At 46.5% G+C, this 60,948-nt stretch overlaps 1 protein-coding gene across 4 annotated transcripts; it reads right to left on the bottom strand.

Moving 5' to 3' along the window:
• Nucleotides 1-7,148: 7,148 nt before the first annotated feature.
• LOC101409069 (liver carboxylesterase-like) lies at nt 7,149-37,579 on the bottom strand. 4 transcript variants are annotated; one of them, XM_014788403.2, is made up of 14 exons: nt 37,490-37,579; nt 34,395-34,602; nt 31,457-31,601; nt 28,349-28,482; nt 25,433-25,586; nt 23,535-23,639; nt 21,559-21,663; nt 19,166-19,204; nt 14,926-15,066; nt 13,188-13,268; nt 12,786-12,933; nt 8,848-8,979; nt 7,786-7,858; nt 7,149-7,504 (listed from the first exon to the last, which is right to left on the bottom strand). In XM_014788403.2, exons 1-14 carry the CDS (start codon nt 37,539-37,541, stop codon nt 7,321-7,323), a joined length of 1,701 nt encoding a protein of 566 aa, XP_014643889.1. In that variant the 5' UTR covers nt 37,542-37,579; the 3' UTR covers nt 7,149-7,320. The 4 variants fall into 4 exon arrangements, with proteins under 4 accessions (XP_014643889.1, XP_087276368.1, XP_087276369.1 ...); XM_087420242.1 differs by having other exon boundaries at nt 34,395-34,599; XM_087420243.1 differs by lacking the exon at nt 19,166-19,204.
• Nucleotides 37,580-60,948: the final 23,369 nt, after the last annotated feature.

The following is a 60,948-nucleotide window of genomic DNA, read 5'->3' as shown; positions in this document are numbered from 1 at the left end:
ACTATGGCCACCAGGTGGCACAAACACAGGCTCCTGCTGACAAGCAGAGGCTGAGGGAAGATAGAAGGACTAAGGGTTTTTGTCTCTTGACCAGTCTCAGAGCCTATTTGAACCCTCAACAATTTCCTGAACCAGGGGTGAAAAGTGGTTCTTGTCTGCATAAAGGATCTGTTTGGTTTTTTACTGCTGTATCTTTGGTGGATTCACTCATTCATTCATTTTTTCATTCATTGTTCAGAGTCATAACTAGTCCTACTATGTACCAGGAAGGAACTAGAGAATACGAATATCAAATAACCGTGACCTCAAAGAACTAGCAGTCTGATGGAGGATACAGCTGGTATGCTGATCAACAAACATATATTGAGCTCCTACTGTATGCTTATTTGAAGCCCTCCAGTGGCTCCTCTCTGCTGTCAATGTAAATCCAAGCTCCTCAGCCTCCCCATCCTCATCTCACCCCACTTCTCTGTTTTATTCACCGTAGACTAGCTGCACGTGTGTCCCCAAGCACACCCTGTCCCCCTGGACCTCATCCCTGGGCCTTTCCCTGTCTCTCTGACACTGGAAACATCCTATCTGTTCCTCGAGATGTCACCCCTAAAAAAAGCCTTTATTAATCTTCCCCTGTTACCACACTTACCAGAGTTTATTGTCATGATCTTTCGTGGGGCCAGCAACTTGGGAAAGGAGGCACAACCACTTACTTCTCTTTATGTCTCAGGTGTCTAGACAAGTATTTGGCACATCATCAGCCCTCAGTGGATGGTTGGGATACAGAGATGAATGTGACGAGGCCATCTCACAGCCTGGCAGAGAAATCATGCACAGAACCCATCTAGGGACATCAGAGTGGGTTCCCATAACAGGTGGCCCTTGAGCTGAATCATGAGGGAAATTCCAGGTCATGAGATACCAAAAGTGCCAGCACAGAGGCTTGAAGTAGTACAAGCATTACAAGGATCTGCAGAAATTTGCAGGGTTCGAGTGGACAGGTTGTAGAGGAAAGTAAACCAGAAGATGAGGGACTTTGTATGCTGGGATAAGGATATAGGAATTTTTCCAGGGGCCCTGGGGAGTCGGTTGTAAGTGTTCAATTGGTACAGTGGTGTGATCATACTTGGGTGTTATATAGTGTATCAGCGAGTGATTGCTGGGTAACAAACAACCCCAGGTCTTAAACAATAACCATATGTGCAGCTCATGACTCTTTGAACCACATGCCTCCCACCATTCTGCTCATCTGGACCAGGCTCAGCTGATGTTAATCAGGCTCACCCATGTGTCTGCATCTGTAGGGCAGCTAGAGGCTGGCTGGTCTTAGATAGCCTGTCCTCGGATGGCTCCCCTCCACATGATGTCTCATTCTCCAGCAGGCTAGCAGGGGCTTGTTCACATGGCAGCCGCGTGGACTCAAGAGAATGAATGGACACGTGCATGTCCTCTTGAGTCCTGAGCTGAGAACTGGCAGACCATTACTTCTGCCATATTTTACTGTCAAAGCAAGCCAAAAGGCCAGCCTGGACTCTGAATGAGTGGACCTGCGAATCACTTGGCAAAGAGTACATATATAGAGAGTTGAAAACAGTTGTGGCCATTCAGATGCATCACTGTGGCTCTGTAAGGTGGAGAATAGCAGCAGGGAGACTAGTTAGGAGTCTTAGACCAGCCCTGGTGAGAGGCAAGGGATAGATCCTTTGCAGAGAAATTCTATGTGTGTGGAGCTTCCTGAGCACTTCCAAGGTGCCAGGAACTGGATTAGTTCTGTCTTTATAGGCTGGGGAGACCAACTGGGCCAGAAGTGTTTTAATGTCACTTTGAAGCAGGAATAAGATTCTGGAACCTCCCACCAAGCACCCCCTGGGTAGATAGGATCTAGAGGCTGCAAGAGCCAAGGGACCAGTCTGAATGCTGTTCCTGGATGTGTCAGCTCAGACATTGTCACCACTGTTTGGGAACATTGTGGGGAGTCTTGTCCTGGGATTGAAGTCCTGGCTCAATCCCTGAAGCAGGTGTGGCTACATGGACACTGCCCACAAGAGGGCAGCAGATAATTCTCAGCCAGATATGTTCCTTTGGCCAAAGTCAAGAGATGAAGTTGGAGATGAGGACAAGCCCAGATAAGGATGTTAAACAACGTCTTGTGTAGGAATGAAGGGTTGCTTTGCACTTAAGGACTCAGACTCTGCAACCAGACTGCTGAGTTTCATATCTAGCTCTGTCACCAGGGCCTGCTTCATGGGCGTGAGACCCGTGCAGTCACACAGAGCCCAGCTCTGAGAAGGCCTCCAGGCTCCACAATGGCTTTAATGCTCTGCTGCCACCATCTTGATAACATTAATAATTTTTGAAATGAGGAGTTATTTTATTCTGCACAACAAAATAATGCAAATTACACATTTCTATTTTGCACAGTCAAGTCTGTAGCTAGTCTTCTCTGTCACTTGCTAGTTGAGTTTCCTTGGGCCTTGTCTCGGTCTCATAAAGTTTCTGTGAAGATCATTTGAATTATTACAAAAAGTACACTATTATGAAAGCACATAAATATTCGATAAGTTTTAGTTACTATGATTACTGTAGAGTTCAAGCATATAGTCAACAGGTCACCGAAGGCTGATGTCCACTTCAACCTTGCAAAGATCCATCTGTCTGGCCATCTGTCAGTCCGTCCATCTAGTGCCTTTACCAAGCACTTGCTAGGGGACCATAAAATGAATCTGACCTGGGTTCTCACCCCTACGAGCCCACAGTCTAATAGAAAAACGTCTGGTCACTAGCTGTCTTGCCTTCATATTTATTCTTGGTGCCCGTGTACCAATGAACACAAATGAGCTGACGGCCACAAGGACTGAATGAACAGGACCACGTTTGCTGATCCTGGGCTAACCGTCTACTCCCTCATTCAGTCTCTCACCTCCTAAACTGACCAGGTGAAGCTCTGGGCAGGGCCTGCAGTTACGAGGACCTACTTCAGAAGACTGCCCTTCCAACAGTGCCCTTCTGAATGGCGAGATGTGGGTTGATCTGCTGTACCCCGTGGGTGTGGGCACAGCTGAGCAGTCCAGGGCCGGCCCCAGCCCAAGAAGCACTAGTGGGTGCAGATCCACACCCTGGTCAGGGAGGATCTCTACTGGAGGGTGACTGAGACAACCAATCAGACCTTCTCTCTCAGGAAGTTTGACCTGAAACTGTGCAGAGAAAGCCCGAGGTCAGGAGAGGGGGCAGAGTGTAATGCGAGGTAACAGTGAGCAGAAGCCCTGAGCAAACAGACCCAGGGGACATTGGCAGGAGCTGTAGAAGCAGAGGATCCGCGGGCCTGAGTGGACGTGAAGGGGGATGTCCAGGTCAGGGGTGGTGGGGGCCACTGCAGGGGAATTGACATAATGACCTTGTTGTCATAGCTTCCTCAGGTTCATCTCCAAGACAACATCCCTGTCCCCACAAGGCCTGGTAATGAACTGCTTTCCTTTTTGCTTCCTGCATTCTTACCACAAGGCCCCATCACTGATGAAATCCTGAGTGGGCCTACATTTTTTGAAATCTCCAGTAACATGGCCAACAGCTCCTTTGCTCAACTGCTCATGCATTCAGCCGTGCAGGCATCCATGCATTCAACACAGTCTGTGCAGGGCCCTGGAGATGCAGAGACCTACAGAAAGTGTCCACGCCCTTAGGAGCAAACTGATCATATCCGTGGATCTCAACCCTGGTTGCCCACCTTCTTCACATAAGGAGCTTTTAAAAATCCTGATGCCCAGGCGTCTCCCCAGGTAAAGGGAATCAGAATCAGGAGGGGGCCTGGGAAATGGCTTTTTTTATTTTTTTGTGAGGAAGATCAGCCCTGAGCTAACATCCATGCTAATCCTCCTCTTTTTGCTGAGGAAGACCGGCTCTGAGCTAACATCTATTGCCAATCCTCCTCCTTTTTTTCCCCCAAAGCCCCAGTAGATAGTTGTATGTCATAGTTGCACATTCTTCTAGTTGCTGTATGTGGGATGCGGCCTCAGCATGGCCGGAGAAGTGGTGTGTCGGTGCGTGCCCGGGATCCGAACCCAGGCCGCCAGTAGCGGAGTGCGCACACTTAACCACTAAGCCACGGGGCCGGCACAAAGGCATTTTTTAAAGTTTGCTCAGGTGATTCTAATGGGCAGCCAGGATGGAAAATCTCTCATCTAATGGATTTCTTTCAACCTCTGCAGGTTTTTGCTTCTTTAAGCCTTCCTCCATTTTTTTTCATCTCCAGTCTTTCTTTTTCAAGGTTTTTTTCTCCTTTCTTTTTCTGCTTGTCCTGTCTCTGTTTTAGGTCATGACTTAGTCTGGATAAGGCACCAGTTCCTGCCACCGCTTCCCCCAAAAGTTAGTTAGTCATAGTCATTTTTCAAGGAAAATGTCCATGATGGACCTTACAAAGCCCCAGGCCTCTCACAGCTGCCCAGATGGGGAGAAAAGTGTGTTTGACAGAGTCAGTTTAATACCCTGGAGCTGGACGAGGAGGGGGAGCAGCTGTAGACAGATGCAGAGGGACAAGGAGTGGAGAGTGTGGTCAAGAGGGAAAGGCCATGCCTGTGTGGAGGGCGTCAGTCTGGGGGTGGCCAGGCAGTGCAGCTGAAAGACCCCTGCTTTGGGGCAAGGAGGCCTCAGTTTGCCTCCAGTAGTTTGTCAACATCTTCTGGGTGACTTTGAGGCTATTCCTTCTCCTCTCTGGGCCTCCCTTTGTCCACAGGTAGGGGTGGTCAAGTGTCCTCCCTGGTCCCCTTCTATGTCATGTCATGTCGTGTATTTTTCCTCTGGTTGCCTTCAATATTTTCTCATTGTGTGTCTAAACGTGTATGCTCTTGTTTAATCCTGCTTGGAGTTTACTGATCTTCTTGGATCTGTTTTTTGATGACTTTTATTACTTTTGGAAAATTCTCAGCCATTATCCTTATAAATATTTTTTCTGCCTGTTCTTTCTCTCTTCTCCTTCTGGGACTCCAGTTACATGTATGTTGGAGCATGACACATTGGCCCACATCTCTTCGATCCCCTGTACTGTGTTTTTTCCCCCACATCTTTTTCTCCTTTTATTTAAGTTGGGTAATTTACATTGACATCTCTTCAAGTTCACTCATTCTTTCCTCAGCCATGTCAAGTGTACTGATAAACCCATCGAAGGTATTCTTCATCTCTGTTACAATTTTTTAAAAACTTTCTAACGTTTCCATTTTCTTCTTTCTGCTGAAGTTATCCATCTGTTGATAGACCTTTTCTGTATAGTTTTTTAGATTTCTAGTTCGTTATTTATAACAACTTGGCTATCTCTGACTCTGGTACTATTGATTGTTTTGTGTTCTGTTAGTGGGCATTTTTTTCCTCTTGTTTGTTTGTAATTTGGGATGAGGGATCCAGAGTCACCCTCGGTAGTGTATGTAAGAGAGCAGAAAATGAATTAAACAGTATTTATGACTGGAAATGGGTGTGCCTCTTTTGGTAAACTGATAATTTGTGTTTGTGTATACATGTGGGTCCGTGTGTGTGTGTGTGTGTGTGTGTGTGTGTGTGTGTGTATTGGGAGAATTGAGTTAATTCATCAGGAGTGGAGCAGGGCTTGGGGTTCATTGTTCCTATGGTCATGTTCAGTGCACCACCTGATTCAGATTCCTCTAGTGTTACCTTCAGCTTAGGGTGAGAGCTGCTGAAAGGTTTCCCTCAATGTTCCTGTTCCACCCTCAGCTTTAGCCCTGCCCTATGCACCTGCCCCTCAGTGAGAGTCTCTCTCTACACTTTCCCCTCCCCCAGTGGTACATTTCTGCTGCTCAGTACTTGGTGTGTGCTAACTTGAGGTGGCATCCAGGAGTGGTTTCTCTTGTCCTGGTCCAGTGTCAGCCTTAGGAAGACCCTATGTCCCTTGGTCCTGGAAAGGGGGCTTTCTCAGTGATTCTGCCCCTGCCCAGCAGTAAAAGACCTCTAAGGACCAGGACCCAGGATGGTCTCCTGTCCCTCTCCCAGGGGCAGAGGGTTTCTAAATTTTCCTTTTCCTCAGCCTCAATAAGTCTTCCCCAGGGCCCTGAGGGATGTAGGTTTGCTGCCCTTTACCCAATGGTTCAAGGATTTTGTTCCTTAATGGAGAAGTGTCTGAGCAGGGCTTCATGCCTGCACCCCTGAGGCAGGCTTTCTCTGGTCTTATTACCTGCTGCCAATCTTTCTTGTAAGACCCTGATGGAGGTCCATGGAGAGGAGTCTGTGTAAACTCTCCCACAGGTCCGTGGCTCCCAAGGATTTTATACCCTCCTACTAGCCCACACTTGGCTTTTCGCACTTGATTAGAAATTTTAGAGTAATTGTGCTCACATCTGTTGTGTCCTCATTGTCCACATGTAGCAGATGGTAAGTCAGCATCCACATCCCATCTCTCATCAAGAGTGCCTGTGTTCCTGAGACTTCAGGGTAGTTGTTCACTGCAACCTCAGTTCCTTGAATGGTACAAGAAAAGTCATGATTTTGAGGATGATCCAGCTTGTTCCTGCTGTTAGCTTGGGAGTGACACCCCCTAGAGCTTTCTCCATCCCTGCCGAAGCCGGAAGTCACCCCAGGGATTCTGCAAGAGGCAGTTGTAGAGTGACAGATTATGGACTCACTCTAAGGTGGTCACATCTTGGACTGACATGGTCCAGGCTACAGAAGGGGCTCAGACAAGGTATTGGAAGAGATGACCTCAGGGAGGGGCCTGAGAGGATACTGTGCATGTTGAGGAAAGAATAGTAGACCTGTGGAAGTGTCAGTAAGGGCCACACAACAGTGCCACAGGGTCACCTTGGCAGTTCCCCTTCCGCCACACCCCGCCACTCCAGGTACATCCTCAGTCTGAGCCTCCTCCATCTCTACAGGTCATTTAATAGGAAGGACAGGGACACTGCCTTCTGGCCACCCCACATCCTGTTGTTGGAAGTTGTGGAGGGCCCAGAAACATGGAGCAGATGCAGAGTGTCCCAGGGTGCAGCCTGCTGGACTTTACTTGTCCAGAGACCAAGCCAGACCTGCCAGAGGCTGCTTCCTGCTGATGGTGCCCTCTCTCTTCATCCTTCTCTCTCTAAGGTTGATAGATGGCTAAATCTCCAATTCAAGACACAGACACAGACTTGATCTCCAAAAGAACATTTATTCCCCAAACTGAGACCACAGATACAAATATTCCCCCTCCCTGGCCTCTGCCCACTCCCACCAGACAATTCTCCAACCTCCATAATCAGATGCCTCATTGACCCAGAAACACCTTCTGTAGAATACTCCATCTGGCCTTCTGGGTTCCACTAGGCCTTCGAGGCTGGCTAGGCTGCCCACTCAAAGCTCAACATGTTCTGTCTGTTGTCGCTTCTCTGCTGCCTCCTTGGCCAGGAACTCGGTCCAGAAAACCACTTCCTTGTCTTTCAGCTTCTGGGCTGCCTGAGTGGTGACACCAATCTGCAGGTACCCTTCCTTCTGGTCATACATCGGCCAATGGGGCAGCCCCTCCTCATTGGGGTTCCTGGGAACAGAATCAAACAGATATTCCCCAAAGCTACTGTGTGGTGCCAACAATCTTCTGAGATTTTCGGGGACCTCTGGCTTCATATCTGCCAAGAGGCTCGTATGCCTCCAGAGATGGGGAGATCACCATCTCCTGGGAAACCTGTCCATTTTTAGAGAGCTCGCATGTCAGAGGACACAGGACCAGGAATTTGACCATCAAACATCAGAAGATACTTCTTCTCAATAGATATACTCTACTCCTTCCCATCCCTGCTCCATCTTTGCCATGAGGCTCACCCATTGCGAGCAAAGTTGGCCCAGAATTTCATCACCATCTTGCTGAGTTTGATCTCCTCTTCTGAGGCACCCTCTGTAGGGAAGAAGACAAAAAGCTTTTACTACTCAAAGTGAGGTTTCTGGGCCCACAGCAGGACCATCTCTGAGAGATTATTACAAATTCAGAATCCAAGCCCTTACTCCATAACTACTGAGTCAAAAGCTGCATTTTAAGAAAATCCTGGGTAATGTATGAGCACTTGAGGCTTGAGAGTTACTGATGTAGGACACAGTCAATCCATGAGTGGGCGGCCTTTGTCTTCTGTGCCCACCCTCCCCATCCTCACTGTTCAGAATCACAGTGCTGTACCCCAGTTTTCCACCATAGCAACACCGCCTCCCAAGATTGCTCTCATTTGGGTCTTTTCTCAGTCTCTTTAACCCACCCACATATACATAGAATATGAAAAATAACAGAGCTGCAATGGTCCTAAAGAGTCACCCAACCGGGGAATGCCCAGAGGCACTGGAGTGTCACAAACAGCCCTGAGGTGGGTCACATGCAAGTCATCCCTACGTGTTGATAGTTAAGGGATTGAAGACATTTGTGAAAGGTTTTCTTTAAAATATCATATTATTAAATATATTAGGTTTAAAAAGATACAAGTTTTAGAAAGATAGATGGGTGGTTAAATAGATAAATAGACACACACACAGGCCCTGATTCAAGGTCAACACCCACTCTAACCTTACTCTCACTCAATCTGACATGCTCTTGTGAGTGGAAGTGGGTGGTGGCATCCTAGCCCTTGAGTAGGGCCTGACAGGTCACCCCCCACTGGTTACATTGATGCCCAGGTCCGGATTCTTGTAGTGACCATGAATGAGGGCACGTGGATACACAATCCCTATCATGCATGTTAAAGCAAGAGAAAGGTTGGGAACCTTTGCAGTTCAACCCTGTTATGGAGAAATCAGGAAACTAAGACCTGGAGAGAAGGAGTAAGTTGCCCAAGGCCACCAAACTGAGACTTGAACCCAGTTCTCCTAATCCCACATTTGTAGCCACTGAAGGGCCATCACCTTTTAGAAACGGGGCCCCGAAGACTGAGAAGAGCTCATCCCCGTGGTCCCCAATCACTGTCTCGGGTTTCATGTCTGATGAGAAGCTTGGGCGATACTGAAACTCATACACGTAGGTTGGGGCTCCGGCATCTGAGAAGACATGGATTCAAGCACAGTTCATGCACACCTGGATGGTATCAAGGTCTCAAGCGGCCCTGAGCACCCAGGGAATTGGCGGCACACCTGGATCCTGGGGACACAACAACAACAATATTAATAACAACTGCCATTGTGAGTGTCAACTGTGTGTTGGACACTGTGTGGCCCTGCAGGAAACCCCTAGTTATCAGCATAACAGAGAAATTGTGTTTCAGAAAAGTTCCATGATGTGCTTAAGGGCACATAGCTGGTGGAGGTGGAATGGGATTTGAGCCAGGTGTTTGTTGAATGAATGAATGAAGATTAAATGAAGAACTGAATGATCGTTGAGACCCTGGAGAGATCCAGTCAAAATAACTATCATTATAGGTGCACTGGGTCAATTCACATAAATCCCTTTGAGTATGGATGCATTCACACTCAACAACATCTACATTCATACAGTTTACACTACTGTATTCCATTGATAACAGGCCAGTTTTCATTCCTTTGGAGAATATCTGCATCCCAATTGTTGTCTTCTATTCTGCCCAAATTTGAGTGTTCCCAGTGTTTTTCTCACCTTTTCTGAGAAGAGTGAAGCAAATCCACATTGCTGGTCTGAAAGCGTGAATATTTAAATACAAACATATGCAGAAAGGGGCCAATCTGTCTCTTGTGTCTCACGAAACCACAAACTCAGCATTTCCTATATCTCTCTTACGTCACATGTCTTGCCTCCTGCTTGGCCTGGGCAGTGTTGAGGTGGTGAAGAGAGAAGAGGGGCTGGGGAAGGAGAAAGTTGCCTCTCTCCTGCCTCTCTCCTCCTCACCTGCCTCCTCTCTCACCTCCCGCCATCCAAGCCCCAGAGATGTCAGCTTTCCTGCTGATGCTTCCCCAGAGCTGCCATCCCTGCTCCTTCAGGGCTAACTCATGGGCCACCCGGCCATGGAGATCAGCACTTTGTGTGGATCATGAGGCCCACAGTGAGTGACTCCAATGGGGGAAGGGTCACGCCCCAAGTCAGTTAGTGGAGAAACTTTACAACTTTTTATTCCCTTGGATCTAGTAAAAAATTTGGCAAATGCAGAAAACAGGAAAATGAACAAGAAGATCACTTATAATCTCACCACTCAGAGAAACCTGTTACTATTTTAGCACATATCACTTTAATGTATATAAAATTGGGACAACATTGTATATATTATTATGTAAATATTACAATGATTTCTTCATATCATTACATATTCATCCACAAAATGATTTAACAATATATTACACCCTGACATAAAGAAGTAGAATATTTTATTTAATTGCCTCCTTCACTCCCATCATTGCACCCTTGGCTTAGCAAGAGGATTTGTTTGGAAGAAGCAGTCCTCTGTGGTTCCATAATGCACATGTTAAACAGCTGCTTCAAGGTAAAGCAGAACTCACTACAAGTGGGGTGTTTCATCTTGTCTCTGCCACTCAAAGGTCTTAGAAAGGAGTTCACAACACAGCCATAGAGGAAAGAACTTTTGTGAGTGAGATAACTTATTTTTGGCCCAATGCTGTCCAAAAGTTATTCTTCTTTTTTTCTTCTTTTTAACATTCTGCCTTAAACCACCGCAACTCATAAAATTTTGCAATCGCAACACAAGTCTTCAAAGTTAAGTAGGGAAGAGATTTGGATAATAACAATGAGGAACAGCAAGAGAAGCAGAAGGAAAGAGACAGCTAGTAATCAAAAATATGAAAATTAAAACAGTGTGATGCTCTTTTTTTTTTTTTTGTGAGGAAGGGCTTAGGAAATTAACAGTGTTATTTTTATTTTTTAGTCTGAGTGTCCCAGGTGAGAGAATTAAGAAATCCACACTCTTCTAAACTGGAAACCAATTTCACAATCTGTATGAAGAACTTTAAAATGCTCCTACACCCCAGCCTAGTAATTTCACTTCTAAAAACAAATCCTAAGAAAATTATTAGAGGCTAGATTAAAGATTTATGCAAATAAGGCTGGGCAGAATGTTTTTGTGGCATCCAAATATGAGCAGTCAGCCTAAATATTCAACAGTACAGGAACACTAAAATAAATTTTAATCCATGAAATGATGGATATTTTTGATGAGTTTTTACTGACATTAAGGAGACGTCAGCAATATAGTGTTTCATGACCCAAAATATAATATAAATTAATTTTTAAATTGTATGTAAGACATGGAAAGATTATTAGAGGAAAATATAAACATAATTTATAGCAGACACTTCTAGGTGGAGGAGTTATGAGTGATATCTAGTTTCTTCTCTATATGTTCTGATATTTTCAAAACTTTCTACAACTGTAAGATATTAGATATTATTATATATTAATTTTATATTCAGAAAAGTTCTTTTTTATCAAAAAGACAGTGACACAAATACAAAAATGAAAGAATAACATTGGCAAAATCTGTGTACCCCTGTCAAAAGACCTTGAACACAAAGTCATGAAATATCAGATGAAAACACAAGTCCGCATGGCTGGACCAGGAGATGAGGCAGACAGGGATACCACAAATCAGACACGTAGTAAGAGACAAGACCAAGTTTATAAAAGAACAGATTTGATCCCAGGGGGCCCCTGGCTGAAGAGTTTCATCAGGACCCTCGGGAGGAGGAAGCAGTAACCAGCACCTGTACGTTACTGTCCTGAGTGCTTGGGGACACAGTAGGTCAGCTGTGGATACCTTTTATCATGCTTATAACACCCCAAATTTATAATCCTTCCAATGTGGTTAGAGAAAGTGATCTAAACCAGAGAACCGTTTCCTGGCTTACAGACTAGGTGTAGGAAGTCTCCCAGAAAAGGATGGGTCCTATGAGGATCTCAGAAAGGCATCCAGAAGGGACACTTACTCTCTAGGTGAGCTCACCCACGCTGACTTTACATCCCACCCACACATCCTTGGGTCAACGTGGAAGGTTGCATGGTAGACAGCACACACCGGGTTGGACAGAAGCTAGCCACAGACATGGACGTTCTCCAGACCATCTGCCCCATACCTCTCATTACCGATTTCTCTCAGCTTACTTGGTCCCAGACAGCCCTCCTGATCTTCTGTTTGGCTTCACTCTACCCTCAGCTACACTAGTTAACAAATTAGTTTGAAGCTCTGGACCTTAGAAACCTTTCAAGATACAGCTTCTGAGATTTGATCTTTAGCCCCATGGAACACAAAAACATCAGGTGAGGAGTCCTGTAGCAGATGTTGTCAATGCTTCACCATATCTCTGACTTCAGGGCATGCCAGCCTGATTTCCTCCTCTGGCATGTTTGCCTGAGGTCTTTGGCCATGAGAGAAGAGTCTGTCCATGTGTGCAGCATCTCTAAGCACCAGGGAATCAACAAACCCTTGAGAACAGCCTTCAACCAATGACATGTGGGGGTGGGAAGATAAAAACCCCAGTTCCCATACCGCTCACCCAGGATAACCCTGAGACTGTCTTTTGCAGCTTTCCCAAATCTCCCCATCTCCAGTGTCCACAGTGGATACTAAGTTGGCAGGGCAGCATGGATTGGCTTCCTTCTCCTTCCCATGTCACTTCTTCACTCCTCTACCGGTATTTTCTGGGATCACCTCCCCAATAAACCTCTTGCATTTGGTTCCTTTTCCCAGAATCAGCTACCAGCACAAACCAAAATAAGACAGTGCCCCACCCCAGGGCCCTAAGGAATCAGCCTGGGAGGACTGACTCTCTGCTGTTTCCACATATCTGTCTATGCCGAGAGGAGGGCAGGACAGACAGCATAGCCAGTGGGGTTGGTGTCCCTTTCTTCTTTAACCTCTGGTACTCACCTCTATGGAGACGGGCCAAAGTCACAGATGGGACTCCTACCATCACATCTCCCATCAAATCCAAGAACAGGTCTTTCTTTTTGACAGGGTCGTCTGTCCCTCCTAAATACTTCTCAATGGCCACTGGAGTCAGTTCCTCAGAGATGTTCTGAAATAGATCAAGAGTGAAAGTACCACCACTCCCTGGTGAGTGACACTGCTTCTCTTCTTGTGTTAGTGGTGAATCTTTTGATTCCTGTGCAACCACCCCCAACTTGGGTGGTGGGTGAGAAAGACAGAAAAATGGGGGTAGAACCCTCCAGCCCCAGTCTTCCTTCTGCCATTTAATTGATTTGTTATTTGGTGCAACCTCCTCCCTCCTTTGTCTCTCAGCCAATTCCTGTGATTCCCTAGACTTCTTACCAGGATGTGGCAGAACTTCTGCAAGAGTGACATGGCCGTCTTCTGGTCCAGCTTGCCTTCAGAGTGTGGGAGGCCCGTCATCTGTTAAAACAATTGTTAAGCAATTGGCAATCATTGGGAATTAGCAGGAAGAACCAAATTGACCAACCGACCAAATCAATGCAGGCTGAAGGTCACCTTGTCAAGTCTTCACAGTCAGGGTATTTGAAGAGTTGGGCTAAATTAATTAATCAAATAGACTATTATATCCAGAAACTCAAGGAGTGCGAAGAGGGTAAAGTAAATGTTTACTTTAAAGTAAACCTGTGAAAGAGCAGCTGTCCCAGTCCTTTGCAGGATATATGTGTATATATATCTGTGTCAGGCTAGAGTCCCCACAATGGTCATCGAGACGGAGAAGGTTGGTTTAAGCCAGGCTAGTGTTGAAGTGGAGGGCTCTGGACAGAGGACACAGACCTCACAAATGCCCTTCCTGTCTCAGGTGACTGAGGAAGCCCCAAATCCTGCCATGATGGCTTTGGTCCTTCAGTTTAACCTCTTAAATTGTTCCGAACTGAGAACCTCAGAACTCTGCATGTAACAGCTCCATCCAAACCTCTGCACGAAGGGACTCGACCAAACTCTAACAAGGCTTCTAGCAGAATAAGGCCCTGTCTTTAAGATGATCCTAGCTTCCCTTAAATTGCCTGCCTGAGAAGCTCCTTGCTTCCAGGAGAATTTACTGTTTGTTTTAGCCAAAATCTGGTGATAGGTTGATGGATCACTAAACCTGAAGTTAGAGCAGTTCCTTTAGAAATCTTGTGATTACAAATCCTTTCTCTGCCCTTTGAGAATTAAATCAACCACCCAAACTATTTCCTCAAGGACCTGAGAGCCATGTCTTTGAAATGCAAACCTTCAGGGGATGACTCTTGCTTGCTCAGTCCCTGTGGGAGGATAAAGGCCTAACTTGCAGTGAACATCTTGCTTCAATTTATATCACTGCCTCCTGTCATAAAGACAGGGGAGTCTGTTTCTCCTCTGAATAGGTGCCAATTAAGTAACCCAGGTGGAACAGTCACATGGACAAACCCCCCTCCCACCCCGCAGCCTTACCTTGAGCGCACCCAGCCTTTAAATAGGCTCCAGACTTCTGTTTCAGGGACTGGAGCTCAGTTCACATTGGACTCTTTTCCCTACTGCAGTGGTTAACTGAATAAAACCTGTCCTCACACTTCAACTCATGTCGGCTTTGTGTCTCTTTGTCAGAAGGATAAACCCTTCCTAACTTTTAGCAATTTTCACTCAAGAGGAAGCAAGCTCCTCTAAATCTTTCCACTTAGATGACTAGGAGCATGTGTGGGATTTATGGAGAAACCATGAGAGCACCAGCCCAAGAGGAAAGGCTGCAGGGCCCAGGCCTCACACACCTTAACTCCCCCAGCTCCTTCCCCTTTCCAGGCCCCGGTTTTCTCATCTGCCCACGGATTATCTCTACAGGCCCCACTATCGACATTTCAAGATTGTTGGATTGGAAGACAATCAGAGAGTGTTTGGGGAGATGGGTCCCCAGGGTCCCACACCCAGGTGACAGTTGGGCCATCCCAGAGAGGGTTTCCATGGAATTGTCAACTTGTGTTGAGGGGACAGTGGCCCTGGACCCCGAGGGGTCTGGAGAAGGAGGAGTTCCTGTGACCAGAGATGGGGGGGTGATGTGATGGGTAGGGGAGATGAGTCTATGATTCCAGCACATTCTTACCTTTGGAATTATCCAGCCAAACTCTTGCTTGTTGATTCCGACGATGTAGGGAACAGTGTTGAATGTCTTTTCAGTCAGAATCTCTTCAGGCATCTTTGGCAGCAGCACTCCATCAACCACAGTGGGCAGGTAAGGATGGTTCTGTGAAAGAGGGAGCATAGTGTCTGTGCTTCCCCTCTCGAGAAAATATCCACCTCTCCTTACCGCCTGATGAGCTCAAGTCTGGCACCACAGACCTGTGTACCCAGGGTGGTGGCCACAGAACTCAGGATCCCAACAAAGGAGGCTAAGTCTGTGTGATCCCAGAGGGCAGAACTTTCACAAGGGGCTAGCAGTGGTAAGGTGATGGTGCAAGACTCCCTCAAATTGGAATATATATATGTACATAAATATATACAAATATATTTATATATATTCAAATAAATATAAATATATAAATATATGTATACTTTAAGAATTGAAATATATACAAATATTTACATATATTTCAAATTGAAGTGTATTTATATCTAAATGTATCTCTCTATCTATAGTCAGTTCTCATTACTCGTGGTGGTTTAGTTCTACAAAGTCACTGTGACTCTGAATTAGTGACACTGAGCCACTGTCCCCAGGGGAAATACAGGGTTATGTTCTGGGGTCCTCTGGTCACATTCTCAACAACCCTGTTTTATGTGTGTTTAAAGAAACCTAATGTAATAAACATTTTTTACAAATAATTAGTTAGCTGTAATTCTTCTTTATAATAAAGTACCAGCTGAGAAGGGCTCTAAGGTTTCCGGACCATGGGAAACGTGACTGTGAATACGTGTCCTTCAGCCTCATGACAGTGCCGTCCACTGTGATTTTTATCATCATCTCATAAACCACAAGTGTAGCTGCTTTTCCAGAGCCTCATCACAGCTACAGATGTCACTTCAGCATTTCCAGAGGGGCCTCAGGGCAAATTTCCTGCTCCTTTTCTGTATATGCTGCACGGTTGATGCATTAGCACTGAACTCACAGCCAACAGCGCTGAAACCCACGCCTGGACGAAGTTCATCTAACACACGTATTTCTCCCATGTTGGGCACATCACAGCATTATAATGCTGAGGAACACTAGAGAGCACTTCAGAGCTGTGCTGGGGGCCATTTCAAACAGAGAAACCTCCAACAGAAAGCATAAAAATGTGAAAAATGTGGCACTAAATAGATCATGAAGAGGACACTTGTTAATAGTCTGAGAGATGAAAAAGAAGACAGAGCGCTGTCATGTTTGATCTCAGATGGGAACGTATGTGTCATCATGTGACTCAAACTTTCTGCCCCTCTGTGCACATCCCCTAATGACCACAAAAATGCCCCGAGTATTGATTTTGGGTAACAAATAAATTTCAGTAAGAAGGTGAATTCACAAATACAGAATAATGACAACTGACTGTATCTGTATATCTACATGTAAACATGAGCTATTCTGGATGAGTGGTTTGCTTCCAGGAGGTAGTGAGCTCCTCATCACTCAAGGAGCTTAAACCGAGACCTGACTCCCTATCAGAGAGGAAGAGCAGGAGAAAAAGAATCACGGGTGGGCTCACGTCCTGGGATAAATGTCTTAGTTTTAGGTTTTACCTTTGATGAAGAATGTTTACATGTCACAGATTCTGCAGGGCCTGACCCGTGTGTCACTATCTGGGAAGCTGGTTCTGGGTAGTTATGTTTCATATTTGGTCACAGAAGCTGTTAGCAGCATGGGTTTTGGAGCCAGACTATCTGGACTTGAGACCTGGCTCTGCCACTTACTAGCTGGTAACCTGGGAAAGTAATTTCACCTGTTTGTGCCTCAGTTTCCTCATCTATAAGATGGGTTGTTGTGAGGATTAAATGACTGAGCACACGCTAAATGCTCAGCACAGAACCTGGTATGTCAAAAGGGCTGGATAAACACTAGATGTTATTCATTAGCAGTGCTGTTACAGCTCCTTGTGCCATATTCTCTACCTGGACGGCATGTGAAACTGGACAACCCACAGGCTTTGAGACCCTGTGAACCCCAGGACCTGCGCCTTCTCTCCAAGGGCCAATGAATGACAGGCCCATTCTGGCTGCGCAGGAGAAGTTTTCTCAAATGATCTGACTCAGCAGGACGAGGGCCCAAATCCTAATGCAATATCGTTGCACCACTACTCTCTTCAAAAGGCTCCACAGTTCAGAAAGTGGGGCTCCAGGAATCAAGCAAGGGGAGCAAATCCTTCTGGAAGGAGGACACAGCGCAGGCCACCTGCAGTGGGACTTGGAGAATGAACAGTGTTTCAAACAGTGGGAACAGCATGAACAGAGTGACAGAAGTGTCACTGTGCAGGACTAATCCCAGAAACCTCAGACCCCGAGAGTCCTGGGCTTGGAGGATGCTGTGGGGCGTGGACTAGAGAGAGCAGATGGTGCATCGTGTTTTCTGCACAATGTCTGCACAGAGCAGGGACTCAGATGTGTTTTGAAGGATAACTCCATGGAGGTGAGGGTGTCTGTCTTGTCAGGAAGGTCAGCCTTTGAAGAAGGGAGGACGTGCCCTGACCTGGGTCTACAAGGGTGAGTCTGGCAGCACCTTGGGTCACGGGAGTGAGAGGGACAGTAGAGGTGGAAGATGGTGAAAGTCCAGGAGAGACAACGAGGGCCCGATCAGGGCTGCGTCCAGTGGGGGCTGAGTGACACCAGCAGCAGTGAGAATAGCAGGAGTCGCCGCTGTCCAGAGTGGGTGCCAGTGGCTGCCCCGGGTGGGCCTCGTGTATCACCTGGCTCAGGACAAAAAGCCCAGGGGCCTGCCTTACCCCTTCTCTTTTCCTTACACCCCACATCCTATCCGTTAGTAAATTCTCTCAAATGTCACTTCAAAAATATTCAGGCACCAACCCCTTCTCTCCACCCCCTCTACTGTGGGCTAGTCCAAGCCGCCATGGTCGCTTGCCTGGATGATTGCAGTGCAGTGGACTCCCAGCTGGTGTCCCTGCATCTGCTCTGCCCTTTTGCTATCTTCAATTTCACCACAGCAGTCAAAGAGCCCCTTTGTAAAATCCAAGGTCTCTCACTCCTCTCTTCAGAACCCTCCCAAGATTTCCTGTTACATTTGGAATAAAAACCAAATTCTTTAAGGACCATGCCCCCACCTCCATTCCCTTTTCAGCCCTAGGCCTGTTCCTCACTCCCTGCACTCCAGCCACACTGGCCTCCTGCCTCAGGACCTTTGCAGTTGCTCTTCCCTCTGCCTGGAACACTCTTCCTGCAGTGTTCCTGACAGCTGGCTTCCTCTCCTCCTCCAGAGCTCGTCTCAAATGTCACCTTCTCATGGACCGTTCCCGACCCTGCCATGTAAATTCAAACCACCGGCAAACTCTAGCCCCATTTCCCAATTACTTTTCTCCTTAACGCTGACCTTCATCACACACACTACGTATTTTACTTGTCTGTTTATTGACTCTTCCCTCACTCCAGGAGGCAGGGATGGCCTCTGTTTAGCCTGTTTCACTGCTATATCCCCAGCTCCTGAATCAGGTCCTGGCACATAGCAAGTGCTAATTAAATCTTTGCTGAATGACTGAATGAATCTCATTTAATCCGCACAACACCTTTCAAGATAAGTGCTACCATCCCCAGGGACAGAGCAGGGAGGACAGGAGTGTAAGATGGTAATGCCACTGGAAGCTGGCACAGTGTTGGAAGGTAGGAGGGGAGGGTGAAGGAGATGGGAGGATGCCGCTGGAGTTTCCTGCGTGGCTGGGAGTTTGGTGGTGTCCTCAGGACTGAGATTCTGGGCTCCTTTCCTGATGGCCCTGCCGACAGTGCAACTAGTTCAGCCAATCAACTCTGTAGCCTCAGGGGGAAGATCTGGGCTCCTCAATGAAGGCTCCTGAAGAAACCCCTTATCCAGTTATCTCCACCTCTCAGTAGTAGAAGTTTCTAGTCCAGCCTTATCTGGAGGCATTTTGGGAGCAAGTAATGTTAAAAGGACGAGGGGTCAGCTTGGCTGAGGGGACACAGTGTTGATGACTGGGAGCACTGGACTGGGAGTCAGAGAAAAGGTTTGCAGTCCTACATGTGGTCCTCCCGGCTGTGTTATCCAGACATGTCACTGCCCCTCTCTGGGCCTCAGCAATATGAACACAAGGAGTTACTATGGACCAGAGAGAATTCTTTCACTCACATTTAACTGGAGCTTAAAGGTATCAAGACTTAAAACCTGTACTCAGGAAGCCAAAGGTCTTTACCTCTCTGGCGTCTCCAAGTAAATCTCGAGTGAGAAAATTCTGTGAAGACAAATGCAGAGGATGTGGGTGAGAAGCTTCCTGTGAGAAAAGCTGGGCACTGGCTCCCCTGGGCCTGAGCACAGGATGTGGGTGTAGGACGGGAAGGGAGCTCTGAAGAGGATGTCTGTGGTTGTGCCTGCCCCACCCTCCATCCACTTCCCCTTCTTGTTCCCCCAAGAAACAACACTCTTATTTTCCTTTTGGGGACCTCCCTCTTCCCCACTCTTACCCCGTGAATCCAGGCATCTGTATGTGACCAGTTTTCCTGACCATGGAGATTAGTTCAGGGATGAACATATGCCCATGTCAGTCCAATGGAGTTTACCCCAAAACTATTCCTGGAATTATTTGGAACAATGGTTTCTAAACAGATAGGATGTAAGTCTAGAGTGCTGTTGTCTTTAACCACCTGAGGAGACTAATCGGCCTGAGAGTGAAGCCAACACTGAGAGGTAAAAAGCTGAGGGATAGAGACAGATTCTAATAACATCATATGTGCATCTGGATTCAGCCGTGCCTGAAGCCATCTGCTCCTGAACTGTAGTTTAGTTTTCAGTTAGTTGCCTGACGAGTCTGTTACAGCACATTCCTTTTTCTGCTCAAGGCCTTTCGAGATGAATTTTCTCATCTTGCATTAGAAAGTCCTGACTCACTCAAGCTCATAGAAAACGACCCCAGCTTACACTTCTCTATGTTGTGTGTTCAACAAGATTGCACTGATTGTACACTGTTGCTAACAGGTCTGAACAGTATGCAGGAAGTGACTGATAAGGGTCCCTCTATTATGGGTTGTAGCCCTACTATCCAGAGGTGTGTGTGTGTGTATGTGTGTGTACATGTGTGTGTATGTGTGCTGAGGAGAACAGATAATCATGGAAACACTTCCACATAATCAGAAAATCTAAGAAGGATAACATGTGCTTTCAGGTTCTCTGGGTTTTCCCAGTGTCACCAGCTTTCCCCTTAAATGCTAGGTCCTATTGTGCCACATGAAGAATTGCTGAAATAAATTTGCCTCTTTCCAGGCATGAGAAAAAAGTTCTGTTTTAATTTTTTGAATGCTTTGGTCACCTTATTTGAGCCTGAAAACCAAGAATCCAATTTTAGGGTCACACTGGACTCAACCCATGGAAAGAGCAGAGTCCAGTGCTAGAGGCCTGTCCCTGAGGGTCCAGGGGTATCCTCAGGAGCCCACGGTCCAGACAGAGTGTCAAGGGTCTCAGGCTAATCCCGGCCTCACATGCACACCCTTTTCCCACAAAGGGAATAGTACCTGTTGTCCCTAGATGCTGTATTCTCTGGGCGTCTGTCCTGCTGTACCTTCCCTGTGATGACCCACTGCAATAGCTATCCTTAAATTTTATCTTCTCTGTGAAATATGCCTGCTGACTATAATGAATGCTTCCCCTCTCTGTACTCCCAACACACTTAACTCAGGTGTATATGTGTGTTTTTCTCCTTGAATAGTTCCCTGTGAGCGGGGACTGTATCCAATACATTTGTGCATCACCCTCCCTCTTACCCACCCATACACTTAGTACAAGTAGATGTATGTATGTATGGATGGATGGATGGAGTTTGTTAATGCATGGAGTATTGGTGAATTGCACGGATAAGTGCATAGATGGATGACAACTTGCATATAGGAGATGGATGGCTCATTGATTTTAGAGGGAAGGATGATGGTGTGAAGATATATGGTGGCTGGATGATGCATGGATGATTGATAATACAGGAATGAAAGTTATAGATATATTGATATCAAATTGATAAAACGATATTGATGAACTGGATACATTGGTGGATGGATAGATGGAAAATAAGAAGATGAACGGATAAATGGATGGATGAATGGATGGATGTGTAGTTATCCTAGAATCACAACTGAGGTAGATGTCTAGAAAATCTGGAAAATTGACCTGCCACTGGGTTATAATTGAGGTAGTTTCTAAATTAGCCTAGATTAATTGTGGCAACCTTTCTGAAAATCTTTGTTCTTAATAGCCCCATCCCCAAAATTCAGCAAGGTAGTTACCTCTGAGAATACGTAATGTTTAATTTGTAAAATATATCTGAAAATAAGATACGCAAAATAGTAAGTTTTGATAGAGCTGGGGGATTATTACACAATTGTTCACTATGTTATTTTTTGACTTTGCTAATGATTGAGATACTTCATAATAGAGAAGACAAAAAGAAATTCCCCATTCGGATGCAGAGGCTGACGCTGCTCCTAAGAGGAGAGACGCTGTCCCAGGTAGTTTTTCTGGGGCAAGGGGACAGCCGAAATGGTGAAGTCTGGGCCAAGTTTACAGGGTGGGGGCTTGTGAGGCCATGAGAACGGATGCACCTACCATCTTTAGCGTCGTCTCCAGGAGCTCCTCCTCTGTCTTCTGGCGCAGGCAGTGAACAAGGACAGCCGAGGTGGTGGTGTTACACCCAGCAAACACGGCAATTTGCTGCAGAGATCACAGGTGACAGAGAATTAAAGGGCTATGCCCTTTCAATCAATCAATAAAGAGATGTTCTGTCCCAACCTCAATTTCTAAAGGTAGCAGGGGGGTGGCAGAAAATACTCCCGACCAGCAGCTGTGGGTCCTGGTCCCAGTCATGCCAATTACACAGCCTCTGTCTCTGTTACCTTATCTCTGTTAAAATGGGCATAAGGATCTCTGAGCTGAACATCTAAGGAGAGGCAGCATGGAGTGGGGCTTAAGAGTATGGAGCCCAGAATCACACTGTCTGGTTTCAAATCTTGGCCCATCTATTTAGTAGCCATTTGGCCTTGGGCAGGTCACTTACAAAGTGACCAGAGGAGAAGACGCAGATGGACAGAAGGCAGCCTCCATGATGGTGGGGCCATGGAGAGTGTGTAGGGTTCCCCAGAGCCTAGGACAGTGTATGGCACAGAATCAATGCCCAGTACGTATTAGTTGAATAAATAAAAAGGCACAGAGAAAAGTAGAGGAGAGAGAGAGAGAAAGAGGGAAAGTATGAGAGGATGAGAGAGAGAGAGAAGGAGCAAGAACAAGAGTCTTAGATTCACTTCATTTTTCCAATTTCTGGTTCTTGTTTGATAGCAAAATCCAGCCCCATCTCCGCCACTAGTTTCCCTTAAATAAATTCCTCCTCTCGATTTGAGCCTGGTCAAGTGGGCTTCTATTGTTGACAATCAAAGAATTCTGAAATACATTCTCAAAAATTCTAAAAATTCCTGATGTCTTCCTTTCCTCTCCCCCTACTTTCCAGCCCCTCTAAGTCTGGCTGCTGCCCCCACCACTCCAGGAAACCAGCTCTACAGCCCTACCAGAACGCCCCACATCACCAACTCCAGTGGGCGCTCCTCAGCAGAACCGCCTGTTGCTCACTCTTCCTTGGCTTCCTAACAGCCTCCAGATAAAGACAAAGTCCTCACAGGGTCCTGTGCAGCACGGCCCCTGCAATGTCCCCATCCTCAGCTCACTCCATGTTCTCTCTGTTCCTTCTGTTCTAGCCACATCAGCCTTTCTCATTCTCTCTCACTTAAGATACTTCCTCTTGATACAGGACATTTGCACATGCTGTTCCCTCTTCCTGAAATATTCTTTTGTCACCAAGTAAATTACTGCTCATCTTCCTGATATATGCATTGATCACTTTTTTCAGAAAGATTTTCCTGATAACTACACCCTACACACCGGACTAAGTGCTCCTTTTGGATTCTGGTATGACATCAGGTACCTCTGCTTTATTGCTCTTGTCACAGTTGACATTTTAGAATTTGTTTGATTATGTAATCCTTAATCTGTGTCCTGCATTAGAATGCAGGCTTCATAAGGTTGCTAGATATTGAGTATATCAAAATTATTCATGACGAATAAATGAATCAATGAATGAATTCTCCAGGAACGACCCCCAGTCACAAGGTCCTCAGGGAGGGACCACATGGGGCCCACACACTGCAACTGGGTTCACCAGAACTCAGACCCTGAGAGAGACCACACTTGATGACACTCCACTGCCCACTGTCTGGCCTGGCACCCACCTTGGCACATGTTGGGAAGTATGGTCAGGGGACAGTGCCCGGCACTGGCAGTCCAGAATCATGAGCTTGAGTCCCAGTTCTGCCCTGATCACTTTCTGACCTTGACAAGCTGCCTCCACTCTCTGCCCAGTTTCCTCAGCTGGATAACTGGGAGGTTGGGTGAGGGGTCTCCTTGCCTTTCCCACTCAGCCATTACCACTTCTGTGATTCGATGAGGATGTCAGCTGGATCCCACGGCAAGAAAGGCCCCTGAAGTCTCCAGGAGAGCAGAGCAAAGGGTGCAGGGGTCATCCAGTGTAGACATACCTGAGCTGCAGCCTTCGAGTCCTTCTGGACCAGGCCAAAAGTGAAGGCCACTCCACTCTCAGAGATGGCCCGGTGGAAGAGGTTCTTGGCCAGTGGAGATAACACCTGGGAGTGGAGGGAGAGGAAGAGAGTTTATGCTCAGGTGGAGGGGCCTTCAAGGGCTACCCTCATCCACAGCTCTGCACTGGACCATTCCCCTGGAGACCCTGGGACTCAGTGGACATGACAGGTCCTCACTTGGCCTTGCCTGTTCCCCATGCTGACCCTGGGACCCAGCTTCTGCAAGAAAACCTCCCTCAGCTGGTGGGAGCCAGGAGCATAGAGTGAGGGACAGAAGAAGACGTGTGTGGTACATGCTGATTATAACAATCAAAAGTATCTGAAAGATGCTTAGAAATTCCTAGTAATACTTAAGGACAGAGTTCTGATTCTGCATTTCAATTTCTCAGAGTATATCCTAAGAAAAATGATCATGGAGGCACACCATTTTTTCTACAAATGCTCCTGCTGTTTATAAGAGAAAAAATTGGAAATAACACAAGGCTTCAATATTATGAGATTTGGCAAGTATGCTATTTTTCATTCTTACTGTGAAATACTACATGACAATAAAAAATGTAAATATGGAAGAGTATTTAAAGTTTAAGGAAAAATTTATGTTCTGCTATAATGCTAAGGAAGATTCTTTGTTTAAAAATTCCTAGATAGGGTCAGCCAAATGGAGTAGCAGTTAAGTTCATGCACTCTGCTTTGGCAGCCGGGGGTTCGATACCAGGCGTGGACCAAGGCACCATTTCTCAAGCCATGCTGTGGTGGCGTCCCATATAAAGTAGAGGAAGAAGAGCACAGATGTTAGCCCAGGGCCAATCCTCCTCAGCAAAAAGAGGAGGATTGGCAACGGATGTTAGCTCCAGGCTGACCTCTTCACACACACACGAAAAATCCTAGCTAGCTAGATAGATGGGGAGACACACAGACAGATAGATAAAAGATAGATAGACAGATAAGTAAATATATAACATTAAACGTAAAAAGTATAAAGATAAGTAGGTGATAGATGACTAGATAGACTGATAAGTAGATAGATGGGGTGAGACACGGAACAAAGCCCAGAAAAATATGTGTCAAAATGTCCATGGTGAGTATCCATGGATAGTGGGATTATGGATGACTTTTTTCTTTTTTAATGTGACTTGTGATTTTCCTTTTTCTCCACTTTATAAAATACGAAAACAATTTCCCCTGAGTATTCAGCTATGAAACCAACACGTTTTAAAAATACAGTAATAGTGCGGACCCTCTGCTCCACTGTGAGGCAGCTGGAGTGTTCCTTACAGCTCCCAGCACCTTTTAGTCTGGTTTTCCATCTTTGCTCCCCTCAGGGTCTCCCTCAGCCCCATTGCCACTAGCAAGACATCCCAGAGACTGCTGCCCTCCCTCTCGGGCGTGGACAAACATTCAGATCATCTCAGAGGAGGCCTCTGACCTGTTCTTAGTGCTCATCTCCCCTTGACGTGTATACGGTTACGAGCCAACCATGACACCCTGCCCAGCCCTCAAGGTTGCCTCCTCTTATTCATAATGTATACCCACCCCAACATCCCAAGAGAAGTGAGGTAAGTCCTAATGTTAAAATGATTAGGAAGGAGAGAGAGCTCAACCAAGGTAGAAGAGGAGCAATGTTGCAGATGTGGCTAAACGCTTTTATGGCCCCAGGATGCTAGATGAGCTCTGAGCTTCCTGGGGGCCAGGGAGAGCTTGGCCATTAGCTCTCCACGATCCAACGCTGTGCAGAATGGGGCCTTGAATTCAGGTCTTGTGAGTAAAGGAGCCCATGGCTAGATTGGCTCATCTCCAAGGATCTCATCAGGAGCCATATCAGATCTAGGAACACTTACAAGAACAGAAACACTTTCTCCTCCCGCTGACTCTCCAAAGATGGTCACGGAGCCTGGGTCACCTCCAAAGTTGGCAATGTTCTCCTGGACCCAGTGCAGTGCAGCCACCTGGTCCAGGTGACCCCAGTTTCCCTGGCTGTGTTCGTCCCCTGTGCTGGGAGTAAGAGAACAGGGTGGGGTGGGAACAGAGACATCAAGGCAGGGCTCTCAGGACCATAGATGGGGCCCTAGGTGAGCCTTCCAGAATGAGACGGGGCTTCCACAGCCCTGACCCAGGGGTCTTCAACTGCCTTCCTCTCCTGCAGCATTGTTCTGTTGTGGGCTCTACAGTTATTCATCCTCATCTATCTATTGAGCTTCTACCATGTGTAAACACTGTTCTAAGAGCCAGGAGCCCATCTGAGAACAAAACAAGCAAACCTCTGAGTACAGAGAACTCACACTACAGATCATAAATAAACAAACAGATAAGTATAGAATATAACGTCAGGTAGTGAAAGTGCTTTCAGGAAAAACACAACTGGGTAAGGGGAAAGGCAGAGGTGGGGCAGTGGGATCCTATTTCAGATAACATGACCAGGGAAGCCCTCTTTGAGGCTTTGGTATTTGAATAGACCTGAGTGAATGAGCACAGAGCCTTGCAAATATCCAAAGAGGGGAATTCCAAGTGGAAGAAACAGCAAGTGCAAAGGCCCCAGGGTCCAGTGAACAAAGTGTGAGTGCAGGACATGCAGCTAGAGAGGGCCCTGTGGGCCTTGGTGAGGAGGTTGATATCATTGTGAGTAAGGAGGGAAGTCACTGCAGGGGAAGGACATGATCCTTTCTAAGTCTTAAATCATGACTCTGACTACTGTGTGGATGATACAGAGTGTAAAAGTAGCAGGGTTATAAAAGTGGAGTTTATTACAATAATCCAGGCATGAGACACAGAGGGCTTTGACTAGGGGGGTGCAAGAGAGGAGGTGAGAAGGGGCTGGATTCTGAATACATTTTCAAGGTGGAGCCAAGAGGATTTGCTGACGAACAGGCTGTGGTTTGTGAGAAAAGGAGAAGAGGCAAGGCTGACAGAGGCCTTTACCCTGAGCTACTGGAAGGATGGAGCTGCCAGCAGCTGAGCAGGGGGCACTGTGGGGAGATTCGGAGTGTTTTGCGGGAGGGCCAGTGGGAGTCAAGGGGTAAATTTATCCAAGTGAAATGTGAAGTGCCCTTTAGACGTCCCGTGGAGAGAGCAGGAGGTAGAAGGAAGTAGATGATGATGTGCACCCAGGTTTCAAAGGAGAAGTTGGGGCTAAAATAGACAGCTATGAAAGTGCCCCCTGAGGTCACTCAGGGAAGCATGGAGATGGAGATGGAGACATACACAGAAGCCCTATGATGTGGACCAGGAAGTTACACTGAAGGGGCTGAGAAAGAGCAATCCAAGACGTAGGAGGTGTCTAGGAGCCAAGAGAAGGAAGCATTTCAAAAATGTGTGAGCAATTGTCTGTGGATGCTGCCAAGATAGTGTGTGGATGTTTGCCAAGGTTGGGTCATGAGATGATGGGTCATTGGTGACTTCAAAAAGAAAATTCTGGTGGCATGGTTAGAGTGAAAACCTGATTGACATAGGTTTGAGGATAGACTGGGAGGAGAGGAGGCGGGGATCCCTAATGTAGCTGTTTAACTGTAACAGGGAGCAGAGAACCAGGCCTTGGTTAAAAGAGATGAGCAGTCTCAATGAAGGCAATACACCCTGGGATGTGACTCACCTGAGATAACCCTTTTCCATCTCTATAGGTCTTTCCAATGATGAGACCACTCCTCCTCCATCTCACACATTAGGAATCTCAGAGTCAGAGGTCCTGGGGCTGGTGCATTCAGAAAAGCCTCATAGTAACTGTGTCCTGCAGGAAACCTGGTTCTGTTTCCGTGGAGATGAGATGGAGAAGACTCTAGCCTTGACTGATGAATATGCTAAATGCAGGACGAATTGGGACGAGTGGACCTGACATTCCCTGGGTGGGTTGTCCACTGGGATCAGATGCTGTGACAACCACCCAGATCCAGCCACCTCTTCCTTCATCCACAAGAATTCACTGAGCTCCCACCATCAATCTGCTGCTTCCTTACTTCACCACGAGGTAAGATGTGTAAGCCTCTGACTGCTGTTCTGCATGCTAACTGGCATTTTAGAGGCTGCAGTGTGCTGGGGCAGCACACGTGAAAAGGAGATGAGCATTTCAGAGAAAGCAACATTTGAGTTAGCCAACCCTGGAGGTCTAGGGATTAAGATTCAGTGCTCTCACTCTTGCATCCCAGGTTTGATTCCTGGTCAGGGAACGATGCCACCCATCTGTTGGTTGTCATACCCTGGTGGCTGTGTGTTTCTGTGATGCTGAAAGCAATACCATCAGTATTTCAAACATCAGCAGGGTCACCTATGTTGGACAGGTGTCAGCCAAGCTTCCAGACCAAAGTTGACTAAGAAAAAAAAATCTAGCCATCCACTTCTGGAAAAATTGTCCATGAAAACCCCATAAATAGCAGCAAAGCATAGTCTGATACAGTGCCAAAAGATGAGAGGATGACACAAAGAGACAGAGCAGGGTTCCATTCTTCCTCAGATGGTTGCTAGGAGTCAGAATTGACTCATCAGCACTAACAACAAACATTTGGGTAGGATCTTGCAGGATGAATAAAAGTTTGTCAGCTAGAATAGGCATTCCAGACAGAGGGAACAGCACATGCAAATTCTGAGAAGCACGTGACCAGTGTGGCTGGGGAATGAGAAGGTAGCTGGAGCCCAACTATGAAGGGATTGGGTGACTTTCTAGGGAACTTAGCAAAGACTCTTTTGAGGGCTTACATGACGATAGTAGAGTCCTAGCATCCTTGCTTTGGGGGCCAGTGTGCAGTGAGGAGAGTCTGATGTCTTACCTGAAGAATCCCCAGATGCCCAGGCGGTACTGAATGGTCACCACCACCACGTTTTCATGGGCAGAGAGGGGCAACCCATCATAGGTGGATGCTCCACCCATCCTCAGACCACCTCCATGGATCCACACCATCACCTGGACAGGGAGGAAGCAACAACACTGATTATAGGAAGCAGATCTGAGAAGAACCTCAAGAGGTCATCTGGTGTAGTCGCATACTCCTTAACGATGACCCAAGGAGGTCATTACCCAAAGTCCACCAGTGTCCCCCAAATTTGGAGCAGGCAGTTTCTCACCTCTCCCACTCTCTCAACTGGGGCCCAGGCCACCAACCCATTCAATGCATCTTGGCTGCCCCTGCCTATCTCCCCAGCCTCAGTGTGGCCTCCTCTCAGGGCTCTTCATGCTGAGAACACCATCAGGGACACATTCAAGTCTAAGGGTGTCATCATCTCCCCAATAGTCCCATCATCCTCATGCCTGGACCCCTCACACAGCTCAGCATACTGTTCATGCCACAGCACTTTTACTTCAGCTTCGAAGTAGTCACCTCTTATGCAGTGAATTAAACCTCTCTCATGCATGAATGATTATCTCAAAAAGCACACATGCCCCTAGTCATATGTCTTCCTAATATGCCTTCCCTCTGCCTCATCCTGATTCCTCTGGATCCCCATATCCCACCGATACTCCCAAGCCCAGCCTAAAAGACACCTCCTCCAAGAAGACACCAATCACTTGACCTACATGATCTGAGTACCTACTATATGCCAGAGAATGTGATAAGAATTAATGATGAGAGTGGACATAACAATTTATAACACGTGGCTCTTGCATTTAAAGATCTCACATAGCAGGGAAGTGAGAGTGGTTAAAATAATAATATTGTAATAATTTTGTTAATAAAAAAAAGAACTCATAGCACAAACTGTGGCAAATACTGTTCTTAGCATTTAAAAATAAACCATCCATGAGTTAGGGACTACTATTGTCCCATTTAACAGCCAGGAAAACTGAGGCACTTAACCTGCCTGAGGTCCCACAGCTAATAAGTGGTGGAAGCAGGACTTGAACCCATGCCATGTGGCCCCAGAGTCCACATGTTGAGCTGCCCAGCACACTGCAGCCCATGTCAACAGTGCACTAGGTTGGCTGTTAGGAAAGGAGTAAGATCTTCCTTTCAACTGTAAGTAATATATCACGAACACTTGGTTGTATCCTTTGTCAGGCACTGAGTTAAACCTTGATATTCATCATTGAATACTCATACGTGATTACTGCAGTTTTGAGGAAACAGATCCAGGTCTCTTAGAGAGTAAAAGGCAAAACTAGGATTTAAAACAAGACCCTGTATTTCCAGAACCTGTGTCATAATTAGAGGTTCTCCAGCCTCCAGGTTCCCAGAGCCCCTTTCCTCCCACTTCTCTGATCCCTGTCTACCTCCGGGTGGAGGGACTGACTTTGACTCATCTCTGAGTGATGGCTGAGCCAAGACTGGGTCAGCAGTGATTTGCTGAAGTTAGTCTCTGTCTGTGCAGCCCCAAAGGCAGGGGCTGCGTGGCTATGGTTTTATGTTCCTTCTTTCTCCTAACCCTCAAGTCTAGCTATGTATGTTGGGGGACTGAGTACATAATAGAAGAATCAATGAATGAATGAATGAGTGAACCCCTGGCCCTATCTCTCAGGGTCAAGCTTGTGCAGTGCCACTTCTAGCCACAAGTTCACAGATGCCTCCTCCACTCCTGGGCATCATGCCGGTTGTGTCCTGGGAGATGGCTGGTGCTCACACCCCTCCCTTCTCCACCCCGGGGACCCCCTCCTTTTCCAGCAGACTCTCTCCACCCTCCACCCTGGTCTGGAAGCCTGCCCCATCTCTATGCCTCCCTTTACTCAGAAAAGACTAACTCACTGGATCATCAGCCCATGCCAAGACAATTACAGAGGGAAATTAGCTACAACAAAATCCTAGATACTTGGGCAAAGACAAAGGAAAGTGCTTCTTGGATTGACCCACATTCTGCCCCCATATTTCCATCAAAGGATGCTGTCAGAGACTGATCTTTGTGTGCTGAAGACAGGCCACACACAGGCTCGATTTCCCAGTCTGTGTAAAGAGCACTGGTTCAAGATCAGAAGATATGTGCTCTCATCCTGCCAACCCTAGGTGTTACCTCGCCTTCCCCTCTCTGGGCCTCAGTTTCTCTATCTGTAAAGAGTTGGGTTGTTGGCTTATCTCTAAGATTCCTTCACTTCTAACCTTGTGGGAAATTATGTCTCAGCTACTCTGGGTGTCAGATTCCAAATCTAGCAACCAAAAGTAATCATTCTTCCTCTATTAACATAAGAGAACTTGGAAAAATCAAAAGATACATTACAGATGTACAGCAAACTCCTCAAAAGATCCTATGTCTGTCAGCAGGAAAACTGAGGTTGAAGGGGAGAAGAATAAGCCATCTCAGAATATGCCATTTTGGTATACTGATTATTCTGAAATAAATTTACTTAAGAAAAATTCCTAGGAAACAGCCAGTGTGAGGAGGACACTCTAACCCTCTTTTGGGTCCTGAAAGCACGAAATAAATCTCCCGTGTGAAGGGTACCCTCCCTGCGCCTGGAGGGTAAAAGGCATCCTTATCACTAGAGATAGGGAGTTCAAGGCTGACAAGGCTGTATAAACAAACTTTGTAACTTCCTGTTTAACTTTCTACTCCAACCCAAACCCCTTTGCTTTATCAAATCTTCAAAAATAATCATTTCTTTGTCTCAAAGGTATAAATACTGACTGTTTTGGTCACTTCTTTGATGCTCAAATTTTTATAAGCTCCTGTATATATGAAATTAAATTTTTCTCCTGTTAATTTGTCTTATGTCAATTGAATTATTAGGCCAGCCAAATAACCTAGAAGGGAAGAAGGAAAACATTTTCTACACTGTAGTTTCCTGTGGTCACATGGTCTGGTTGTGGTGGCTAAAGAAAGCCCTGGGGCCCCTGAAGCCGCCATGGCTGATGTGTCCCCACCTCAAACTGCCTTCATCCTCTTCCAGTCTCCACCAGAAGGTCCTGGAGGCTGGAACTCGCCAGCCTTGACCTGTGGTTCCCACTACTTACGGGCAGCCTGCTTTTCTTCGTCAAGTCAGCAGGAGTGTATATATTTAGGTAAAGACAGTCTTCAGAAAACTTGAGAGGAATGTTCTCCTTTCTGTTGGTAAAGAGCTCTGAGAGCGCCTGTCCAGTCACTGGGTCCTGGGAGCACCTGGGAGCAAGAGGGAAAAAGAACAACTCCTGAGGTTCAATCAGAGCTAAACAAGGAGATGTCTCTTATGATCAGGCTGGGCCTTGGACTGGGAGGTTAGATCTGTAATAGAGTTGATCTTACCATACCTGAGACACTGGGAGGGGTAGGAGGCTGCCTAGGGATCCAGGTGGGGGGCTGGGAGGCTCACTAAGGTCTTCCAGGACTCTGTATAGTGAGAAGACCTGGCATCTGTCCCCTTCCCAGAGCCTTTGAGATACCCTGGGTGGAGGAGAGGAGGCTGCTTATGTACCTGAGAGAAGACCATTTCCTTCATACCCTGGACATAGCCTGGCTCTCTGCTACGCTCTGTGTGTTGAGCTGCAGGCTGACCATGTTCCCCCATCAGGTAAAACAGGAGTTCTAGTCCACGAGAGTCATCCATAAACCATGAGAAGTCACTCAAATGCAGACATTTAAGGCACACAACAGGTCAGTGATGAAATATTTGTGGGGCAACATTAAAAGAACTGTGTTCTAGTCCTGCCACAGCCAGTAACTTGCTGGTAACCTTGGTTGACTTCCTTCCCTTCTCTGGGCTTGAATCTCCCAGGTCTAGGTGAGGGGGGTGATTTCTTTAAGCATCTTGCAGCCCTCACACACTAAGATTCTATCATCACACATCCCAGGCAAGCACAAATGGTCCCCTAATAACAGATATTAAAGATCCAACATACATTATAATTGGTAACATTTACTGATTCCTCCCAGTATGTCAGGTGTTGTACTCATTGTGTGTTAACTCAGTTAATCCTCAAATAAACCCCTTGACATAGGTTCTATTATTATTTAGGTTTTACAGACAAGAAAATTGAGGCAAAGAGAGGTTAGAAATCCTTCCTTCACACAGCCAGAAAGATCCATACCAGGACTACTTATATTTCCAAAGATATTATAAGCAACATTTCCTGATCTCAATGTACCCACAAGGCAGGCAGCACTGTCCTAGTGTGTAGATGAGGAAACTGAGGCATTAAGGTGCTTGGATGACACAGCTGTCAATGTCAGAATCAGAGGCTGCAAAGACAACTTCCTGATTTCCATCTGGGGGGAACATTCCCTAGATCACCAAGAGGAATATCTATTTGTTCTTTGTCCAGTGTCTGGCACAGGACACCTAAAACCCTTGGAACTTCCTAAGAGATGAGAACCAACCAGTGATTAAAGGGTTGGAACTTTCAGTCTCACTCCCCCGACCTCTCGGGAAGGGAGAGGGGCTGGAGGTTGAATCAATGGTCAATGGTCAATGATTTACTAAATCTCGCCTATGTAAAGAAGCATCCATCAAAAAACAAATGGACAAGAGTTCAGAGAGCATCCAGGTTGGTGAACCACAACGCCACCCCGTGCCAATGTGCAAGGCCCAAAGTCCATGAGGACAGAAGCTCTTTTCTTCAGAACCTCACTCTACGAATCTCTTCATCTGCTGATTCATATCCTTTTATATCCTTCATAATAATCCAGTAATCTAGTGAGTAAACTGTTTCCTGAGTCTGTGAGCCACTTTAGAAAATCAATGGAACCCAAGAAGGGGGTCATGGGAACATCTGATATATAGCTGGTCGGTCAGCAGCACAGGTAGCAACCTGGACTTGTGATGGGCATCTGAAGCAGAGGGCAGGCTTTTGGGATTAAGCTCTTAACCTCTGGCATCTGATACCATCTCCTGTTAAATAATGTCAGGATTGAGTTGAATTGTAGGACATGCAGTGTGTGTCTGAGAATTGCTTGTTGGTGTGGGAAAAAAAACACATGCACACATGTTGAATCGGGTGCAGAATATTTTGTGATTCCATTTTTAGAAAGAAAATATACAACAGATAAAAGACTGGAAAAACAGTATCTAAAACATGAGTAGCTGTTCTCTCTAGGGTGAAATCATATATGTTTTTCATTCTCTTATCTTTCCTTGCTTGTACTTCCTCACTTTTCTGTAGTAAGTATGTATTAAACTTGCAATCAGGAAATAAAAACAGTGAATATTGTTTTTAAAGGAAGGAAGAAAAGAAGGGGAGAACAGTAGAAAAGAGGAAAAAAGAAAGAAAAGAAACAAGAAAAGAAGACAGCAAAAGGCAGGATCCTGGAAATTTCCAGAAATGCCTTGCTGAGATGAATAAGGTTTGAACGGACGCATGACGGCGTTCAGAGTCCTTGGGGGGTCCTGTGGGGCTTCTTTGCCCAACTTGGTGAGAGTGACAAGGACACATCAACTACTGCGTTGTAAGTGACTAGGTGGTTAGACAGACCTGGGAGTTGAGAACTTGCCTGGTCAATACCCCATAGCACTCTCCACACCTGTCCTGGCCCACCCCACTCGCCAACTATGACAAAGTTCAAGACCGCAGAAAACAGAACCACTGCTTCTGATTCCTCGCATTCCCCACCTTTTTATTTTTTCCAAAGCACTTATCATATTCTAACATACTGCATAATTCCTTTAGTAATTTGCAGGTTGTTTGTTATCTGTCCCCACTCCTAGAATGCAAGCTCCATGAAGACGGGATCTTTGTTCTGTTCACTAGTGGATCCCAGGAACTGAGGACATGCCTGGCACACAGTAGGTGCTCAATAACTATGTGTTGAATAAAGGGCTCTAGAGTGCCATGAGAGTTCTGGAATGTCTTTAAGGATCTACAGTATCTTGAGGATTCCAGAACAAAGTGTGAGCCACTCAGAGGATCACCTTGGCTCCTTCCTGCATCACTTTGAGGCAAACGTCCCACTGAAAGATGCCAAAGCCACCCCACGGCTTACATAGGAGGGTAGGAGGTGGTGTTCTTCACGAAGTGCCATGGTTCTGCAGGCTGCGGTGGAGCAAACCTCAGGGGTCCAAGAGGGGGCTTGGCAAAAGGGACACCCAGGAAAACGGCCACGGGCTGTGCAAATCCTTCTAGGCTGACGTACTTCCCCAGGACCTTGCCCTGCACGGTGTCCACAACAGGCGGTGAGGATGGGAGCCCTGCTGGACATCAGGAGGAAATGAAGACACGTCAATAGTGAAGGGCTTGACTTGTATTCCAGGTGGGTCTTGCCAATTTTACATGTGACCTTGAATGAGTCACCTCAACTCTCTAGGCCTCAGTGTCTTCTTATGTAAAAGAGAGATGACATTAAATGTCCTTCCTAACTCATCGGGCTATCTCAAGGAGCAAATTGGAATTGGAGGTAAAACAGCCTCAAGTGAAAAGTAAATGCAAGAAGGAGGGCTGGTGGGAGTGAACAGACACTGGGTGTCCACTCTCAGGAGCCTCTGGAAACAATTATCCACTAGGATCCTGGTGCTGAGCTGCATGCTGGATGGGAGGATGAACAAGAGCGTCCCCTCTTCTCAGAAGCTCTGAACCTTGTAGGGAGAATGAGCCACATACATACTTGACCCTCCTGCTGGGAAGAAACTGGTCAGTGTCCTGAGAGAGGCACCAGTAAGGTCCTACAGGAGTGAGAAGAGGGACCGAGGGCTTCTATTGGTGGCATCATGGAGGCCGTGACCTTGGAGCTGGGACTTGCAGCAGGGGGAGGACTGAGCAAGGGGAGATAGAAAAGGGGGCATAAAGGTATAAAACAGAGAAGAGAATGTGCCGAGGCTCTGAGACAGCAAAATGCAAGGCCTGCCCGAGGAAGAGTGATGGACCATTTGAGCCAGAGGGAGTCTGTGGGGAGGGGAAAAGAATCCTGGGACGAGAGAGGTTCATGTCTGGGAGGGCCTTGAATGCCAGGCTAAGGGTTTGGGCTTTATTTAGTGGGTAAATGAGCAGCAGGGAACAGTTCTGGAGTGCGGGAGAGGGACACAACCAGCTTGAAGAGGGTTCTTCTGGTGGCTCTGAGCAGGGTCGTCCAGAGCGGGAGATACCGGGGGTCAGATTCCTCTCTGTTCCATTCTTGTGGAGCAGACAGTGCTTCCTCACTGAACTAGAAACTCATCTCCCTGCAGCTGCCCCATCAGCCCTGGTTCCACCTGCTGTGGGACCATCCTGAGCTGTCATGGGGCAGGCGGCCTTTCAGACACTTGATCGTGCCCATCCCTCAGGTCTTCTCTCTTGCTCCACGTTTGTATAAGTGATTTCTAGCCTCTCCTCTGTCTAATTGCTCTCCTTTAGATGTAGACAAAAGGTATCCTTTGGCCACTCCCTTAAAGTGTGTGGCCAGAGACAAAAGGAATAATCCAGATTTCTTCTTATAGAAGAATATCCAATGCTAATCTTCAAGAGAGATGAAGTGGAGAGAAGCCAGGTTGCCAAGGGTGACAAAGTGGTTGACGGGGTGACGGCATCAGCAATAATGGTGAGAGCAGCAGTTACCATGTATATTATAGGTAATGTTTATATACTGAGCATTTCTATACGCTGGATGTGCCTTCCAGGTCATTTAAATTAATCTTCACTAAAGTCTGGCTCGGTTGGTGTCCATATGTCCATTTTACAGATAAGTAAGCTGAGGAAATGGAGGCACCCAGTACGGAATTTCCGATGATGGAAGTGGGATGGACTTGCTAAAGAGGGACCATTAGTAAAGGAGTAACCACTGCTAATTTGGTTCTTACTCAGCCCTTACACTCAGTTCCAGGCCTCCCACAGTGTCATACCACCAGAAAGAAGATAGAATCCAGATGGGCCTGGGCTGTCAGGACACTGATGGCCAGAGCACTGTCTCTGGATTCGGGAGTCACAGAGAGAGTCCAGAGCATGATTTTCCAGCTGACCTGGGACTACCACATTTCCCTGTCTGAGTCTCGGTTTCTCCATCCATCAAATGGCACAGAGGTTCTCTGAGGGCCCTTGCTGCACCCTCGTATTAACCATGTCCTTAGCGTCTGTATTTGATGCTTTGACATCTGGAGCCTTGCTGACCCTAGAGGGACTGCCCCTCCCAGAGGCAGCCATTCCTAGAGATGGAAAAAAGTTTGTCCTTCCAGCAGGGTAGATCCCACACACCAACCACCTTCTTTATCAGGATCCTGCCCTAATCACTCCAGGGCCGGGTACCTGGCAAGTGCAGACAGTCCCGAGGCTCCTGAGCCCATTGAAATTGTTCAGTTTGCCAACCCTAAACCTGCTTATCCTACCTCACCCCTTACTTCCCACAGCAACCAGGATAAAGACTCTCGTCCACAATTCCTCCTCCTCCCTCTGCCTCCTGACCCCCCCCGGTCTTTCACCTTGTGGCCCACCATGGGGGTGACGTGCCCCCTCCCCTTGGGAACAGTGAGTAATAAACTCTCTTTCCAATGGCAGTCGGCTCCTGGTCTGTTGGTCTTACCATACCACAAATTTCTATTAATACATTATATTTTAAGACAATTTGTTGATTTATGTATCTTTTCTTTGCAAGCTCTTTATAGAAGGATCAGTGCTCTTTAGAAACAACAACCCATTTCCTCCTCATAACAGCCCAGTCAGGTAGTACTATTGTCATCCCATTTTTAGAGGGGGAGACTGAAGCACAGAGAAGGGAAGTACCTTGCCTAAGGACATACAGCTACTAAGAGCTGCGCTGAGACTCGAATCCATGCACTCTGGCCCCAGAGTCAATATTTATATTCTGCTAAGCCACTCTCCAGGATTTGGCCATATCTGGAGTAATATTAAGGGGAAATAAACAGAGTTTCTCAAAGTCCTCATCTGGAGGCATGAGGTTGGCTGGGGCCCTCCTGCGTGTGGCTGAGGCTGCTGAAGTCTCGGGTGTTTATCCTCGCCTGGACGGGGCTGTCTGGGCTCAGTGCTCCAAGTCTGGAGGGGGGACTACTGAGGACAGACCTGTCACGCCTTTGTCCCATAAACATCTCTCTCACCTCGTACCTGGACAAGGATTTCCGAATGTGCCCCCACCATTTGTATTTCAGAAGGACTCACCCCAAGCTGTGGAAGTGGCCAGGGAGACCAGGACCAGAGTGAAGAGCCACATCGTGGAAGGAGAGCAGCTCCTGGGCCTGCAGGTCTCAGAGCCGCTGGGAGGGGCTGTGCAGTCAGGCCCCAGAGCCCCAGTTCCTGTCCCGCCCTTCAGCTACCACCCACCCAGCCAATAGCCTAATCAGGCAGAAAAGCTCTCTCCCTTCCAAGGCTCTCTCTGGGCCTTTTGGGAGCCACTACACCATGTCCACCTAGAATTCACCCTCTTTTATCTAAACAGCACAGAGTAAACTCCAATTACATAATCACAGACTGGTCAAACAACTTGTTGCATAAGGATTTCTCTCTTCTTGGACTCTAACCTCAGCGTAGTGTGAGCTTCCCAATGGCAGGCACAGGCAGACAGGTGCCTTTAAACAATGGGAGACTTTGTTCTGGGGTCCCCAGAACAAGCTTGAAAACTTTTAGAGCAACTCCCAGCCCCACAGCTGCTCAGCTGTGGAACTGAGGACAAATCTCTTCGATTCCCTAGGCTTCTAATTCATAGAGCTCTATGCTGTCCAGTTTGGACGAATGTTAAATTTCATCCAGTCTCCCTTCTGATGCCTAACTTAACTTTACAATATTCCTGCCAAGTAACTCAGTTTCCAGTCACACACCTCCCAGGTCAGGGAACTCACGACTTCTAGAGGCAGGGATCTTTGGACCAAATGTTCTTACAGTAACAAACTCCAACCCTCCATAGTCCCTGACTTTATTCATTGATTCATCCATCCATCCATCCATCCTTCAATTTATTCATTATCCCATTTATTCATTCATTCTCCAAACATTTACCTTATTCCTGCCGCTATGCTAGATGTTATGGATACAAAGATGAATTCAAGACAACGTTCCATCCCCTCAAGGAGCCCACTCTGTAGTAGATAATACTGATAGGATGGGAGTGGAGGTTGGACGGCAATGCAATGTGCAAGCATGGAAATAGAGAGATACAAAGTACTCTGGGGACACCTGGGAAAGTGTCCTTTACCTGCTGGGGACACGAGGAAGATGCTCAAAGCCTGTTTCATAGAATCATTAAATGCCCAACAATAGGAAATTCGTTAAATATACTCTGGTACAGCTGACTCAGGAAATACTAAGCATTCACTCAAACTAGTGATGCACACCTCTATTTATTGACAAGGAAAGACAGTCATGATCTATTGCGAAGGGGAGAAAACAAGGTATAAAATAGTTATGGCTGCTTTGGGCAACAGTTTGACAGTTCCTCAAAAACTAAACACCGAGTTACCATATTTCCCAGCATTTCCACTCCCAGGTAACTAAACAAGATAATTGAATAATATCCATACAAAAACTTGTACACAAATAGCAGCATTATTCATAATAACCCAAAGTGGGAAACACCCAAATATCCATCAACTGATGAATGGGTGAAAAATTGTGATCTATCCAAACAATGGAATATTACTCAGCCATAGAAAGAAATGTAGTTACTTGTTACAATCAGAATGTTTTCATTCATTTCAAGGTTGAATTTTGAAAACATTATGCTAATGAAAGAATCCACACACAAAAGGCCATGTACTGTAAGGTTCTATTTATAACAAACATCCAGAATAAGCAAATCCAGAGGGACAGAAAGTAGATGAGAGGTTACCAGGAGCTGAGGGAGGAGGGGATGAGGAACGACTGCTAACGGAATGAGGTTTCTGTTTGGAGTGAGGGAAATGCTCAGGGATTAGGTAATGGTGATGGTTACACAACTTTGTGAATTTACTAAAACCACTGAATTGTACACTTTAAAAGGGTGAATTTTATGGTATGTGAATTATATTTCATTAAAACAAAGAAATATCTTTTTTTAAACCTCAGCCATATATAATATCCCACTTTAGTAAGAATATTTATCTTTATTTGCACAGGAGAAATTCTGGAAGGTTATACTTCTAATTGGTATCACAAGAGCCATTTCCTGGCTCTAGTATTGTGAGTGTTTATACTCATTTGTGTTTTCCACTTTTATTCATTCAGACATCCATTTACCTGTGTGGCAAATGCTGTGCTGAGTGTTTTGTTTGGAGACTCTCACTTAGTTGTCAAAATAGCCCCATGAATTCATTCTGCTATCTCCTGGAACTCAGCGTGGTCCAGGAACTGGCCCACAGTCACACATCCATATATGAGGAAGAGCTGAGGATTGCACAGAAGCTGCATAACGTTACAGCCCATACTCTCAACCACGCTGCTGTGATGTCAAAAACTTTCTGACAAACTGACATCCTGGTGCCCTAAGCACAGGCCTGGTCCCCCTGTGGGTGAGCTCAGGTGGCCTCTCTCCTGGCTTCTCCTCCACCTCCACCCCTTCAAAGTGCTGCACTTTGTTCCTGACCCCTCCTGGATACTTGAGTTTCCTGGAAGGATGGTGGGAAACAGGGGTGCTGGGGCTCCTGGGAGAGATCGTGACCAGGTATTAGAGGCGCTTGCTCATGGCTCACACTTTATGGTCCCCTCTCCCAGTGTGGACTTGTCACTGAGAAGGTGCTGCCCAGCCAGGAAGACATGCTGCAGTTCCCCTCACATTAACTGGAGTCATGAGATTTGTTCTTGTCAGTGCAGAGGGGGCAGACGTGATGCAGGGTTGGCTCCAGTCCAGGGCAGTGAAGAGACAGCTGTGCCTTCTCCACGCTCACACTGTTCTCCCAGTGTCATTGGCAAGCCTGCCCTTGTCCAGGCCAGACTAATATTGACATCAGGGAGAACTGGGCAACCAGCAGCCATAAAACACATGGCAATCCTAGAAAAGCTCTCAGGACCTAAGCCAAGGCCATAGGTTACAGCTGAATGAAACTTCTGGAAACTCAGAATTCAAAAAAAGGATTCTCATTTACACTAATTCTAGACACTGTGGCAGGCCAATGAGAAGGAGCCCTATGGTGGGTGAAGACTTTGTTACAGCATTAGGGTCAGTCTCCAGAGGTGATTGCTTCTGGAAACATTGACTTGGCCTGAAGTTCCTCCCTTTTATCCAGGAAAGTAACAGGTCATAAAGAGCACCCTAATATAAAAGACCCCTGTCTATCCACATATGACAATCTGGGTGAACCTCATAGTAGACAACAAGGCTGTTTCTAATCACTTAGAGCAATACACGCACACGCACACACACACACACACCTGTTAAGGCATAACCTTCCTGTCCTTTGCCCTGGTTAGCTGGCCTTGCAACCTGGGAACACAGCCATGACTCTTAGCCTATGAAGACTTTAGGGTACTGACTTAGCACAGTATAAAAGACAGAGATGAATTATTTTCCGAGTCCCATTGTTTAATCACACGCTCGCTTGTGATACTAACCAATTCCACAAACAGAGGCAGTCAGTCCCTGACCTCGCCGTGTCTGCCTGCAGCCTGGAAGGCCCTTCCTGGCTCATGATGACTCTGCAGAAGTGATGGGGAAGGCTGGAGTCTATGAAGCCTAAAGCCAGATCTCAGTTTTACCTAGCATGTGTAATCTCCCTGCGTCACATTAGCTGTAAGTGACACAGCTCATCTTGTTTCAGTGGCAGTTGACTGGGATTATCGCTTTTCCCTTGGGGAACTCCCTGAGGTTTCCCATGTGGAGGTAGATGGTCTTAAGAGTAAAATCCTAGGAACTGGCCTTAACTCCCAAGTGGTTGGGCAGGTCTCAGGAGAGAAGACAGCTCTGGGGGCTCCAAATTAGCCCCTCAAACCTCTCCATCTCCATCAATTTTCTCAAGAGATACATGGAGAGCACATGCTAGAACAAGCACTGAACTAGTAGGAGCCCCTGTCCTATTGGGCCCTTCACTAGACTTTGTCTATTAATCATGGGATTAATCAGGCAGAGCCTTCATGAGGGGGAACACGGCACTGGGAGACCACAGGTCTGGGAACACCATTGGGTGACATTCAGGGGTCCTTCCCAGAAAGGAACAGTGAGGAGGAGGGGGTGGCTTAGAGTGAGGTAACCTCTAGTGCACTATCCACCCTAGATCAATATTCTGTGAATCTAGAATTCTATGACATTTTCCAATTCAGCCTAGACGTGAGCAATGTTTCCAGAACCTCCATTCTTCTCATAATAACATCATGTTTTGCCATATCAGCATACTATCAATACTATTATTAGCAGTTTTCTTAAATGGGTTAATCCTCTACTTCAACACATTCATTGCAAAAGGACATTTTACACCATTTACATAAATGAAAGATCTATATAACTGGTTATGAATTAAAAGTAAGCATGCAAAATGTCACGTTGCATTTTTAAAAATTAAAATGATGGTAGAATTAAAAAGTGAACGAGAAAATATAAGTAATAACACCTCTAATTGATTTATGAAGTTGTATAGCCATAAATAAGTTCCTTAATTGGAAAAGTGGACCACTGATGGTCAGTTAGTATTATAAGGTCAGGAACAACCTTGTCCACCATCATGACCACTAGCTAATTCCCCAGGAATTGGCTTCACTGAGGGTCATTGTTCCTGCAGCCATTTCCTGGAGTTTCAGGGACCTTCTTCCCTTTGACACTCAGATCACCGGGGAGAAATCTCATTAGGTTCACCCCTCTCAAGGCCCTTGACTCTGGGCTGTAATTAAGAGGTCAGACTCCCAAGGGTCAATCTGGTCCCAGGACTGAGTGAGAGAGAGCGGCTGTGGGATATTTTGGCCCAGGAATGAGTCCTGGAGGGTAGTGCTGCCCCATGGGCATAAGTGGTCATCCCGCATGGCGCTAACACCTGGCAGTCAGGTCACCTACATCGGTCAGTCATGTGGGACTGCCTAGTTTAGCTCCTGCTGAGTAAGAATGTGTTGTGAGTGTAGGGTAAACCATGGTAGCAAATGGGCCCAGAATTTCAGGGGCTTATTTCTTGCTTATGTAATGGACTGGGGTGCTGTTCAGGTCAACAAAGTGGCTGTCCTCCATATGGTCATTCAGCTATATAACCAGGGAGTCAGCAAACTTATTCTGTAAGGGCCAGAGCATAAATATTTTAGGCTTGGTGGGTCCTATGGTCTCTGTGGCACCTCCTCAGCTCTGCTGTAGCAGAAGCAGCATAGACAACGCCTAGACAAATGGGCACGGCCGTGTTTCAATAAAACTTTATTTTGAAAGCAGATGGTGGGCCAGATTTGGCCCACAGGGCAGAGTTTGCAGATCACTGATCTAGACCACGACAGCTTTGCCATCTTTAACTCATAGATTCTAATGTTGTTATGGGTGTTGATTCCAGTCAGCTCCAGTGAGAAGTGAGCATGGTGCAGGGGGGCATTGTGGACCAGCCCTGGATGTGGCACTCCTCACTATCACTCACATTCTGCTGGAAAGAACTTAGCCACACGGCCAATCTGATTGCAAAGAAGGCTGGGAAATGTGGTCTGGTTGTGGGCCAAAGAAGATAGGGCAGACTTCAATGGACAGTTAGCAATTCCTGATACCAGCAATATGCATTCAATTATGGATTTGACATTAGGGATTTTTTTCTAATACAAGGTAATACAAATGCATACCCATTATATAAATACTTTGTTTGCACATTATCTAAAACAATCTTGCATATCTCTGGGAACAAAAGGACTGCACTTTGGTAAACAAGGAGCTTTTGTATTTCTTTAATTTAAATTCCAAGACCCTGAGTGTAAACTCAGTCCCTGCTTGCTAGGGCTAACTATAAAAGTTTTGTCAGTCTTTTATGAATAGAAAAGTAAACAGGTAAATCAGAAAAACACCTAAAAATTCAGGTCCAGCAAAGTTAATATTGAATCTATTCTGGAAAGGGTTCAGCAAACTCAAATTACTGTTACAGACATCTGGGTGAATACAGTTACCTCAACTAGAGAAGTGTTTTGTTTGTTTTCTTACCCTGAAAGTTTATATATATCAATGACTTAAACTGTCCGTTACTCTCCCTGGTTACACTGGGCATTAACAGGAGAGCAGGATCTGGAGGAGAAGAGAAGACAGGATACTAGCAGTGGTGCAAGGTGGGTTTGGGACCTTCTTGGGGAGGTCATTTGGGCTGGAAGCGTGAATAAAGAGAGAGGGCTTGAATGCCAAATTAAGGAGAGACACCTTTCACTCCAGACAGTGCAGAGCTATTGAAGGTCCTTAATCCAGGGAATGACAAGATAAAAGGTCACTTCTGAAAGTAGAATCTGGCAGAAGCAGGTAAGCCAATGGAGAGGCCAAGAGGGTTACTCTGAAGAGGAACCTCCCAAGCACTCACTGGGAGGGTGGAGAGTGAGCTCTCCTCTCCAAGGATGCCTAAATAATCCACATGTGAAAGCTTGGCCTTTTGGGCTCCCACAGGCCTCAGCAAGACTAATGATGTAATCATCTCCAAAAAGCTGGACTGCACAAAGGATCTATTGATGTTGGCCCTTAGTGCTCACTTTAGAAGGTCACGGGAGCCGCGGGGAAGTTACAACTCTCTGAGTTCCCCCCAGTCATTGTCTGTTCTGTCCTACATGTCCTTCTGTGGAAGCAGGTCGGGAGCACATTGGGAAGGGCGCAGGAGTGTGTGTGGGAGGACGAGTCAGTCCATGGTCCCCAGTCCCATCACCCAGGTTCCAAGGGCCTTTCAGGATACACACATATAAAATGTCATTTCAACATGCCAATAAGTGTGAACATCATGACGTGTAAAGTAAAACCAGATACTCAAATTACCCCTATCAAATTGGCAAGGATTTGTTCCAAGAAGTTTTAGTTTTCATGCCAAGTGCTGGAAAGAGTTTAGAAAAACAGGAACTTGCACAACTGATGTGGAAGATAAACTAGCACACTTTATTGGGGGACAATTTGGCAAAATCTTTCCAAATACAATCATCCCATGGTATCCATGGGGGATGGGTTCCAGGACCCCTCATGAATACCAAAATCCGTGAATGCTCAAGTCAGAAGTGTGGTGACCAGAGACTCCTGAAAGAGCTGGCAACTAACTGTCTTCTGGTGTCCTGCTTATCAGCTCCTGGCTCCCTGTGCCCAGAGAAGGGCCTAGCAAGGGCCATGGCGTGGACACAACCAGGAGCCACAGATCCATTGTTTCTGCAGCAGAGAATGGCTATTACACAGGGAGCAGCCCCCACACCTCCAGCAGCTTCAGGCTGCACTCCAGAGTCCCAAACTAGGACAGGCTGACTCAGAGTCAGAAGAAGAGAGGCCTGAAGCAAGCCTAGCCACTGACCACAGTGGTCCTGTTGCAGACCTGAAGGCCACAGTCAGCCCAACATCAAGGCACCCGCCTGCTGCCCACCCTGAGGCCATTCCCTGGTCCCTGCTAGATTTCATTCCTGTACCACAACCCTGAAAACTCCCCTGGAAGTTGTCACTGAACGCTGACACCCATCTCCAGTCACTTAGTAGTACTAAGTGATACTTAGTGATACTACAATACTCCACCAATGCAGAGGAGTGAGAGGGCAGGGCCAATATTTGAGATAAGGAAGGACCTTGCACCTCGGACATTTCAAAAGAGATGCAGAGTCAGATACAGAACCAAGAATAGAATTACTAGGTAGGCAATTAGATTTACAGAGGTCTCCACTGGTACCTAGGAATTGGAAGGGAAACATGGCACAAGGAGTACCTGGCTTTCTTAAAAGAGTGAACAATACTGTTCCACTCTCATAAGCCATGGATTCCCAGGAGGACTGAGACCTTAGGAACATCAGTACCTTGGACAAGATCAATGCACTGAGATGACCTTTAATTAGCAAATAGGTTGGCTTATCCTGTGCCAGTTATTCTCCCTAGCACTTAATAAATTGCAGCTCACTATACCCTTTTAATGAGTCCATGAGGTGATATTACTAACCTCATTTACAAGTGGGGGAAAGTGAGAGATAAAGACATAAAATAACGTACTAGTTGGTGAGACTGGGGTTTGAACCCAGGAAGTCGGGCTCTTGTCTATGCTCTTAATCATTCTGATATGCCATCTCCCCTAGTACCCAGCCATACAGGCATAACAGGGGTCAGCTGGTAGGGACATGGGTCCTTAACTGTTCCAACAGTCTCTTCGTTATAAATATGTAATACGTATAAAAATAAATATATCTATATATGTATACATATTTGCACTTGTACACATATTTGTAATTTACATATATGTACATACTTACGTATATATATTTTATATATAAATGTATACATATTTAAGGGCCTACAATGCACTAGGAAGAAATGGCTTGTCCTAGGTCACATAGTAAGAGAGAATTCATTGTGAACAGAGTTCTCCTGTGTCCCAGGGAAAATACCTTTGCTGGCTTTCTCCAAGCACACCCCAGTCCCATGTTCTCTGGTTCTTTATGCCAGAATCAGGTTCCATCTGGGCTCACTGTCAAGAAGCAAAAAGATTACACATACAGTGTATGTGTGCTAGGATGACGAGTGGCTGCATGTGACAGAACTAACTGTGGTCTCTTAAGAAATGGAGTTTTCTTGTTCTCTTGTAACTAATAGGCAATGGGTCAGGGAGAGAGGTGTTTCAGAGGGAGAAGAGGGAGAAATGTGCTTGGTTCTGGAGAAGAACTTCCTCCTCCTGGACATGCCCAGAAACTAGGGAAGGCTCTGGAGATGCATAAGAAAGAGATCAAGAATTTGGACTCCTAGCATCCTGTTCCCCATCCATAGTATGTGGTTCTCATGCTCATGGAGACAAAACGGCTAATCCACCTGCAGACATCTTGCCCACTGTTCAGGAAGGAGGATGGGAAATAAAGAGAGGGCAAAAGGCAGAAGCCAGTTGAGTCTGGAGAAGAGTAGATTTTTCTAGAACCCCACCTGGATGTCTGCCTACATTTCATTGGCCAGATGTTTGTGATATGGCCACTTCTAGGTGCAAGGGAGTGGGGGGGTGGTAAGAATTTGTAACTGAGTACCTTGCTTCACTGGACAGAATCAGGGTTCTCTTAGGAAAAGATAAGAAGGATATAGGGAGGATGCTGGTCATTGCCCCCCTCCCTGTGGCTCCCTCACTCACCCTGGATTCCATCGTCTGCTGAGAAAGGTGGGGAGGGGTGTTGTGGAAAGCACCATGGTCTGACCACCCGTAGATAAGGGCTTCTCTGTCCCATGGGCTGAGATCATTATTCTCTTGGGCTCAAGATATGGGGACTCAGGACTAGGTCTTCCAGGGTGAGGACAGACAGAACTGGGGTTGGCATTCACAGAGGCACCTCTAAGCTGGCTGAGCAGGTGGGTGTATATACTGAGCAGAGAGCATTTCTCCCCATTCCAGGTTCCCTCTCTCCGTCTCTTGGCTGACAGGGCACCTTAACAACAGAGGAAGCTGATTAAACAGAATATGGCACTGTGGCCACCAGGTGACACCAACACAGGTTCCTGCTGCCAAGCGGAGGCTGAGGGCAGACAGAAGGACTAGGGATCTTTGTCTCTGGACCTGTCTCAGAGCATATTTGAACCCTCAACACTTCCCTGAACCAGGTAGTGAAAAGCGGTTCTTGTCCTAATGAAAAGATCTATTTGGTTTCATATTGTTATATCTTGGATGGATTCACCCATTCATTCATTGATCAGAGTCATATCCAGTCCTCTACGTGCCAGGAAAGAACTAGAGAACACAAAGATCGAATAACTTTGTTATCGAGAAATTCTCAATCTGACGGAGGACACAAATAGTGTGCTGATCAGGGAACATATATTGAGCACCTACTGCATGCTTATTTGAAGGCCTCCGGTGGCTCCTCTTTGCCTTCAGTGTGAATCCAAGTTCCTCAGCCTCCCTGTCCTCATCTCACCCCACCTCTCTTCTCCAATCACCCTGGACTAGCTGCAGGTGTGACCTCAAGCACACCCTGTCCCCCTGGGCCTCATGCCTGGGCCTTTCCTTCTCCCTCTGAAACTGGAAAAGTCCTATCTGTCCCTCAAGATGTCACCCCTAAAAAAAGCCTTTCCTAACCTTCCCCTGTCACCGCACTTACCTCAATTTGTTCACATAATTTTTCAGGGGGCCAGCAACTTGGGGCAGGAGGCACAACCACTTACTCTCTTTATATCTCCAGTGCCTAGACGAGGATCTGGCACATGGTCAGCCCTCAGCGGGTGGTTGCATTACAGAGATGAATGAGACAAGGCCATCTTACAACCTCCCAGGGAAATCATGCACAGAACCCACCCAGGGACATCAGGGAGGGGTCCCCACAACAGTTGGCCCTTAAGCTGAGTCGTGAGGGAAATGCCAGGTCATGAGATAGCAAAAGCGACAGCACAGAGGCATGAAGCAGTTCAGGCAGTATAACATTCTGCAGAAATTTGCAGGTTTCATGGGAAAGAGCTATAGAGCAAAGTAAAATACAGAAGATAAGGGCCCTCCTATGCTGGGATAAGGAGATGCAATTTTTTCCAGGGGTCCTGGGGAGCCAGTGAGAAGTTTTAGATTGGTATAGTGATGTGAACGTACTAGGATGTTATATAGTGTATCAGTGAGCGATTGCTGGGTAATAAACCACTCTAGATCTTAAAGCAATAACCTTGTATGTGGCTCCTGAGTCTGTCAACTGCCTATCTCCCACAGTTCTACCGATCTGGACAAAACTCAGCTTGTCTTGATCAGACTCACCCATGTGTCTACAGCTGTGGGTCAGCTGGAGGCTGGCTGGTCTTAGATAGCCTCTCCTGGGATGGTTCCTGTCCGTGTGGTGTCTCATTCTCCAGCAAGCTAGCCAGGGCTTGTTCACGTGGCAGTTACGTGGGCTCAAGAGAGTGAAAGGACACATGCATGTCCTCTGAGTCCTGAGCTGAGAACTGGCAGACCATCACTTCTGCCATATTTTACTGTCAAAGCAAGTCAAGAGGCCAGCCCAGACTCTGAATGAGTGGACCTGCAGAATCTCATGGCAAAGGGTGTGTGTATAGAGAGGTGAAAACAGTTGTGGCCATTCAGATGCATCCCTCTGGCTCTGTAAGGAGGAGAATAGTAGCAGAGAGACTAGTTAGGAGTCTTAGACCAACCCAGGTGAGAAGCAAAGATAGATTTCTTGCAGACAAATGCTAAGTGAGTGGAGCTTCCTGAGCCCTTCTGAGGGGCCGGGAACTGGATTAGTTCTGTCTTAGAGGCTGGGGAGACCACCTGGGCCAGAAGGCATTTAATCTCAGTTTGAAGGAGGAATAAGATTCAAGAAAATCCCACCCAAGCACCCCCTGCGTGAATAGGATCTAGAGGTTGCAATAGCCGAGGGACCAGTCGGAATGCTGCAGCTTGATGTGTCAGCTAAGTCATTGTCACCACTGTTTGGGGACATTGTGGGGAGTCTTCTCCTGAAGTTCAGTCCTGGCTCCATCCCGGAAGCATGTGTGACTACATAGACACTGCCCACAAGATGGCAGCAGAGAATTCTCAGCCAGATTGGTGCCTTTGGCCAGAATCAAGAGATCAAGTTGGAGACGAGGACAAGCCCAGACATGGACTCTAACCACTGTCCTGTGTAGGAAGGAAGGATGCCTTTGCGCTTAAGGTCTCAGGCTCTGGAGTAAGACTGCTGAGATTCATATCCCAGCTCTGCCACCAGGGCCGGCGTCATGGGTGTTTGACCTGGGCAGTCACACAGAACCCAGCCCTCTGAAGGCCTCCAAGCTCCACGGTTGCTTTAATGCTCTGCTCTCACAATTTTGAAATTCTTAATAATTTTTAAAATGAGGGGTTATGTTTATTTTGCACAAAAAAATAATGCCAATTTCGTTTCTAATTTGCACAGTCAATTAGATAGTTGGTCCTGTTTGTCACTTACTAATTTTGTTTTCTGGGGCCTTGTTTTAACCTCATAGGGTTGCTGTGAAGATCCTTTGAGTTAATAAAAGTGTACTGTACTATGAAGACCCATAATAAATATTCGATAATTTTTAGTCACTATTATTAGTATAGAGTTCAAAGTTATAACCAACAGAACCCCGAAGGCTGACGTCCACTTCCACTTTGTAAAGATTCATCTTGCTGGCCATCTATCAGTCCATCGATCTAGTGCCATTGCAAAGCACTTGCTAGGGAACCATCAGAATGAATCTGACCTTGGTCCTGACCCCGAGGAACCAACAGTGTAACAGGAAAGCCTCTGGTCACTAGCAACCTTACCTTCATTTTTATTGCTGGCGCCAGTGTAAGACGAGCACAAATGACCTCATGGCCATAAGGACTAATGGACAGGACCATGTTTGCTGACCCTGGGCTAACCGTCCACTCCCTCATTCAGTCTCTCACCTCCTGAACTGACCAGGTGAAGCTCTGGGCAGGGCCTGCAGTTACGAGGGACCAACCTCAGAAGGCTGCCCTTCCCACAGTGCCCGTCTGAAGGGTGAGACGTGGGTTGATCTGCTGGACCCCGTGGGTGTGGGCACAGCTGAGCAGTCCAGGGCAGGCCCCAGACCAAGAAGGACTAGTGGGTGGATCCACACCCTGGTCAGGGAGGATCTCTACTGGAGGGTGACTGAGACAACCAATCAGACCTCCTCTCTCAGGACGCGAACTGAAACTGTGCAGAGAAAGCCCGAGGTCAGGAGAGGGGACAGAGCATAATGCAAGGTAACAGTGAGCAGAAGCCCTGAGCAAACAGACCCAGAGGACATTGGCAAGAGCTGTAGAAGCAGAGGCTCAGAGGGGCTGAGTGGAGGTGAAGGGGGATGTCCAGGTCAGGGGGTGGTGGGGGCCACTGCAGGGGAATTCACACAATGACCATGTTGTTGTAGCTTCCTCGGGTTCATGTCCCAGACAACATTCCTGTCCCCACAAGGCCTGGTCAATGAGCTGCATTCCTTCTTGCTCCCAGCAATCTTACCACAAGCCCCCAATCACTGAAGAAATCCTGGGTGGGCCTACATTTTTTGCCATCTCCAGGAATCTGGAAAACAACTCCTTTACTCACCTGCTCATGCTTTCAGCCATGCATGTGTCACGGAAAAGGGAAAATCTCCCTCTGCCCTTTCCCTTAAGGTTCTTCTGGCTGGCCAAATAATTAAAAGACAGATTAGCAGGAGAAAATAACACCAAGTTTAATAACATGTATACACAGGAGAAACCAGGGAAACTGAGTTTCTCAACACAATAGTGTTACCGCACCAGGTCCGTTTTTGCCTGCCACCCAGAAAGCCAATCACAGAGACGACAAGATTGCAGAGAGAGAGGGTTTAATCACAAGCAACCAAGTGAGGAAAACGGGAGAACAAGTCTCAAATCTGCCTCCCGGAAAATAGGGACTCAGGGGTATTTATCGGGAAGGAGGCAAGGTGATTTGAAATGATTGGAGGTGAGGAGAGCTGAGGTAAAGGATGATCTGCACAAGGTAGTCAGGCTTCATGCATCTTTGTAGGACACATCTTCACAGAATGGCAGCATTAGCATGCCCTGATGGGGGGAGTTCTAACCTCTTGCCATCAAAAGGGCCCAGATGATGGGTTGGTGGTCTCAGTCCAGCCTGAAGTGGACAAGGGGCTCAGTTCCTGAAAAAAAATAGCTCCAACACCCATTACCATAGTAACCTAGGCTCCAGGGAGATGTCATCTATAGGAACCTAGTGGGAGTCAGATAGCGTATTGTCCAAACAGCACAGTTAACAATGAGTGAGTTTATCATGCAGATTTAAATCCTCACCTTCCATTCTGATAAGTTTCTAAGTAAGACCATCCCCCCTTCTTCCTGGCAGTGAAGAAGATACCTTTACAAATGGAGATTTTCTTTACAAATGTAAATGTATCTCATAAAGGGTAACTAGAACTAAAAATGGGTTTAGCACAACCCCACCAAGGTACCAGGAGATGTCTACAGTAATGGCCTTTTCTGGGGGCGGGCCTCTCATCCCAAACTCCTTTGGTCAGTCAGTGGGGGTGGGGGTCAAAATGTCATTCAGGCAGAGACATACTCTGAGTTCGCAAATTCCAATCCCCCATAGTTACCAGATGCTCAATCAATGGCTGCTTGCCAATTTCAATAGCAGAGATTCTCGTCTTAAATACCATCTTCAGCTAAAGACAAAGGAGGATGTTAGGGGTGGGGAGGGAGACAGAAATCACAGTAATCAAGGGTATGTAGATTTAAGGCCTTATCCTCCACACTGATAAGTTTCTAGACAGGTCATCCTCCCTTCCCCCCAGAGTGGGCGATACCTTTACAAATGGAGATTTCCCTTATAAATGTGAATATTTGTCTGGCAACTCCTTGCAGGGCCACCTAGAGAATGTGGCCAGAGAGACAGGAATTATAGTAATCAAGAGTATTTACATTTAGGGGCCGGCCCCGAGGCTTGGCAGTTAAGTGTGCTCACTCTGCTACTGGAGGCCCGGGTTCGGACCCCGGGCACACACCCATGCACCGCTTCTCCGGCCATGCTGAGGCCACGTCCCACATACAGCAACTAGAAGGATGTGCGACTATGACATACAACTATCTACCAGGGCTTTGGGGGGTAAAAATAAAAGGAGGAGGAGTGGAAATAGATGTTAGCTCAGAGCAGGTCTTCCTCAGCAAAAAGAGGAGGATTAGCATGGATGTTAGCTCAGGGCTGATCTTCCTCTCAAAAAAAAAAAAAAAAAGAATATGTACATTTAAGTCTTCTTCTTCTGTCCTGATAAGAGTTTTCACAGATAAGGGCATCCCCCCTCTTCCCACTACACAGAGGGAGATACCTTTACAAATGTAAATATTTGGTAAACAGAACTTTGTTAAGAATGGGCTTAGTGAGGATTCTGCCAGTCTATCTGCCCCCAGAGTTAAACTCCTTTAGGCAGTTTAGGGGAGGTCAAATGTCCCTCAGAGAAAACAATCAAGGTAAAGAGATGTATTTCAGGGTGGGCAATTTTGATCTCCCACACATGCATGCATTCAGCGCAGACCCTGTGCAGGGCCCTGGATATGCAGAGATCTACAGACAGGGTCTGTGCCTTCAGGAACCCACTGACCACGTCGGTGGTTCTCAACCCTGGCTACACACCAACTTCACATAGGAAGCTTTTTAAGAATCCTAATGCCCAGGCATCTCCTATGTGACAGGAATTAGAATCAGGAGGGGGCCTGGGTGATGGTATTTTTTAGAAGTTGCTCAGGTGATTCCAATGGGCAGCCAGGAGGGAGAACCTCTCATCTAATGGATTTCTTTCAGCCTCTGCAGGTTTTTGCTTTCTTAAGCCTTCCTCCATTTTATTCATCTCCAGTCTGTCTTTTTCAAGACTTTTCCCCTTTGTTTTTCTGCTTGCCCTGTCTCTATTTTAGGTCATGACTTGGTCTGGATGAGACACCAGCTTATGCCACCATTTTCCCCAAAGGTTAGTTAGTCATAATAATTTAAGAGAAATGTCCATTGTTGGAAATTTCACAGCCTCAGGCCTCTCGCAGTAGACTGGAATGTGGGGCAAAGTGTATTTGACAGAGTCAGTTTCATACTCTGGAGCTGGGCGAGGAGGGGGAGCAGCTGTAGGCAGATGCAGAGGGACCAGGAGTGGAGAGTGTGGTCAAGAGGCAAAGGCCATTCCTGTGTGAATGGGGTCAGTGTGGAGGTGGCCAGTCAGTGCAGCTGTAAGACCTCAGCTTAGGGGCAAGGAGGCCTGTTTGTCTCCAGTAGTTTGTCAACATCCTGTAGGGGACTTTGAGCTGGTTCCTTCCCCTCTCTCTGCCTCCCTTTGTCCACATGTAGGGGTGGTCAAATGCCCTCCCTAGTGCCCTTTTACGTCATGTCACGTCATATCGTATCTCTTTCCTCTGGTTGCCTTCAACATTTTCTCATCATGTGTCTAGACGTGTATGCTGTTGTTTAATTCTGCTTGGAGTTTACTGATCTTCCTGGATCTGTGCTTTGATTGTTTCATTATTTTTGGAAACTTCTCAGCCATTATCTTTTCAAATATTTTTTCTCCCCGTTCTTTCTTTCTTCTCCTTCTGGGATTCCAGTTACACATATTGAAGGAAGTAAATTATATTAAAAATTTAAAAGTTACTACCTTAGAGACAGGCACCTCCACACCCTAAGGATTCCTGGTATAGGAGGGAACGTTTATCAATCCTGACTGACTCTATTCATGAAAGACCCACCCTAAACTGTTCGGGGAAGAATTGAGAACAAGAGAGTGCTCCAGAGGGATAAGTTTGGGAGGGTCGGGGTGGAGGGGGTCCAGATGGGGACGCGTGTGTGTAACCTGATAATCGCTTCGCGCCATAGCAATTCGCGCCATAAAATGTAACTGTTTAAATGTTTTAAATTAGCCAATCATGTAAGACCGCGCCAACCTTTTCCCGCTTTGTGCTTCCAAACCCTATATAAGAATTTGCCCTTTAAGGTCCGGGGTCGACTCCTCTGTCTCCTGCGAGAGACACGTGTCGGCCCGGAGCTCCGCTTAATAAAACTCTTACCTCTTGCGTTTGCATCAAGCTCGGTCTTCTGTGTCTGTGGGTCCGCGCCTTCCCGAGGCTGGAGTTGGGGTTCCCTTTTTGGGATCCTACAATATGTTGGACCATTACATATTGTTCCACATCTCTTAGATCCTTTGCACTCTTTTTTTTCCCCACTCGTTCTCATTTTATTTAAGTTGAATAATTTATATTGACCTCTCTTCAAGTTCACTCATTCTTTCCTCAGCCGTGTCAAGTGTACTGATAAACCCATTGAAGGTATTCTTCATCTCTGTTACTATTTTTTAAAAATTTCTAACATTTCCATTTGCTTTTTTCTGCTCAAACTACCCATCTGTTGATGGAAGTTTTCCATATAGGTGTTTTAGATTCCATGTCCTTTTGTTCTAACACCTCAGCTACCTCTGACTCTGGTTTATTGATTGTGTTGTCTCTTGTTAGTAGGTTTTTTTTTTCATGCTTTTTGTGTGTTTGACATTTTGGATGAGGGATCCAGAGTCCCCCTCAGCAGCATGTGTAGGAGAGTGGAAACTGATGTAAATAGTAGTTATGACTGGAAATGCTTCTGCCTCTTCTTCTGTAGATGGATAATGTGTGTGTGTATGGCTGTGCATTTATGTGTGTGTTTGTGTGTGCATGTGTTGCGAAAATTGAGTTAATTCATCAGAAGTTGGCAGGACTTGGGTTTCTTTGTTGCTATGGTTATCTTCTGTGCACCATCTGATTCAAATTCTTCTAGGGTTACCTTGTGCTTAGACCGAGAGCTGCTGAGAGGTTTCACTCAATGTTCCTGCTCCATCAACAGCTTTTGTGACTGCCAAACAGCAGTCCTCTACTCGCCACAAAGACAAGACAATAGTTCAGAGGCAAGGTGGTAGGAGAGAAAGGGTCTTTTATTATTATTACAGCTTGCTAGCAAGGGGTAACATGGCGTACTAGTGTCCATAAAGAACCATCTTAAAACTACAAACTTGTGAAACAGTTATATAGGGCAAATGGGCCGAAGGGGGGCGGTGTTTCGGAATGTGACCATCTGTTGTCGTAGTCCTTGAGATGCTGAATCATCCCTTTTTCTTGTCACTGGCGATGGATACCGGCATAGGGGCTCCTTTCTGAAGGTCATTACATTCCTGGGAAAACTTGGAGAACAACAAGTTACTGTCTTATCACAATAAGGAGGTCTATGTGTAAGCTAAGGCTGAGAAAGTAGCAGAGCATGCGTATTGCTCACAAGCAGGTGTGGACTTATCCAGGCTACGTGTAAACTAAAGCACTGCAGACTCAACAAAGGGGTGCCTTGTGGATCAGGGTTGTTTATAGCTCCAACATGACTGCCTGCTACAAGATGGCTTCCCTTATGCTAACTTATGCTAACCTGTGACTACATATCTATCACAGCTATTTAAGCAGCACTAACAATTCCCCCCTGTCAAATGCACCCCCGGCATAATCAGATGCTGGCATAGGGAACAGGGCCGTCGTGTCCAGTCTGGCTACTTCCTGCTGAAGTGGGGCAGTGTGAGGGGACCATGGCGTGGAAGAGATTTACTCTCTTCTTAAAATGAGCCAGAGGGTACTAGAGGGGGAACTGCCGTGCTATTGATTTGGAAGCCTTGGTGGTTAAGGAGGATATACATTTTATTTCAATTTTAATGGCCAAATATATTAGTAAACCTATTAATATTAATGTTAGGCCACCTTTTATGATTTCCACAAGAATGGATTGAATTCCTGCCGGTACACAGGAAAAAAGGTTATAAAACCAGTCACCTGACAGGAGAGGGGTTTGATGATTTAAGATCATCTGCATCCAAGAGGCTTGTTCTCTTATTTTACCAATACTGGTTTCTACTTGGGACGATGTATTGTTTTCTGGAGAGGGCATAACGTGTTGTTTTCTCTTTAAGGGTATAGTGAGGCAGGGAAGAGCCCCCTGCCTTTCAGTTGAGAATTGGGCTATTCTAACCCGGTATATCACCCTTTTGGTTATAGCCCTCTTGGTCCAGCCTAGAGGAACCTGCGAAAAATTATATATGGGGCGGACCAATGGATCCCCATTTTCAAAGACAGAAGAGGGCTTGGGATGACAAATCCAGCAGTTAGTGGCATTGGTAGAGGATGCAATAGCCTGAGCGATACGGAACAAAGCATTGTTTTTCCAGGCTACAGTGATAGCAAGGAGAGAAAGCAAATATAAAAGGCTAAGGTTTTTTCTTGAATACATATTTTAACTCCTTAAGGGGCTCCACTTACCAAGTATCCCTTTGGTTACAAGGTGTACTTTCCTGTAAGGGTGGAGCCGCCTTTATCCGAGAGTGATGTACCCGTGGCTTTATTCCAGCGAGCTTGACAGGTGAGTGTGTGGTCAGCAGTATGTCAAAGGGGCCCGTCCATCTAGCAGCCAGTTGATTTTCAGGTCCTTGTTCTCTCCAAGTCTTCAGCAGTACGTGGTCACCGGGATGGAAAGGCTGGGGGGGCACATCAGATGGGTAAGCTGACCTGTTAGAGACAAACCCATGGATAGAGTTTAGTATGGCAATTAAAGATGTGACGTAAGCTCAGAGTGCGACATCCTTTAGAACCTCAAGTGATTTGCCTGAGAAAGAAGAAAACTGAAAAGGATGGCCATATAGAATTTCAAAAGGGCTCAATTTAAGCCTACTTCTGGGGGCTACTCTAATTCACAGCTGGACAGTAGGCAACGCTTTGTCCCAGGTGAGATGAGTTTCTTGATAGATTTTGGCAATGTTGTTTTTTAGAGTATGATTCATCGTTTCTGTTTTTCCCGTGGATTGGGGTCTCCAAGCTGAATGTAGTGTCCATTTAATATTTAATGCCTTGGAGACACGCTGAGTGACCTGAGAAACAAAAGCAGGTCCATTGTCACTCTGTAAGGTATTAGGCACGTCAAATCTGGGAATGATCTCCTTTAATAGAGCTCTGACGACCTCGGTGGCCTTCTCCAATCGGTGGCGAAAGCCTCTACCCACCCAGAAAAGGCATCCACAAATACCAGTAAATAGCGGTAATTTCCAGCAGCGCAGGGCATTTGAGTGAAGTCCATCTGCCAGTCTTCCGTCGGCCATTCTCCTTTGTGTTGGACTCCCAATTGTGGAGGCCCCAGAGCAGTTTGGGGATTATTTTTTGCACAAATCGTGCAATTCCTAGTTACTTGTTGCACAGTCTTTTTTAAATTAGGTCCCACAATACATTTCTGAACCCAATGTAAAGTATTTATCTCCCATAATGGGTGCTCTCATGTACTCGTTTTAGGAGTGGGTAGAGGAGAGTCTCAGGCATGAGAATTATCCCTTGGTCGTTAATTTTCCAGCCTGTCTGTGGGTCTGAGGTAAAACCTCAGTCCTGTGCACCTTCTAAGTCCCTTTCTGAGTAAGTTGGCTGAAATTCAGACACGTTTACTCGAGGGAGTAAAGAGCCAATTATGACAGAGCCTTTTGTTCTCACTGTTTTCTTGGCTGCTTGATCGGCCAGCCAGTTTCCTCTGGCAATAGGGGCCTTGCCCTTTTGGTGACCAGTGCAGCGCATTATGGCCACTTGTGAGGGCTCATTAATTGTCTCTAATAACTGTAATACTTCTAAGACATGTTTAATTTCTTTTTTATCTGCGGCTAAGAGTCCTCTTTCTTTCCAATTTGTCCCGTGGGCATGGACCACTGAGAATGCATACCGGAAATCTGTATAAATATTCACCATTTTTCCCCTGCGATAGGTGTAAGGCTCGGGTCAGGCCTATGATTTCTGCCTTTTGAGCTGAGGTTCCTGGAGGTAGGGCTCTGGCCTCTAAGGTCTCATCAGCGTCACAACCGCGTATCCTGCACGTCTCTTACCTCCCTCCATGAAGCTGCTGCCGTCTGTGAACAGTTCCAGTTCAGGGTCCTCAAACAGTTGGTCCCTTAGGTCTGGCCAGCAGGAATAAACCATTTCTATAACTTGTAAACAGTTATGATTTGTTGTCTGTGAAGTTTCGTTGGGGAGCAAGGTGGCTGGATTCAGAGTTGATGAGACTTGTAACCTAACATTTGGGTTATCTAGCAGGATGGCCTGATATCTGCCCATTCTGCCTGAGGTGAGCCAGTATCCTCCCTTCTGTTTCAGTAAGGTGAGGACATGGTGGGGGACATAGACAGTGGTGGGTTGGCCCAGAGTGAATTTTTTAGCTTCTTGTAAGATGTCACAAGTAGCAGCCACTGCTCTGAGACAGGGAGGCCAGCCCTTCACCACTGGATCTAATTGTTTGGAGAAATAGGCCACAGGTCTTGGAAGAGTCCCTAACTGTTGGGTTAGCACCCCTAGCTTATGCCCATTCTCTCATGTACATCAAGACTAACAGGCTTTTCCAGGTCCGGCAGTCCTAAAGCCAGGGCTGTTACCAGTTTGGTTTTGATGGTGTCAAATGCCAATTGACATTCTTCAGTCCAGTCCAGAGGTTCTGAGTCTAAGCGTTTTAAGGCCTCATATAGAGGTTTTACTATAAGTCCATAATTAGGGATCCATATCCGACAGAAGCCAGCCATCCCCAGAAACCCTGGCAACTGCCGGCGCGTCTTGGGAGGGCCCAGGCAGGCGATTGCCTTTTTCGGATCTGGCAGTAACTCTCTTTGCCCCTTGGAAATAATGAACCTGAGATAGGTAGCTTTTTGTTTGCAGATTTGGTCTTTCTTTTGGGAGACTTTATATCTGCATTCAGCCAGGTGATTTAGAGTTTTGATGGTATTTGTTAAGCATATTTCATAAGTGGGGCTCGCTACGAGCAGGTCATCCACATATTGTAACAGTAGTCCGTCCTTTAGTTTTAGACGACTTAAGTCTCTAGCCAAGGATTCTCCAAACAAAGTGGGGGAATTTTTAAACCCCTGGGGGAGAACAGTCCAACAATGTTGCTGTTTTGTCTGAGTGTCTGCATTGTGCCATTCAAAAGCAAACAGTTGTTGGGCTTCCTTAGCCAACAGTACACAGAAAAATGCGTCCTTTAAGTCCAAAACTGAAAACCAACCATATTCTCCTGGTATATCTGTCAGTATAGTATAGGGGCTAGGTACCACAGGGTGCAAGTCCTGAACCACGTCATTTATAGCACAGAGGAGACAAAGCGGTACTCATTGGAGTTAGCTTTTTTCACTGGGAGAATAGGTGTGTTACATGGAGACCGACAGGGCCTAATTAGCCCTGCCTCCAGAAATTTTTTAAAAAGGGGTTGTATGCCTCTTTGGGCTTCTTGTTTGAGCAGATACTGTTTTAAATGAGGCTTGACCGTCTTTTCCTTCAACAGTGTTTGTATTGGCTGGGCATTTTTTGCTTTACCCGGGGTCCCATCTGCCCATACATTGGGCCTTACCTCCTCGTAGATTTCAGGCGGCAATAATTCTGGCTCTGATTCTGAGATTCCCAGCAAGGCCATCTGTAATCTTAGGGATTGTTCTGGAGGGATGTGTATGTCTAGCTGTCCTGGAGCAAAGGTTACCTGTGCGTTTAGTTTGCAGAGAAGATCCCAGCCCAAAAGTGGGATGGGGCATTCCGGCATGTACAGGAAACTATGTTTTAGAATTCGGTCTCCCACTTGCGAGTCTAATGGCTGTAAAAATGGCCGATCTTGGACTTTGCCAGAAACCCCAGTTACTTGAGTAGACCTGGTTGATTTTTTTGTCAGTTTTGTATTTAAAACAGAGTAGGTGGCACCAGCATCCACTAGGAAATCAATCAGTTTTTCCCCCACTGATAATTGTACCCGGGGCTCCTGTGGGGAAATATGGATAGGTTGTCTTAGGTTCAAAGGAGCCCCAGGGCCCCTTCAATCTTCATCAGAGCAAGGGTGCCTTTCCACCATCAGGGGGGCTTTTCCCTTGGTTTCCTCAGCCGGGGGGAAGGTTCTGTTTTTCTTAGGGCATTCTCTTTTCCACTGTCGTTCCTCCTTACAATAGGCACATTGGTTTTTCCCCAGGGGGCGCTTACCGTCTTCCTGTTGTTCAGGTTCCTTCTTCCGGTAGCCTATGTTCTTGCCGCTTAAGGCAGCGGCCAGGAGGGTGGCACTCCGTCTGGCATCCTCTTGTTTAGTTGGGCGTTCTTGGCTATTATAGACCTTGAAAGCAATATCTACACGCTGAGAAGGGTTCATTCCCAAAGCCCCATCCAACTTCTGTAATTTTTTCTTAATGTCTGGGGCACCTGGTGCTATGAAAGTCATGTTAACCATCCTGAGGTTTTCAGGGGCCTCAGGATCAGCGTCGGTGTAACGCCTATAGGCCTGGTAAACTCTTTCCAGAAATTCAGAGGGGTCTTCATTAGGTTTTTGTTGGAGTCCCTGAATCTTATTTAGACTCTTCTCTTTGGGGACCCCCATTCTCGAGGCCCACCAGGATACACCGTTTATAATGTTCCAGCCTGGCCCGACCTCCAGCTCCATTAGGGTTTCAATCTGGGTCCACTAACGGGACAGCCACACTAGATTCCCAGGTGTTACTGGGGTCTTCTATATGGAGTCTAGTGGCTTCCTCCCTAGCTTTGTCTAATACCAGTCTCCTTTCATCCCCGGTTAACAGCGTGTTTGTCAGAATATGAAAGTCTGCCCATGACGGATGATAGGTGGCAAAAATAGAAGAGAACAAATCAGTCATCCGCTGGGGGTCCTCCCGGTAGGGTGGGTTGTTATTTTTCCAGTTAAACAGATGAGAGGTGGAGAAGGGGTTATGCATCCATGTGGAGCCTATGGGTTGTCCTTCAGCATTAACTCCTATTGGATATTGCCGTAAGGGAAATTGCCCAGCTCCGGGAGCAGCCCCCTGGCCAAATTGTGTTCCCTGTCTGGTCCGGGAGGGTGAAACCCCGCCCACTGACCCTGTGTTCTTTTCAGCATTTCCCCTGCAAGCTGCCGGAGCCTCAGCTCCCATGGCTGAAGGTGCCTCTGGGGGCTGAGGTGCAGCCGCCTGTGCTGCGGGGGGGAGGGTTGAGAGTTTGAATGATTGCCATGTCCTCCTCGTCCTCTGGAGTTTCCTGTAAAACGGATCCCTTTCTCCCTTTTATTCTTTGTACCATGAGGAAATCTTTTCCCTCCCTCTTTTT

This window comes from Ceratotherium simum, chromosome 30, assembly GCF_057802395.1.
Source record: "Ceratotherium simum simum isolate JZ-2026a chromosome 30, ASM5780239v1, whole genome shotgun sequence".
NCBI classification, from domain to species: Eukaryota; Metazoa; Chordata; class Mammalia; order Perissodactyla; family Rhinocerotidae; genus Ceratotherium; species Ceratotherium simum.
The sequence above is the reverse complement of the archived record's forward strand: the minus strand, read 5'-3'. Positions and strand labels throughout refer to the sequence as shown.

Excerpts from the sequence above, each read along its gene's own strand:
- LOC101409069 (XM_014788403.2), bottom strand. The coding sequence starts at position 37,541 with ATGTGGCTCTTCACTCTGGTCCTGGTCTCCCTGGCCACTTCCACAGCT. Across the intron at positions 23,640-25,432 it reads GAGAAAGTGTTTCTGTTCTT|GTGTTATCTCCACTGGCCAA; the intron begins GTAAGTGTTCCT and ends CTCCACTCCCAG. Across the intron at positions 12,934-13,187 it reads AGAAGTTCTGCCACATCCTG|AACATCTCTGAGGAACTGAC; the intron begins GTAAGAAGTCTA and ends GATCTATTTCAG.